The 72089-nt window shown below is 37.8% G+C and overlaps 1 protein-coding gene across 1 annotated transcript; it reads left to right on the forward strand.

The window, feature by feature from the left end:
- Window positions 1-5835: 5835 nt before the first annotated feature.
- Window positions 5836-44850, forward strand: LOC309387427 (uncharacterized protein; the record flags this gene model as incomplete). Its single annotated transcript, XM_081943904.1, has 5 exons — window positions 5836-6418; window positions 10668-12060; window positions 12993-13236; window positions 41507-41579; window positions 44681-44850. The coding sequence occupies exons 2-5, from the start codon at window positions 10838-10840 to the stop codon at window positions 44848-44850; spliced, it is 1710 nt and encodes a 569-aa protein (XP_081800030.1). The 5' UTR covers window positions 5836-6418; window positions 10668-10837.
- Between the last annotated feature and the right edge of the window lie 27239 nt (window positions 44851-72089).

Below are 72089 nucleotides of genomic sequence, written 5' to 3' on the forward strand. Positions count from 1 at the left end.
TTGGAAGTTAATAACATCCGTCAGTTCAAAATAAGTAAGCATCTGCTACTTAAATGACAAGTGCTATGTGCTTAGCATTCTAAGCATTGTTAGAGACCCCACACACCCATTTTACGGTCTGTTTCTGTTGCTCCCCTTTGGGAGGAGGTTTCAAAGTATTTCTAGCAGGACTACCAGATTCTGTAACAGCTTTGTTCCTATGTCATCCATCTGGTAAAATCACAAGATTCGTTTTTCTTGCCATATACAATTATACATCTGAACTAGACTGTGTGGTTTCTCTGTATCATATAATATATGAGAGTGATAGACAAATGCCAACCCATCTTAAATCTAAGATTTACAAGACAACCATCTGCCCTGTTGCACTGTATGGCACTGACAGGAACCAAAAGCTATCTCCATGCTGTCAGTGTTCCAAGTAATGCACCCATAGAAAGCAGAACTCCAAGGCAGGTAGATTCCTCAAAGAATTTATTGGATACATCCTATTGGCACAACTGGTGAAAACCAACTCTGAAAGTTCCTTCGGTTTTCACCCAGTTAAAAGTGAAATTTCTCCTTTTCCCACAAGTCATCTGTCCCATTGTCCAATAGAGGTGCTGGCTGGTTGTTTGGTTACTCTACTCTTCCTTCTTCCAACCACCTATTAAAATATCCTTGGTTCCCACAGGAAAGCTTTCTGTTTTGGCTACAAATCCCAGGTATCGATTTTCCTCCCCCCCTCCCATCCAGTGGCAACCCTGAAGCCATAAAGATGGCCTCAGCTAGGTTCACTTCACGGTTGACACATGTTTTGTCATGCTTGAGACTCCATATTTTGTTTGTCCTTTGAGTCATTGCCTGATTGATAGTTTATTTATCTAACTTGATAGTTTATTTATTTATTTAGTTTAATAAAGGAGACTTTAAAAAGGTCACAGCACGTTTGAGGACAGACTGCAGTTGTGGGCCACCTTTGCCTTGTTTGCTGGCCCACAACTGCAGTCTGTCCTCAAACATGCTGTGACCTTTTTAAAGTCTCCTTTATTTCAGCCAGCTGCAATAAAGCCTGAACTAAAACACAGAACATCGATAATATTTGCTTAATCAATCTTTTTACAACATATATAATATAAAATAAAATGAAACTTCGTGGTGCAAGTAACCAAAGTTTAATGTCTTAGGTTATTTGGGTAAACACTATACTCTTGTCAGATTAGTATTTGCCAAAATAATTGGAGTTGACAACTGTCACAGTGCAACTAGAAATATGGATAATAATTACTCATCCTGTGATTTTGACTTGGGAAATCAATCTTTTTACTATACCCAAAGTGGATTGCTTCTGATTTTCAGGGCATTTTTGTCAACTTTGTTGACAAGTATTAATGGGCTCTAATTGTAGTTCATATTATGCACATTCAGATTCATTTCTTTTGAGCTGATAGAACAAAAATTGTCTCTATCTGAAAAAATATATTAAAAGGACAGCATCTAATATTTATAGCATCATTAATCCATTGGTTAAGGTAACCAATCAAGGAAATAATTGCTTTAATAAAGTCTTCTCTGAAGTCAAAATTATTTGTTTATACATTTTTAATCTCTTGCCACTCCAAACCCTAATTTGTTAAAGAAAACTAAAGATGTCAGTAGATCTGACAACTAGCATATTACAATAATGAATACCAGATTGGAGAATTGCCGTGATCTCTATCTCCTTTGTGTATCTTTTATAAACAAATTAATAGAAATAAATAAACTGTGTCATCCATATCAAGAAATGACAATTTAGATTTTGCTTGTAGGAAAGAACTTCAAAGTCTCCCCTGAACCAAAGGGAGACTCAAAGGGAGATTATTGTCTGCCAATAGTCAGACATCTCCAAGAAAATGTTTATAAATGCAGGCAGTCTTAACAACCACAATTGGGACTGGCAATTCTAGGTTGTTAAGCACAACATCACATGACCATCATGGGATTACAAATTCACTTCTGCCTGCAGTTGTTAAGCAAATCACTACAGGTGACTAAGTTAGATTTCTTATGATAGTGATTTGAGATTTTTCTGGTCCCTTCTCCATTAACTCTTGTTGCAAGCCAGTTGTGAAGCACACAAATGATAACTGTATCATTATGGTCACAAAATGCATGCCACTTGTGAACAGCCCAAATTTCAATCACATGAGATGCTCGGGTATGTTGAGGCAGTTATAAGTGTGAGGACTGGTTGTAAAGTTAACTTTCAGTGTTGTCCTAATTTTGAATGATCACTAAATGAGGTGGTCCGTGAGTATCTATATGTCTTCATTGGTGTGAATTTGAAGTGCTACTGTACCCTTATAGCTTGATAGTGGTTGAAGAGGAATGTATTATAGGTTTATACATTTCTCTTTTATTTTCAGTAAAATTTTGGCTGTTCCTGGAAGTATCAAATTACAGCATGTCATGCCAAGGGATTTTTCCATATCTTAATCACATTTGTGCTAATCCAGTGGAACAATTGAAGTGTTCTATTCAAGGATTCAGTTTCTTTCTTAATCTTTTAGTCTTAGAATCCTATTTTCCAGAACTAATGCTTTTACATGGATACATAGCAAAATCGTCTTTCAGCATGGATTCTTGATGATATACAAAATTTCTTTAATTTTCATGGGTAAAATGAAAGGAAGCTTAAGAAATGTTCAGGCAAAAACTTGAAAGTCATTTTATTTTCACTTATTTGTAATGTAAGATGAAAGATATCAGAACCAAAAGTTCATATTACAGTCATTCATTTTCTTTGAATTAACCAGAGTCAAAATGTAAATAACTGACAAAGGGTTATGGGCAATTCAAGACTGGTGAGGAAAGTCTTTGTATGCTTTTTAGTTTTGTCATATTTATTCAAACAGAAACTGAGAAAAATTTGAAGTTATCTATACGATACTTTATTAAAATAAGAGATTATCCTTCTAATTAAGTGTTGCATGTACATTGTTTTGCTAACATTGTATACAAGAAAAGATCAAAGAATGATGAACTGCTTCTGACTACATTATGCTAAGAAGCAACCCTGATTATGACACACTGTATCTTTGTATCACTAATGTAAATACTTACGACTTCTGCAATCTTAAATCTCCTTCTAAATGTCAGACTCCTTTTGTCCCATCTCACATGAAAGCATCATTTGTGCATGATGAGAATGACCATCATGTGTTGCAAAGGTACGCATATGCCAGAAGTAGGCAACCTGATCATTTCAGAAGGTTGTGCTACCAGTTCCATAAGTCTTTGCCATTAGAGATCTGGTTGCAGCTGATGAGAACTAGAGACTGGAGGACACCAGAGTATTTGTTGTGGGCTATCCCTATGTAATGCTACATATTCTTTTCTTTACTTCCCACTCAAACTATAAATATCAAGGAGCAGTGTGGATGGAATGACAGGGTAGAGCTAGTATGGCCAAGTCTTGTTCCAAGTCCTCCATAGTATATGTAAAGTGCCATAAAGAATGTAAAATAATTCTTTTAGAACAAGTAGATGTTAACCACCTACCTGTATCTATCAATAGAGATTCTATCAGGCCAATTGGCAACAATTCATAAGCTCCATGGTGGTTCTCTCAAAGCTTCAGAGCTCATATTTGGAAACATTGTCCATACAAAAATAAATATATTAGTGATAGCTATGGAGGAGAACAAATTTCCACAGTACTGTTAGGAATACTTAGGACTATATAGGTAGTCTTCAGGTTTTGACCACTCATTCAGCAACCATTCAAAGTTACAAGGGCACTGTACGATGGGGAGTTATGACTACTTCTCAACATTATGGCTGCTTGCCTGGTGAATTTTACCCTCTTTTTTCTTTTCTTTTCTTCCTTCCTTTCTTTTCAATTATCTTTCCCCCTCATTTTACCACAATACAGGTTTTTTCCCCTTTTTCTATTTTCTTTCCTTCTTTTTCCAATCCAAGTGCCTCTTCTTTTTCCAGGTCCATCTTGGGTTTTTCCCCCCCTTTATGCTGTTTTTCTTTCTAGAATGGTGAATCTGTTTGTAGATGTATATTTATAGCTACAGTTATTGCTATAAAATGAAATAAATACTGCTAAAAATGTACTATTTTCTTCTGTGTTGTGTTTCGCTTAATTATTTACTGCCTTTTATTATTTGTCCACACACGCACACACAAACAAACATGCATATATATCATATATATATATATATATATATATATATATATATATATATATATATATATATATATATATATATATATATATATATCATATATATGATAATAAAAGTTAATTCCTATATATTTTACTAAACAGATGATCTAAATGGATGAATAACTCAAAATATAAATTTTGTTTAATATCCCTTATATTTTCTCTTAGATTGATTCAACAAGGACCCTAATCCGTTTTTCATTTAACCTGCTGTTGACATCGTATTGATTTAGGCAATAACATTCAACACTATTCTTGAGGCAAAGAGGGAAGTTAGACCTATTTATGAACACATGTCAGTCTGCCAGATGTTTCCTTCCTTTTTCCCCTACTGGCAAAATCCCCCACTTTACATTCTTCTCCACAACTTTACAGCATAAGAGCATATCTTGGCCTGGGGAGGACGTGATAGACCAAAATATGAATGCATCTCTTATACACCCCATAAGCTGAACAGTATCTCCTAAAACAATAAATATAAACCTCTCGCAAAGATTATTGTATATATATATATATATTCTAAGTCTAATGTGACTAAGTCTAATATGATTAAGGAGTCATATTTTGAACTGAATAAACACTAAAGGATCAATAATATTGGCTTTGCCATGAAAGGCTACAGGGATTGATATAGACACCTGTTTTCTGAAAGGAATTGTAGGTGAGGTCCACCCACAGGTATGGCAATGCCTAGAAACTGATCTTAAAACTACCTCGAGCAAGAAAGATTGAGGTCATTGGTCTACAAACTTCACCTGTTGCAATAGGACTAACACAGATTCTTTCAGTCAGGCCAATGGGCTGAAGACACTGATTATGTATTATGGAGGAAGATATTTTGTGGAACTAGTAGTCCATCCCATAAGAACTTTGCCTCTGAAAGTATCACTCTCCCCTATATAATTTGTTTATGGCTAAAGGATATTAAGGGGGGGGGAATCTAGATGCAGCTTCTATTAAATCTGAATTCAGTGGGAAAGTGAATTAAAGGAAATAGGTGAGAACATCTAGAGTTGGCTTAAGTAGTTGGATCTTCTGATTGTTCTAATTAGTGAAAATTGGTATTGATAGCACTGGGTTTTTCATGTACTGCTATTTATCATAATGGTCCAACATCTACCCACCACACACATGGCCAATGCAATTTACTAATTTTGAAAATAGAGAATTGGGACACTATTTTCAACTCCAACTATTATAGTGGTTTGAGCCAGTAGCAGCTCCTAGCTGACTATGACTGATGACTTAGATCTTTACTAATAAGGTTATATCCGGTTAGGATTTGGACAGTTCTAGGGCTGTAGAATATATACCATGCTGTAAACCACTCTTGAAAGTTCTTTAAAAAAAAACTCAGAAGAAGGCATTAGCACAATCTTGCATATGCACATGTAATCACCTGAAGCAGAATTTGATTCAATAGTAATCTTTTTTATGCTTTGATAACATTGGCAGATTCACAATGTTCCTGCTCTTTGGGGCTTTAGAGTTTGAATATCCTAGTATCAAACCTCTTAGTAGAATATGGAGAAAGATTATGAATAAGAATAATAATTCTTTCTTAGATGACGAGAACCTGCTGATCTGGAGAACTATCCATCCACTGCTGTATGTTTCCATCACCTTTCATGTGAGTGTATAACAGTAGTAGTAGATTGGTTCAGGCTTTGCTGAAGCTGAAACGCAAGTAGGCCGTGAGAAAATGACCTTAAAAAGTGCTTGCATAGGATGTTGGCTAACTGCAACATTTAACTATAGCTATTTGCTTGTTACAATATTTGATAACTGTTTTCTTGTTATTTGTGGGAAATTACTGAGTGTACTTTTCTTGTACGTGCCTATCTCCCAGCCTTTGTAAAACTATGCAATAAATGGGTTTGTGCAGAACACGTCAGGAGAAATGTAGCTTTCACATTCTCCGAGCATCTGTGCTTGCCTCCCTCGAGAAAACTCTTTGTGTGATGTCTTGAATTGCGGCTTTCGTCCACGCGTGGACCCTCCAAATTCCCGGTGAGGACCGGGGCTCGTTCTCCCACCCAAGGGAGAACCCTGAAGACCCAAACAGGCGAATCCGGACTCGAGTGTGTCGCAAACCTTGCAGCGACATCTGGGGGCTCGTCCGGTCCTGTCTTGGCGTCTTCATGGGCACGATCGTTGTCTAGCGGTGTGCTCTCTTTCACTCCTGTGACCTTACCCGGCCGGACGCGCCACTGTGCACACGTAAGTCATGGGCACCCCGTGCTCTAAAGCTTCTGCTCATCATCGAGAGGAGCTTTTAGCTCTTGTGAAAAGTGCAAATTGTATCCAAAAGATTAATGGCATTACTGTCTACCCGCTTTCTCGCAAATCTATTGCTTCCTTTCTGTCCTATGTCTGTGAAAAATGTCCCGCCTATCCAGAAGCAGGTAACCTTAAAAAAATTACTTGGATACGTCTCGGGAAATTCCTTCATGAGGCTCCCCGAGCGCCACCCGACATCTTGGTCACCTGGAGGGCTGTTATGTTTGCTTTAGAAACTCTCTATCCTAATCCTCCTTCTGAAAATTCCTTTTCTTCTTCCGTTCCTAACTCTTCCCCTTCGAACGTAACTCCGAAGGTGTCTCCACCTCCCTATGAGGCTCCTAAACTTTCAGTCGCTTCCTCCGCTCCCCCTGCGGAGCCCTTTGCTTCTCCTCCCTCTGAATCTCCTGTTGAATTGCCCGATGTGGATCCGCAGGCTGGCTCCTTTTCTGCTTTTGTTGCTTCTGCCAAATCCACACTTTCTCTTGAATCAGAAGCCTCAACCCCCCTCCTCCCCCTTCTCCTTCTTCTGCCTCTTGCCTCCCCTCTCCCTCCCAGGGTGGTCACGTTCCTCCCTTCTCCATTCTCATTCCTTTTCCCTTGACTCCTCCGATCTCCCTGTCGCCTATCCTTTTATCTTTGTGCCGGGCATCCCCGGCCCCCCTGTCCATACCAACATTGAACTGCGTGTTTTAAAAGAATCTACGAACATGTGCATTTCGTCCTGCCTGAAACACGGTTGGATAATCGTGATTGTAGGTGGAAAACTCTCTCAGTATCGGGTCTCACACCTAAAGGAAATGTGAGAGTTAACTGCCTCCTGCCTTAAAATCTCTTCTAATGGGGGAAAAACACTTCCCCATTTGAAAAACAAGGAATTAATTGGCCTTCTGTCTTAATCATGGCAAACTCACCAATAAACTGAAACAATTGGCTGATTTTAAAAATAATGGGAAAGTCCTGCCAGTGATATCAAAAAAGAATTTGATTTACCTTTTAACATACATTTGGTAGATATGATTAAAGTGTGTCAGGACATAAGAACATCTTCTCATAAAACTAATTTGTTAGCAGCTGCTCTTTGCAGGCAGCAAACCTCAAGGAAAGTGTTATTTTACAAGGGAGTGTCTGTAACATCTCGCCCTCTCTTTCATCAGGGATCAAAACCCTAGTATAAAATGATTTATGTGTCTATGGATTGTACGTTGCCTTGGAAAAAAGATACAACTCTCGCTCCCCTTTTCCTGACTTTTGCTTTTGCTATTCTCCCCCGCTGTGCATTTAATTTCCTTTGACTTACCGTTCTTTGCATCTATAATGATAGTGTGTAAAATTAATGTGGCAAAAGAAATGTAACTATAGGTGTGAATGGGTGTGTATGTAGTCAGTATTGGATGCTTGAAATGTAAGGTTTCTTGGCTGAAACAACAGAGCGTGTGTGGTGCTAAAAAAGGTGTTTTTGAATGAATGATAAATATTTTTTCCCTGTATTCCTAGGAAAAAAGAGCCTGTCGTTTTAACAAAACATTTTTTCCCTTTCCTCTCACCCCCCCCCTCTTTGCCTCTGGTGAGAAGGCAGGAGGAAGGGGGGGGCTGTGTTCTTTTCACCATTTTTTTTTTCTCCTCTCCCTGCGAGTCTCAGAAAGGCAGGGCTGAGGGTGATATCTGATGCCTGCATATTTCAGAGTATACTCAAACTATCTTAATTGTTTGTTTGATTTTTGAAGCTGTGTTTTTTCTCTTTTATGTTTTTATGTTTGCGCGCACTTTGTATGCTTAACAGATGTCACTCTGTTTGTTTAATTGTTTGTTAGTAGCACTGGTTGCTGTCCCTTTTAGAATTTTAACAGAGATGACCTAAAATATACAAAATGCAGTCAGAAAGAATGAGTAACATTTTTGCTAGAATCCAGATCAGTTTCACACGGACATTTAGATCAGATATTGGAGCCAGAAAAAGGTTACTTTGTATATAGATGGGAAGAGAATGTTGTAAAAGGCATCTGAAAAAGATGTGCTTTGTTGAATGGACTGGAGATGTTGCAGAAACAAAAGAGAGGAAATAGGCAAGTTGATAAGGACAGTTGAAGCTTGGCAGTTGATGAGGTCATTTTGGAACCGAATCAATGTGCATTTTAAAGGATTTCAGTAAGTGAAAGAAAGTTAGAGAAATGTTTTTTCAGACAGTCAGAGATATGTTTTTGTAAGGATTTTAGTAAGTAGATATATGTTTTTTCAGAGATATGTTTTTGAAGAAGATGAATATGTGAGGACTTGTGTATGTGAGGACTTGTGAACTCTGGCATATGGATGATTCAATACCTTTTCTTTGCCCCATGGAAATATTTCCATGGATATTTATTCAGGATTTATTATGGCACCCCGCAAAGGGGTGTGATCAACCACTGTATTTGTACCTTTGCAATGTTGGGACGCCCAATTGAACTGAAAACAGACAATGGCCCTGTTTACATCTGTACTGCCCTTGCAGACCTTTGTGACAAGTGGTCCAACATGCCCTGAATAAATCAAAAGAGGAAAAATGCCTCGGCCTCCCAGCCTTGCAAAACCAAAACCAATCCTTGTTTATTTACTTTCAATCAATTGAATTTTTTCACTTTCTAATTTGACCACTTATCAGAGGCATTTTCAACAAAAAACAAGTTTGCCTCTCCCTCTGGTATATTTTTACCAGACAAAACACCGATTCCTTTAATTACTTGGGGACATATATGGAAAATTTGCTTTTTACATGTTTAATCTCAAAACCTAAACTTTACATTTTAGAGTGGCTACATTTGGCTCACACCCCTAGGGCTTCTATTACTACCAAAGCCCTGCAAATGGCTCTCCTCATCGAGAAAGGGAGACGCCGTTGTAAAGCACTCATGGGGATAGATTTTTGTTCTCTTTATGTACCTTTTAAATTAAGCCAGTGGGAATCTTTGTTTCAATCTTCAGATGCTTTGCAAAGTGCTCTGGAGGACTGGAATGGCAATGTCTCCTGCCATCTCCCTCCAGATCCAAGAATTCAAGTCCTTAAGACTGTTCCTATTCTCTTTACTACCCCTGTCGCTTCTTCTCCTATCAAGGAGGCTCTTACTGTGTTCACTGATGGCTCAAAATCAGTGGGCGCTTGTGCATGGCAAGATTCTGCTAACCAATGGCAGACTCGCCAAACTTCCTTACAGCCCTCTGCCCAGCAGGCGGAGCTGTCCGCTTTTAATCTGGCTCTGTCAGTATTCCCGAACCAACCTCTTAACATCATTACTGACAGTTTATATGTTTTTCATTTGGTGTCTTGCATTTATGATGCCTATATTTCTCCTTCCACCCCTGTCCCATTAATGAAGCTTTTTTTACAGCTCCAGGATTTGTTACACCTCCGCGCCCATCATCTGTTTGTGGCACATATCAGAAGTCATCAAAATTTACCTGGTTTCCTCTCTGAAGGGAACCATATGGCAGATGAAGCCTGTAAGCATGCTTCACCAGTCTGTCTGTTAACTCTGACGGCTGGGGAAAGCCATGACTATTTTCATCAGAACAAAAAAGCACTTGTCAAGCAGTTTGGCGTTACACATCAAGAAGCCACTGCAATTATTCAACAATGCCCGACCTGTAGTCTCCAGGCTGCTGCTATCCCACAGGGCGTAAACCCTAGGGGTACCTCGGCCTGTGAGACATGGCAAATGGATGTGACTCAATATTCATCCTTTGCCCCTTGGAAATATATCCATGTTTCGGTGGATACCTATTCGGGTTTTATTATGGCTACCTTGCAAAGGGGGGAAGCCTCAAAAAATGTTATCAACCATAGTATTCGGACCTTTGTGACGTTGGGAGCTCCAAAAACATTGAAAACTGACAACGGCCCGGCCTACACTAGTTCTGCCTTTGCACAATTTTGCCACCGTTGGTCAATCGTTCATAAATTTGGCATACCATTTAATAGCAGAGCTCAAGGAATTGTTGAAAGAACTCACGGTACCTTGAAGCAAGCTCTGGACAGACATTTGGGGAAAAAGGGCCTTAGCCCCCCATCTCTCCCGGCGTTACAGAATGTGTTGAATGTTTGTTTATATTCTTTGAATTTTCTAAACTTGACTGGATCTCCTGCTTCTACTGCGGCCTCTCGACACTTTTCTTCCCCTCCCCTCCCCTCTTCTCGTCCACTTGTCTATTATAGGCATCTACCTGATCCTGCCTGGAAGGGTCCTGTTCCACTCATCACCTGGGGAAAAGGATACGCTGCAGTACAATTGCAGGATCGAGTCCTCTGGGTTCCGGCTCGGTGTGTCCGTCCGTGTCACCTGACCCCCCAAAAATCAAAAAAGGAGGAATCTCCAGTCAACGAGGATGAAGACGATTCGGCTTTTTCTCTCACTCAGCTGTTTCTTTCTTCCTCTTCTTTCTGATCCTTTTGATCTTTCTTCTGACCCATCATTTTCAAAATTTTCTGACTCTTCCTTTCCTCCTCCCACCTTCCTTGAACGGCTCAGCGCATACATTCGTGTGCCTCACTGCAGAGTTGCTGCACCACTAGGAGGCAAAGCTGAACTGACCTGCAAACAGCGATATCCAGTAATACATCCGGCTAACTGGTACTGGTTTAAAGAAGGAAGAACTATCCACTCTTCTGATATTACCCATATTGTGTCTTCTCCTTGTTCTACTTCTCTTCTTCTCCTTAATATTTCTTTTCAGGACTATGGTACCTATAGGTGTGCTTTAGATTTTCCGAAATTAAGACGAGATTTTGGAATGGATGTTTCTCTTCTACACCCTTCTGAGATCTCCTATCCTGTGTTCTCCCATGCCCGCCACCGGCGTGCCCTGCAGGAACGCCCTATCAATCGGCATCGTCCTGTAAACTACACCTGGACTATTTTGGACTTTCAAGGAAACATCCTTCATTCCATTTCTAATCGAACTCTGTGGCCTTGGTTCCCTGTGCTTTCCTTTGACTTTGCTGAAATGCTGGTTGGCGCTCATGGCTTTAAATACAAGACTAAATGTGATCCTTCCCCCCGAGGTGTTTGGAAGACTGGTCCAGGCCTGTATATTTGCCCTGGACATCCCACGGACCTTTCCCACCAGGATAAATGTGGAACCTACTTAGACTATTATTGTAAGTCATGGCAATGTGTGTCAACTGGAAAGATTTGGTGGACTGCTCCCTATACCTCGGACTATATTAAAGCAGTATTAGGCCCTGATAGTAATTTGCCTTGGAACTCATGTGAGAATTGGGCCTGTTGTGGTGTTCGCCTTAACCCCATGACTGTCACCTTTACCTCATATGGCAGAAATCTTCCAATCGCTGAATGGCTTGCAGGGAAGCAATGGGGGGGAAGGTCAAACGATAACTCTGACTATTGGTATCGGGGCCATCCAGGTAATGTTTTTACAATTCGCCTTACCAGGACTGAAGAAACGTCCCCACCTGTAGGCCCAAACATGCAACTTAGTTCACCTTTTTTACAGCCCTTGACTAAAAATGATAATCCATTGGTGACTTTGGTCTCCTCTGCACACGATGCCCTCGCGGCAGCTGGTGCCTTCCCTCACAATGACACCAGGTGTTGGTTGTGTATGTCCTCCCAACCTCCCTTTTATGAGGCCATAGGTTCTGCCGTACCTTTTACCAATAGTATCACAGATACCACTTGTCGGTGGTCTAACTCTTCTATAACAGTGTCCTCAATTGAAGGTCAAGGTTGTTGTCTTGGGTATGTACCCTCTAACTTTTGTCACTTTTGTATTAATGCTTCTTCTGATGCTTATCACCTTTGCCAAATGTGGTTGCCTGGTGCAAGACTAGGACTTCCCACAGGTGGATGGACTACTATGCACACCCTCCTTCCCACAGCCGATCTCTCCCGACGGTATAAAGGTCAATTTTTTATTCCCTCCAATGGCTCTATTTGGGCCTGCTCTACCGGTGCCACTGCATGTGTCAGTGGGGACATCTTACACAAACAAAGAGCTTTTTGTATTCAAATATATCTTCTCCCTAAAATGTCTGTCTTTTCTGATAATGACTTTCTTTCTCGAATGGAAACACCTCAATACCTCCCACGGTCAAAACGTGAAATAGTCACTACTATGACGTTGGCCCTTCTCCTGGGCCTAGGAGCCTCTGGAGCGGCAACAGGCATCGCAGGAATGGTTGTAGCGGACCAAAACATTCGCAGGCTCAGTGTTGAAGTTGATGCCGATCTCAAACGCATTGAACAATCTATGGTTGCTCTCCAGAATTCCCTTACCTCCTTATCTGAAGTTGTTTTACAGAACAGGAGGGGATTGGATTTGTTATTTTTAAAACAGGGGGGCTTGTGTGTAGCTTTGAAAGAAGAATGCTGTTTTTACACCGACAGTTCAGGCATTGTACTCGATTCTATGGCAGAATTAAATACCCGACTGAAAGATAGAGAGACAGAACTCACCCAGTTTCACACATGGTATCAGGGAATGTTTAATTTTTCCCCATGGCTTACAACTTTGCTTTCAGCACTCATGGGTCCCTTGATTTTAATCTTCTTGCTTGTGCCATTGGCCCTTGTATAATGGGAAAATTGCTTCACTTTTTACGCATTCGTCTTGGTGATATAGATCGAGAAGTTAGTGCTACTCGAAAAGATTTAAACTTACTGCAAAACTTGCTACCCTCCTCACATGATACTTGCAAACAACCATTGTTGACATTTTCAGATTTAAACTCTGACACAGAAAGTGATCTTCAGTTCCCGGATAAGGTGAGTGGTCCTTCTCGCTGCCTACCGGAGGGTGGGTCGTTAAAGGAATACCTAGCCTTAGAGGGATACTGACCTTTCTTAAAAAACAAAAACAGAGGAGATGTGAGTGTATAACAGTAGTAGTAGATTGGTTCAGGCTTTGCTGAAGCTGAAACGCAAGTAGGCCGTGAGAAAATGACCTTAAAAAGTGCTTGCATAGGATGTTGGCTAACTGCAACATTTAACTATAGCTATTTGCTTGTTACAATATTTGATAACTGTTTTCTTGTTATTTGTGGGAAATTACTGAGTGTACTTTTCTTGTACGTGCCTATCTCCCAGCCTTTGTAAAACTATGCAATAAATGGGTTTGTGCAGAACACGTCAGGAGAAATGTAGCTTTCACATTCTCCGAGCATCTGTGCTTGCCTCCCTCGAGAAAACTCTTTGTGTGATGTCTTGAATTGCGGCTTTCGTCCACGCGTGGACCCTCCAAATTCCCGGTGAGGACCGGGGCTCGTTCTCCCACCCAAGGGAGAACCCTGAAGACCCAAACAGGCGAATCCGGACTCGAGTGTGTCGCAAACCTTGCAGCGACACTTTCAGCCCTTCTCCATGTGGATGTAGAACCTGAGTATTCCAATGATACAGAACTCCAGGTCCCCTCCTATGAAGGAGTGGAGTTCTTTATTGATAAAATGCAGAATAAAATGAGCAGTTATAAGAGAAAATAAGATTAGCATATGTCACCTCAGCTACTCCATAATAGACTGGCAAGGCTGGACTAGAACATAATCATTGGCAAGGAATCAGTGAGACAAATGTGAGGAATAATAATAATCAAGGATTGGCAATCGCTATGGAGGTTACTATACTGATCTGATGAATGAAGACGACGCAAGTGAACAAGCAGAATATCAATCTGGTTACTAATTATGAGTTGAATGGGCTTATAATGAAATAATGGGTAGGCGTGTTATATATTTGAAAACTATCAACTATATCAGCAACTCCATGAATGAACTTTCTGCATTTCAGAAAATCTGTTTGGTCCAAGATTAGACACAGCCCCTTCAGCATCCATTTAACAGGTGAGCAGTACCATGAACATCCTTTGAGATTCTTTTGAATTCAGGCTGTGAACTTTTAAGAATGGAGTGCAACTCTTTCCTGCGGAGAATAATTCCACTGCTAGTCTAACATAAATAGGCTTAAAGAGGAGCGTTAATATTCAAATTGGAAAGCTTTGAAGAAGCATTGAAGCATGTCTCTAATTGGATTTTTAAAAAACTTTGGGAATTATAACATTTTATAAGGCTATATTATCCTCACATTAGGAAGGCATTAGGCAATTTGGATTTATGGTAATTAATATTCTGATCTTAAAAAGTATCCTACATAATCTGAGCTATCAAAATGGGAAATTAGTTTCCTCCAGGATTTCTAAACATCTGAAATAGTCACAACAAATCGCAAAAAGCATAGCTCTGGAAACTTCAGATCCGAATCCTTTCACTTTCCCTAACCCAGGATCCTTCAAACATATTGGGTTTTAATGTTAAAAATTTCTATTCAGGATTTATGGCTCATTGGGAGACAGCTGATAAGAATTTGTAGAGGATTCCTCAGCATATTGCTAATAATAATGGTGGTGATGATACTGGGAAGAAAAAGTATAACTTTCAGGCTTTTTAATGCCTGTTACAGACAGCTTAAAGAGGTTTGAGAACCCTCCTCACCATTTTCTTCTGACATCATACATCAAGGTAATTTTTTACTCCATTGTAGTCATCAACCAATGAATGAGAATGTGGATGAAAGCCAACTTCTGTAATAATTGTAAGGCATTAATTAATGCATGGTTAGTCAAAATATTGTATCAATAATCATTTCAGTAGCTGGGTTTTTTCCATACTCACATTGAACTGTTCTTGTTGAGCTGCATGAGAAATATTGACCCACCTGATCAGTTCATACGTTGGAAAATATTTTTAATCAGACCTCCACATAAAAAGTAATTAGGGCAATTATTTTCCTGAAGTCTGTGCCTGGTTGAAAATAGATTGATAACAATTGACCAGCACAAAACACATCTGTATGTGAAGAAAGGAGAAATAAACAGGATGAGACTACAGTTGTAAATCTATTTCTTTATCCAATTAAATAGTGTACTCAGATATCTGCCTCTATATGTTATACCAATTCTTCTGTGGAAGACTGAAAACTAAGGCAACTGTGCATATTTGCAAATCCATGTATCCCAATCTTTCAAAGTAATTTAAGCATGATTCTAAAGGGAGCTGGTGTAAGTGGTTCTTCATTTATCTGCCTTTTTAATGGTTGTTTTGGCTAAAACATTTCTGTTTTAGTAATTTTACCTCTCATTTTTTCACTTTGAGTCATATTCTTTCTTCTTTATTCATGTCAGAAGCACCTTCAAATTATAAACATATAACATTCAACACTGAGCAAATTATATAGATATAAAATAGGTCATAAAATATAGCACTTTAAAAAGTATGTGAAATAAGTAGGATTAAAAGTAATCTCACTTGTTTCAATTAAATCTATGAAACTAATTGATTCATATTGAACACTTAGGTGTCCAGTATGGCCAAAGTATTATAAAGATTTTTTTTTGTTAAATGGCCTAAGTATTCATTGCAAATTGAAATTCTTTTTTCAGAGCCTGAATTCTCCTAACAATTCTAAAGTAGGATGCTAAATTAAGTTATTTTGTCATCGGTTTGTTGAAAATAAATCAACCAATTTCTCTCCCACATTTCAGGCTTTATAGTGAAATTCTTTTACATCCCAGTTTTATACTGATAAAAAGTTACTGCCAGACATCTGCCTTTCTCACTTTCACACACATGTACACCGACACGTACTTCAACAAAAAAAAAAAAGGGGGGGGGGTTCTGAAACATGCAATATGTTTGCCATCTAATTGCTTATTCTAGACACGAAAGAAAGAATAACAGCTGTAGGAGGAGATGGGATACATACATCTGCCCATTTGCCTGTTGAGAATCATCTCCTTAAGGTATCATCATTCAAGATGTTTTGTTGTCAGAGGCAATGAACCAGATGGCATCCTTCCCCAATCAACAAGCAAAAACCAAATAGGCTGTTTAGTCTTATTTCAGTGGCATCTTTTCCTGTACCTGAGAACTTCCCCAGCATCTGGTCCTTGAGGCAGCATCTCATTCTGCCCAACCAGAGGAGTGGCTCTCTCCTGCTCCTACACTAGACAACTGAAAATTGCTTAATTTCAGCCATCCAGACTACCTGTGTTATGCTTTGGCAATATGCATATATTAACTACATAAATCAATATATATTTCTGGAAGAGATAAGCATGGAGGGAAATGACACACAGTATCACTATAAAGGGATGCCTTCCCTTTGATATAGTCCCTTTGAGTAGAAGCTAATGACTTCTATTCTTTCTTCTGTTTCTGAGATGTATAAGAACCTTGCATGATTTCCCCTCAGATTGTTTCTGCATTCTCATTTTTAAACTGATTGTACTGGGATACATGCGTGTGTGTGTGTGTGTGTGTGCGCGCGCGCGCATGCACGCGCACGCGTGCGCACGTGTCAGGGACGCTGTGGCTCAGTGGCTAAGATGCTGAGCTTGTCGATCAGAAATGACAGCAGTTCGGTGGTTTGAATCCCTAGTGCCGCATAACGGAGTGAGTTCCCATTACTTGTCTCAGCTTTTGCCAACCTAGCAGTTCAAAAGCATGTAAAAATGCAAGTAGAAAAATAGGAACCACCTTTGGTGGGAAGGTAACAATGTTCCGTGCACCTTCCGTATTTAGTCATGCTGGCCACATGACCACGGAGATATCTTTGGAAGGTGCTGGCTCTTCATGTTTAAGCTTTAAGTTTAAATATGGGGTGATCTGACTGTAAATAAATCCTCTCCTCAATTTTAGTAATGTAAGTGTGTAATAGTGATATAAAGTTTTAACTTTTAAATGGAAGGCAATTAGTTTCCATAAAGAAATGACAGAGAATTCATTTTCTGCCTCTATTTCTGTAGTTTCCTTAAGTAGCATTGATTTTATTAGAAATTAAGTCAGATTCTCTTTTAGCAATATATGCTACAGGAAAGAATCTTTTGCTACCCTACTTATTGTTGGTATTATGTGACATATTTAGACTATCTGGAAAGATCTAATCAAGTTCACTAAAGAGCTTAGTGAAATAAACATACTGTAGACAAGATATATGTATAAATCTACAGATCTGGAGTTGTCATGTCTCTCTACTAGTTTGTCATTCCAGGCTATATTAGGGCCAGTTTTACAACTTTGCTGATAAAATGAAGCTGATAATAGCTATTAGTTTAGATTCCCAGGAAAAAGTTTCTCTCATCGGAGACAGAGCGCCACTGCATTGATGTGACATCAAGGGGGGAAAAATTATCAAACTTTATAAAAATAACTTAAACAAAAGGGTGGAAAATAGCCAGCAACTAAAGATGAGTAGAGACCAAATCAGAGTTAAAGATGCATTATTAGTTTGGCTGGTAATCTTTGGCTGGATAGTACATTTATTGCTAAAAGGTCATTGGTTCCAGAGCGGCCAAAGCCACTCTGAACAGAGCATGCTAAAAACCAGAAGATGAAGAGTGCCAAGAGACAACCACTAGCCACTAACCAACATAGATGGATTAGTCTTTGGGACCAGAAGATGGAAGAAAGGAAGAACAAAATACACCTGCTACAGAAAAGCCAGTTACCAGACTGAGGGTGCTATTAGTCTCTCTAAGCCCTTTCTTAACTCTCAAACTAAGATATAAGTAGGTTTAAAAATAGAGTTATTCAGTTTGTATTATGTAGCATTTCTACACATGCATATATGGAATTGGAGTTGCTGTACAATAGTCCTGAATTTATTTTAAAAATATTCTTAGAATGGTTTAAAGGTAAATGGTTTCCTATCTTCTCAACTAATTTATGGAGGAGGAAGAAATAATTCACAATACCATTATCTATGTATGAAAGTGTTTCATTGTTCCATTTATCAATAGTTTGAATATATGGGGAAAATTGAATTCTGTTTGTAATAAATTCCAATAAAATTCCCCGAATGTGTACATACATCATGTCCATAAGTTCTGAATTAATTTGACTATCCGATTTGGATCCTATGGACAATGTCTTTTTTTCTTTATGCCTTTTTTTCCCCATCCAGTGACTGAGAACTTGGCTGGATTACAAATTTAATAAAATATCTCCTTTTTTCTTTATCTGGAAATCCTATGGAGCAATGTAAGACAACAAAAATCAGTCATTTGTATAAACAACATTTTCATTATTAAGTACACTACTCAAAAGGTATGCTTTTATTTTGTTACCTTGGTACAGTTTTCCCATAGTTTAAGATCAAAGGTGAAAGGCTTTTCTGAAAACTCGTAATATGTATTTTGCTTGGATGGAGAAGAGTATTTAAAGTTTCACTGCATTTTATGAGGATGGGGGAAAAGTATTCAGTCTGCATTTCAAAACAGCTTATCTAGTTCCACTATTGAAACTGAACCAATGTACAATATGAAATGTCTTTTCGCTGTGAAATTCACACTTCGGAATGGCTAGGCTAAGGGCTGTTTGACACTCAGGGATAAACAACTAGTCTTCAAAATATTTAATCTCCATGTATAGAAGCCTCAAAATCACTTAAGCCAAAAAAGGAATCAATAAATTCAGATAATGCAATGATACTGGGAAAGGAGTAATGATCAGCTTACATTAAATTCATAACTCACATTAAAACCAGTTTGCTTTTTCAGAAATGGGTTGAGTACACTCTGAATGCTGATAAAAAGAAAAGTTGGGCTGTAGCAAAACTCATCCCTTTTGTTTAAAAAATCTGGCAGCACAAGTGAAATAAGGACATGGATAGATCCATTCCAGGACCAAGTAAAATCAAGCAATAAACAATTTTAATAAATCTTCTTTAGATCACAGTTTAAAACATATTTAAAGGAAAGGACAGAAATGAAATATTACTGTGAATAATGTCCCAAGACCTGAAATACTTACTGAGTAGAAAAAATATTATGCAGAGGTATGCCCATCATTCAATTAAAAAAAAAAAGCTCAGTCCCTAGCAAGTATGTTTAGTATGTAACCAAGTATGATTGGTTAAAAAACACAGAACACTTAATATTCAAGCAACTCTCACATGCATACACACAGACACACACACACACACACACACACGCATACACACACACACCAGATCATATTTCTATCAATATTTACAAGACAGTACAATAACTATCACACATTAGATGTAATCAGTACAAAGATATCACTGTAGTGAGATGAGAGAAAATCAGAATTGTTTATGGTTTTGTCATTTACAGTCAATGCATAAAATGTGAAAAACTTCTTTCCAATACAAATATTAATTGCCCTTTCTGAACATTTTGTCAGAACCATCTCAAGTGCTCCATGTACTAACCAAACAAAATCTTAAGTTGTATTAAATGTTTCAGAATAAGAATGGAAAGAAATCTTTGCTTCCTCCTTCTTCAATTTAAGACTACAAAAATACCCAACCACTAAAGCCATGATAAGTATTATCTGCTACTCATCTTATAGGAAAAATTGACTAAGAATATAACTTTTACATTTTAAAATGTTCCCATTGTAAATAATGATGGTAAATGTGCTTTTTGTACCCCAGCTGAAAAAAAAAATCAAGGTAGTTTATACAGTTGCAACCTAAAAGCTGAACATCATAGCAATATCTGTAATACACCAGCATCTGTAATGCATCTGGTCATTTGCCAGGAAAATAAACATACAATATTGCAATAAACAAACATTAAGCTTATCTATCAGGCAGACAATGGCATTTCTGCTATCGAAAATGTTTTTCACAATATGAATATAAATTTGTAACTGACGTTTCCTTGTTCCCATCACAATTTTCTCCTTAACTGTTCTAACCAATAGTGCAAGTAATGTTAACTATGTCCATTTTGTCATTTGGTATATATTTTCATGTTTCAATGGCATATGCAAATGTAAAAGAAAATAATTACAGGATGTTGGGAGGAGAGTGAGAGAGAGACAGAGAGAGAGACACACACACAGAGAGAGAGAAATGTACCCATTTTATTTCAAGGATAAAATTTCAGAACACAAAATAGGAAGCATGAAATCCTGGAAATGGCTGTTTCAGTTTCAGTAGATAATAAATGTACATCTGTTGCATTTTTCAAAAAGCAGTGTAGAACCTTGCTTAAAACAATGGTAAACCAGAGCCAAACCAAGATAATCTTTATTCATTGAGGTTGCATCTCCTATCCCCACTCTATCCCAATTTGCTGATATTTTTAATTACTTTTTTCTTCAGCAGAACTTCATTAATATTTAAGAACATTTTAGAGGTAGAAGAAGGAAATTTCTGCTAAATGTTACAGTAATTAACTGTGGGAGAGAATTGACTTCTTTAAAAAATGTTACTTGCTTTTATTTATGGTTGTGTGTATGTCCTCTCCCCCCCCCTCTCTCTCATACACACACAAACATACCTGAATGATGCCAAACGTTTTTAATCATTGTCTTAAAATATTGCCAGACATAGACCTGCTGATCTTATTCTGAAGATGACAACAAAAGCTTCAGTTTGGACATTATCTGAAGCTACACTCATTCAGAAAATAAGGCACTTTATAAAGCTCAAAGTTTAAGAAAAAACACATTTCTAGTGACTGGTTGTAGATATGTCAGATAGGGGAAGAGGCTGAACATATTCTCACAAATCAAGACATTTACCATATCTGGATCCCATAGATATTGAATGTGTAAAAATGTGAAGACAATTCATTAAATACCATTCCTCTATTTCAAAATGACATCTACAATATTTCTCTCTAAGATAGTTCATTAAAAAAGAAAGTGAAGATGAAGAAAATAATGCCATGCTATAGAACGTCTGACAGCTCATAAATGAGCATCTTCAAAGGTTTCTCCAAGCAAGTTCTTGAAGTGATCGCTACTGAACAGAAACTTGCTTTACAGAACTCAAGGGAAATACAATATTCACCCAGCTAACCTTAGCACAAAAGTGATTTTCAAAGCTATATGCACTCTGCTCTAGCCATACATCAAAGAACTTTACTAGGAGAAATGTATCCAAGGGAACAAATCTCTTAAATAAAGTATTTACTGGTAGAGCTTTATAGAAGTAAGATGTAGCCTCTATAAAGCTAGTACTGTCTCTCTGTGTGTGTGCTGCTCGTACTGTTTTCCTTTATGGGAGAAAAAATGGCAATAGACCTGTGCAAACACATCCCAGCATTGTCCTATGATGAATATGTGAACAGAAATATTTGGTGTTGAAAAGGGATGCTCTTTTTTTTTTTTTGAAAAAAAAGTTTTATTGGTTTTTTAAAACATTTATGAGGAAAAGGGTAAATGGAATGGTTACAAATTTTGGCAGTAGCAAGTGTGACAGACGCCCCCTCCCTCCAAACTCATAAGTTACATCCAAATATCAGACATTAATCCATAGTCATAAAAAATCAGCATATTAATTCTAGAGAAAAATTTTTCAGTCAGCTTATATAGTTATAATATATAATCTAGATATAATTTCATTATTGCTTTCGGTTTGTTTATAACATTGTGGCTTTCTTATTCATTTTTGTGATCTGAGCTTTCTTGGTATTGCCCCTTCCCCCCCTGCTGGCAGAGCTCCGGCCCCTCCCGTGTCCTGTGTGACCATTGTGGTATCTTCTGTTTTTTCTAGGTTCGCTTTGTTTTTTTCCATAAAGGCCTGTGCCTCTATGGGTGTATTAATTCTAATTCTTGTCTCCTCCCAGAATATCAGCATACCTTCAGGCATCAACCATCTAAACCACACCCCCTTCTGGTATAATTTATTCGCCAATTGCGAATAATTTTTCCTTTTCTCCCTAATTTTTTTGGGAATCTGCTTTAGAATGGTTATCTCCCTATCATGGTATATCAGTGTTTGCCCCCTTTGCACACCCAGAATTTCATCTCTTGTGCTTTTCCTAAGGAATCTAATATGAACCTCCCTGGGTACATTGTGTGTTCTGGCATATGCTGAGTTCACTCTATAAGCCAGATCTATCTCCCATTCCATCTGTTGTTTATCTTTGTGTGTATATTCAGCTAAAATATTAGTCATTATGTCCCTTATATTTTCCCCATCTATTTCTATTACATTTTGGAATCTAAGATAAAAGGACATTCTCTCAAAATCTGTTTTCATTTGTTGAATATCAAGCTCTTTGTTTCCCCTCTGCAAGGCCTCAACCCCCCCTCTCGCCTCCGCCACCCCACCCTCCACAAGGTCCAGTCTCTGTGAGTTCTTATAAATTTGCGCTTGGTTTTCTTTAATTTCATCTTTCATTTCCCTTAGCTGTTTCTTAATTTCCTCTTGGCCCTGTAAGATTTGCTGGAGCATTTGTTGAAAGTCTATCTCTGTAGTCTTGGGTTGCATCAATTCTGTTATCTTTGACTGTGTGGCTGGACTGGATGTTGCAGATGTTGGAGCAGAAGTAGCAAAGCCAGGTTTTCCAGGAGGTGGTCTTTTTGGAGACATGGTTTAAAAAGCAAAGAGATCAGTCACTGTAGAGATTGGGCAGCTGGAGAAGAAGAGCAGGCAGTCGAGTCCAGGAGACAGAGAATCCAAACAGATGGAAATTTCTTTAGTCACTCTAGCAATAGATGAAAGATTTTTTTTTTTCCCAGAGGGTTCAAAAAATCACAATCCACAAGAGATTCCTCTGGGCGGCTCGGAGACAAAGACCGGATGCCTGAATTTTGAAGGTGGAGTCAGATCTTACAGTTCACAAAGACAACGGAAGTGTGCCATCTTGCCCTGCCAGTTTTGGGCTCAGAGGCATAACAAACTTTTAAAAGTTCAGAAAATTCTCAGTTCACCCATAAATTCTAGATCTAAGTCCAAGGAAAGTCACTTTTATAGGGGTGAGGCATCATTAGTTGGCTCTCCCCCTTCCTCCTTCCCCTGGGGGCGAGAGCAAAATCTTTTCAAGCCGCTTGTCCAAGGGGGGGGAGATCCCCCTCCCTCTAGCCGCACCTCCAGCAAAGTCCGAAAGAAACTTTGTTTAAAAAAAGAGCTGAAAAGTCCATTAATTCAAGAGAAAGGGAATGAAGAAAGGAAGCCTCTCACCACACCGCCGCTGCTTCATTCAGAAGTATATTCTCCGATCGGCATGGGGCGAGACGCACGCGCGCGCGTCCTCCAAAAGGCTCCCCGATGCCTAGAACGAAGCGGAGAAGCCCCCGCCAGCCGCCGCCGACGCCAGGACCCTCCGCGAGCCGTTCCCTCGGCAAGACGCCCCTCCAGGGCGTCTTGTGCCCCCCCAGAAGCGGGGGGAGCCCACCGGGAGAGCTGGAGCAGGCAAAGACCTGCCTGTCGCCATAGCCGCCGGAACCGGGATGCTCTTAAGGGAGATGGGCAAGCCATCTTTTTATGCTGCAATTATTTTCATATTTAAAGATTTATAAAGCACCCCACTCACAATAACCACAAAGGAGTTGGTGCCAAATCTAAATCACTGGAATAGCTAAAATTAACTACAAAGGCAAACCCCCCCCCCTATTTTTGTTCATTATTGAATGAGTTTCTTCTTATATAAACACCAGTTATAAATGAAGCAGTAACAATAAACATAATATGCAAAACACCACCTCCACTTTTACAGCATTTTACAGTATAAATTTGGAAATAATTTGTTGCACTGATATTCCACCTTTCTTCAGAGAGTTTAAGATGAACGCTTCTATTTTTTTAAAAAAAGTTTTTTTTTAATTCAACAAATATTGCATCATTAATCTTATAGTGTGCCATCTGAGTACAATTTTTATGTCATCATATTTAACATTTACTATCATTTTTAATACATTTCATCTTTCCATTTACCTTTCCATTTCAATTCCATTTCAGTTCAGCTTCTCCCCTATAAATCTGCTTTCCTTCCCATTTTTTTTAATTTTATATCTCCTGTTCTCTTTATCCATTTTCTATCCAGTGATAAAATCTCCCCCATATATTATAATACTCCAATTCTTCCTTCTGTTTAATTGCCAATGTTAATCTATTCACTTCTGCACACTCTAATATTTTCTTAATTACCTCCCCCTCTGAAGGGATATTTTCCAATTTTATGCAAATACAATTATAGCAGCTGTTTCTTTCTTTCTTCTTATGTTGTGGTTCAAATTTATCTACTTTATCGTCCGGTTCCGGCGGCAGATGGCGACGGGCAACTTGTTGCTCGCTCCGGCTCCCCGGTGGGCTTCCCCACTTCTTGGGGGGCACAGGACGCCCCGCAGAGGTGTCGTGCCGGAGGGGCGGCATCGCAGGGGATCCCTGGATCAGCGGCGGCCGGCGGGAGGTCCCCCGCCTCGCCCAAGGCACCGGGGAGCAGATCGGAGGACGTGTGGGCGTCTTCGCTGAGAGGCTGTTCGGAAAAAAAAAGAAAACTGAAGGATGCGGCGGCGGGGCGGTGAGGCGTAGACTCTCTTCATTCCTATTACCAATTTAAAAACTTGTCAGTTGTGCAAACTTCTTTTTCGGTTTGACTTGAAGAGGTGCGGCTGGAGGGGAGGGGGATTTCCCCCCCCCTCGGACAAGCGGCTGGAAACAAGCTCTCAGCCCCAAGGGAAGGAGGAGGGGGAGAGCCAAACCAAAGATGCCACACCCTAACTAAGTGGATTTTCGGACTTAAACTTATAAAGTAATGAGATCTGGAAGCTTTGGGAATTTTGAACTTTGAAACTTTTATTTGTTGCCTCGAAACCCGAAGCTGGCAGGGCAAGATGGCACACTTCCGTTGTCTTTATGAAATGTGAAACTTGACTCCACCTTCCAAACTTCAGGCTTCCGGTCTTTGTATCCGTGCTACTTGGATAACTCTCTTGTTGATTGTTTGCCTTTGAACTCCTTGGAGTGAAAAACTTTTGCTCATCTGCCAGGGTGATTAGAAAATTCCCCTCTGCCTGGACTCTCTATCTCCTGGACTCTCTTGGCTGTTCTACTCTTCTGATTGATCCTTCTTTATACTGACTGGACTCTTTATTTTATAAACAATGGCATCTAAAGACCACCTCCTGGAAAGTCAGGATTTGCTGCCTCTGCCCCAACATCTGCAACCTCCAGTCCTAGCACACAATCAACGTTAACAGCCTTTAAGCAACCTAAATCTACGGACTTGGAGTTTCATCAAATGTTTCAGCAAATTCTACAGGGACAAGAGGAAATAAAGAGACAACTGAAGGAGATGAAAGAAGAAATTAAAGAGAACCAGGATAAAATTAATAAGAACTCACAGAGATTGGATCTTTTGGAGGATGGGGCAGCTGAAATGAGGGGGGGGGATAGAGGGTGTGCAGAAGGGAAACAAAGAACTTGACACCCAACAAATGAAAATAGAGTTTGAGAGAGTGTCTTTTTATCTTAGATTCCAAAACGTGATAGAGACAGATGATGAAAACATAAGGGACATCATGACAAACATTTTGGCTGAGTATATTCAGAAGGAGAAACAACAGATGGGGTGGGAAATAGACCTGGCTTATAGAGTAAACTCAGCTTATGCTAGAACACACAATGTTCCCAGGGAGGTACACATTAAATTTCTTAGGAAAAGTACAAGAGATGAAATCCTGAATGCACAAAGGGGGCAAGCTTTGACATATAAAGATAAGGAGATAACCATCCTGAAACAGATCCCCAAGAAAGTGAGGGAAAAAAGAAAACACTATTCGCAATTGGCGAATAAATTATACCAGAAGGGGGTGTGGTTTAGATGGTTGATGCCTGAAGGTATGTTAATATTCTGGGAGGAGACAAGAGTTAGGATTAATACACCCATAGAGGCGCAGGCCTTTATGGAGAAAAATAAACTGCTCCTAGAAAAACCAGATGATTCTTCAACAGACATACAAGACACGGGAGGGGCCGGAGCTCTGACAGCGGGGGGAGATGGGGCGACAACAAGAAAGCTCAGATCACATAAATGAGTAAGAAAAGTCATCTGATATAAACTGATCGAAACTACCAATTGAATTTACCACACTGACTACATGTTATTATTTAATATTGAATGTTATGCAAATGTATACTATGAGTTTGGAAGGGGGGTGCATCTACCGCATTTCGCAGCTGCCAAAATTTGTAACTTTTCCCTTACCTTTTCCCTTTGTTAAAATTAAAAAAACCAATAAAACTTTGTTTAAAAAAAAATTATCTACTTTATCAAATTGCACAACCACTTAATCAGTTTCATGTTTCAGTCAGGATTTAAACCTAACTCTCCCAGCCTTTGTCCAACACACTATTTTATCACAATGAACACACAATGCTTCCGGATGTATTTTTGGGAAGGTAAAAAGTTTAAAAACCCCAGATTTATTACCCAAGCTAAAATTCAAAGGGATGTCACCTCTATGAGCAAAATGCATTCATTTTCACCACCAGTTCATTAGTTTATCCCTTGCCTTCTCTGGACCTGAAATTCAATAATTCAATATTAAATAGTTAACTTCAGTAAGATACATAATGAATATTTTATCTTTGCACAGTAAAGTATTGTTCTGTTCCTTGCACATTATGGAAAAAATCAGAATTGGTCTGAAAATACTTTCATGGTATTGTAAGCCATCCAGAATAGTTTGGAAAGGGAGATGGCATATCCATTTAATAAATACAATACAATTAAAATTTCTCAGATTTTGTTTACTTTAAGGAATGTCAGCTAAACATTCATGTCAATTTAATGTCAATTAAACAATGTATCGGTTTTGCATTTTTTCCACATATATTTTACAAAAGCTTTTCATCCTGTCCATCAAAAAATATGTCTATTTTGATTCATTTTTTTTTAAAAAATGAAATTCTCCCATTTCTACTAACATGGATTTACTGTATTTGCTCATTGTACAGTGCCCTAACCTTCTGCCTCATTTATCTTCAAAGTATGTACGATAATCTAAATTAACAGAAACAGTGCTTTTAATGCTACCTTATAAATGCTACAGTATATCTCACATGATAATCTTCTTCAACCGAGTGCCCTTCAGATACGTTAGACTTTAGCTCACATAATCCTTTGCTAAATTAATGCTGATTGGAGAGTATGGAAATTCAATACAGGTGCACAACACTATTCTACACAAGTATAATTGCTCCAAGGCATACTCTTTTATGCAGTTATGGGATGACAAATATATTTCCATCATTTCTTTGGCAATCTCAAGCAATTACAAATGGAAAGGAAGTATTAGTGTAAGATAGTGTTTGGTGCAACCATTATGGAAATGAATAATATCAAGAAACTCAGATACTTTGGTCACCTATTGAGAAAGAAGGATTCACTGGAGAAGAGTCTAATGCTGGGAAAGATTGAGAGCAAAAGAAGAAAGGGACGACAGAGAATGAGGTGGCTGGATGGAGTCACTGGAGCTGTAGGTGTGAACTTAAATGGATTCCAGAGGATGGTAGAAGACAGGAAGGCCTGGAGGAATGTTGTCCATGGGGTTGCGATGGATTGGACATGACTTGGCAACTAACAACAAAAAAAATGTTGACACAATCCAGAGTTTATCTTGGTGTTCATTTGTTTATAGAATTCATGTCTCTACATTTCAGCTTCTAGCTAGTTCTTCATGATCAGAGTTTCTTTTTAAAAAACCATTATAAGTGAATGAAATTAATTCACTAAAAATTGGCTCTGCTTTTCATTAAGGATATGTAAAACACAGAAGTTCATTCCCAGCACATTCAGAAAAAGAAAGGAATTGGCTGATCTGAGTATTCCAGAGATGGCTCATTTCTTGAAGTGCATCCTCTAGAATAAGAAATGATCAGTGGTATTCCAAACCTTGTCTCTTCCTCTGATTCCTTAAGGATGTTCTTACTGCCCACTGTATTATTGTAAGTGATACTGCCTTCTAAGGGTCTTGTTCAATACAGGTGGTCCTCGACTTACAACTGTTGATTTAGTGACCATTCAAAGTTACAATAGCACTGAAAAACGTGACTTGCAACCATTTTTCACACTTATGACCATTGCAGCATCCCATTGTCACATGATTTATATTCAGATGCTTGACAACTGGTTCATGTTTATGATGACTGCAGTGTCCTGGGGTCATGTGATCACTTTTTGTGAATTGCTGACAAACAAAGTCAATGGGGAAGCCAGATTCACTTAACAACCATGTTACTAATTTAACAACTGCAGTGATTCACTTAACAAATGTGGCAAAGAAAGTCATAAAATGGGACAAAACTCACATAACAGATTTCTCACTTAGCAACATAAATTCTGGGCTCAAATATGGTCATAAGTTGAAGATTACCTGTATTCCAAGTGAAAATAAAGTTTCAAAAATGATCTTTTTCCCCAGTTGTATCAAAATATTCAGGGCTTCTAGTGCAGTGCTTAGAATGTGCTAACCAAGAGGGCAAAGGGTGGCTATGAGAAACGATACACAAGCAGCAAAAAGATCAAATAAAAAGAAATCTGTGTAAACAAATGGAACAAATGCTAACCGTAGCATTTTATGACATGAAAGTACTAAATTCATGTATCTTTTAAGGTCAGCTGATCTCCTGGGCTATGGGCCTAATAGCTCACTATTGAGTGATATGCTGGTATCAAGGAGGTCACTTAGAGGCCAAATTCTATGCACCCATACTTAGAGGAATATGTCTCTGAAAATAATGTACTAGTTTCTAATTAAGGAAAAATAAACAGGTGGACTTGCAGATTTAGGTTATAGCCTTTAAAATGAATCTCTTATAGATAGACGCCAATATTTCCAATTAAAATTAGTGTGGAGTTTGTAACCTACGATATTGGGATGAGAATCACTAACTGAAAGCAGTAAATAATTGTGAAATAATTTGTGTCATTATTCTAAAACAAAATTTCACACTTGGTGATAGAGCAATTAATGTCTTGTGATTACCAGTTGTGGTTAGTGATTTATTATGGCTGAAATCCAGAGAAGATAATCCCAGTGAAAATAGTAGCCCCCAAATTATTTCAGGCTGGTTTTTTTTCTGTCTCCATCTTTATACAGTTTGAGAAATGTATTTCAAAGTGGACCTGCGTTAAGATATGTTGATTTTAACATTCATTTGTTTCTACTATAGTGCATTGGCACTACCACCCCCACACATAAACATTAACACCCTGTTGTAATGCTATAATATTTGTGGGAATGATTCACACTGATCTGATTAACACAGTATATACACTGTAAAAGAGGAAATGTTCTACACATCATTCTGAATCTGTTTTTATCAAGTGACCAAGTTTAATATACAGACTTTGTTGCCTGAGTCTCAAGTAGACAAATTTATCTGAATGAGAAGGATTGCTTTTGCAGTGGGTTTGTGTCTCTGTGTGTACTTGACTGCTGCATATTCTGTTAATAACTGATACTGGCTTTAAATAAGATAATTACTATTTTGGATGGAAAATTTCCAACTTGGCAGAAATCCTCTCCTATTTAGTATGTAAACATAGTAACTCCCTGAATGAGCTTCATGACGCTTTCCAGCCACATCTTCCATTAATCACTCTTCAAGTGCCTGCACTATAGCCTTCACCATGGTACCCAAGCACTTAATAGGTTTTCTCATTTGTACACCTCAAATATCTGAGGAAGGAAGGAAGGAGATTAGAGTGGATTGTTTACCAGCAATACAGAATTTCAGATCAAGGATGAAGAGTACAGCAGCAGTGACGGTGGCAAAGCAAAAGAAAAGATAAAACGGTACAAAAAACGCACACAAAGAAACGCAGGTTTCTAGAAAGTCACCTTGAAATGTGGGTAGCTGTTAGACAATGATTTTGATGCTTATCTACTATTTAGTTTTCAAAATACATAAGAAGGACATAGTGCAACCTCTGCCAATGACAGCATTTTAGTTATAGGAACTGGAGATGAATTGACACATCATGCATCTAAACCAGTGTCATGGCCCCATCGTAACCTGGTTTGGAGGAGGAGTTGGAACCGTGACTGTCTGACAGGGATGGCATATCTCCCTTGGCATGTTTGGAGAGGCCAGGGACTGAGGATGATGCTGTCCCAGTCCCCTCAGGCTCTGGGGGAGGTGGTCAACCAGACAGAGAGCTGCCTGCTTTCACATACACAGGGAAAGACCGGCTGCTGACAGGCAGTGGTGCTGATAGGCAGCAGATCCCCTATGATGAGCAATAGCTGCCTCCTCCACTTGATCCAAGAGCACTGAGAGTGGCGCTTAGGTAAGTTCAGAGAAGAGATGTGAGGCTACTCGGGAGAAGGGCACCCCACCCCTCCTCACAAGGTACACCTGGAGTGGGTTTACTTAAGGAGAAGCCATGTAAAGTTACTCTTTGTGAGAGACAATTGTTTGTTTTGGCTTACACTCCCCCAGCTTTGACTCATGCCTTTTGACTTGACTTGCCTAGCCTTGAGGATTGCTTTTTGCCTTGCCTTGAAAACTGCCTTTTGCCTTGTAGAGTACTATGCCTTTGTCTCAAGGATTGCCTTTTGTCTTATGCCTTGCCTTTGCCTTGTGGATTATAGTTTGCCTCATGGATTCACTTAACTGGGTGGACTGGACTTGGGACCCTGGACATTGCTCTTTTAGTGTGCTCCTGCTCTGTGGACTTTCTTTGTTATATACAGGCTGTTGTTTGGAGGACTAAGAATAGCTGTCTTCAGGGTAACGCTGGGTGGAGCCTTACCAGTCATTGGAGGGTTGTCTGTCAGAACATTGGAATAATAAAGGACTCTCTGGAGGCCTGCCTTGGCTTGACAACCTAGGTCAGAACAGCCAGATTGTGACTCAATCACATAAAGAGGATATTGTTACCGCTCATAATCGTGATCCAGGTTGGATTTCCATAAGTGGTAGGCAATACAATTTGATAATGATGTCCTCTTAGATTGATGAGTGCAGGAAGAATTAAATAAAGCTATAACTGATTAATCTGAGTGAAGGTTTATTGGATTTTATATTCCGGATTCTATTTCTGTAAACCAACCAGAGTCAGCCTAAGTTAGTTGGGCAGCCAGATAAATTTTCTTAATAAATGAATAAAAAATAAATTGGTTCCCTTGCCTCTTCTTCCCCTGTAAAAAAAAGCCCTGATTTTATTGTATAAAATTTTTTAAATACTTGCAATGCTCTAGAAATGCGTTGGATAAGCATATACAGTAAAGAGATACTTCTAGAAAAAGATGTATTAAAACCAGTTTTCATTCATTCTATTATCTATACAAATGGCACACACACACACACACAAACACACACACACACTTATGTATGTATAAAAGGTATCAACAGTGTAGAAAAAACAAACTTTCAAAGAAGCTTGTCTTTTATGATGGCTTGAAACATGACAGATTTAAGGAACAACAGTGTACCATTTTTGAGTTACATACTTTAAAATCTATTTTAGTGATTACTTGTATCTTGGATATATTTCAACCATCCAAATATCCATTTCCTTAAATTTGCTATAAATCCAAGTCCTTCTTGTGAACAATATCCAAGCCATATTTCAGAGATATTAATTGAAAGGATTCACAGGGAACGAATGAGCTTTCCTAAATTCACGATGCTGATATTTGGGAAGTTCTAAGTACTTGCAATATAAACACATAAAATTCAGAATGTAATTTAATTTTTTGATGACAAGCCACCAACAAATTCTAATGACAGAAAGCAAGAGAGCTCAAATTTGAGAGCAAAATGGTACAAATTGTACTCAATAAGCATACTGTGTCAGGAGATAAAAAGCTATCACAGCAAACCAAAGAAACTAACAGCTCATCATTTTCAGAAGATGCTGACAAGGAATTTTTTTAAAAAAAAAAAACTTCAGTGGCACAAAAATGCACATTCCCACCTTCACAAAGCTGAAATTAGATTGGTTCTGCTTTTATGATCACTTGACATACTCTAATTGGAAGAACGACGTGGAGTCATTGAAAACCCTGTGAGATAGGTCAGGTCAATTTTTCCACTAGCAGAAGTTTCTCTAATAATTCTGGATAATTCATACTTTTTGCAAGGTCAACTCTAAATTCCTGTGTTATAACAATTGGAATTGAACATTCATCCCTCCCTTTCTCATAGCATGTCCAAAAAGCCTCATTTTGGGAAATCACTGTCACAGTACCCCAATTACATCACTGATCCAAATCATATAACCATAATATTCTTTAATCAGTCTCCAAGGATTGGCTTCTCTTAACCATTTCTTTAGGTGTCCACAGCTTCTATGAGCACTACATTGTGGAACTCATCAGTCATTGGCGCAACAGCACTCGGAAGCTGTTATATAGAACCTGAGATCATCTTAAACTTCATAGCTAATTTCATAGCCAATTTCACATATTCAGAAATGACACTGTACTACTAGGATTTAGCTTGACAAGTTTTAATGTATTTAGTTTATAGTTCAATCCTAAATTTGCACACAAAAATGTCCAGCTGAATTTAGCAGAAAGCATTTGCTGCCCATAACACTAGAAATGCAGTGAATCTTTCGGATGCAAATACAATGTGAAATTGCTACAAAATATCAAATGCAAATGTTTAGTTTTCTAGCAATAGAAAAGAAAATCGAGAATGGTTGTATCATTAGATATAATGAAGGGGAATACATAACAATAGCAATAGCACTTAGGCTTATTTACCACTCCATACTGCTTTATAGCATTCTTTGAGTAGTTTGCAATGTCAGCATATTGCACCGAACAATCTGGGTCCTCATTTTACTGACCTTGGGAGGATGGGAAATTGAGTCAACCTTGAGCGCCGTCAGGACTGAACTCCAGTCTGTGGGCAGAGTTCGCCTGCAATTACTGCATTTGAACTACTGGGCCACCAAGGCAGATCTAGAATATCAAGAAAAAAGGATAGAAAAATAATGTGAATTTATTTTAGGTTATTTCATTTTTGCTCTCTTGACACTGACATTTCTGCAATTTTTGTAAGAAACTCTGAGTCAGATGCCAAAATAATTTGGTCAATCATAAATCTATGAAACGTGACCAGCTGAGAGAAGATAACATTATCTACTCTGCTTTGGACATTCAAGTACCCTAAATTAGAACCATAAAGAATACTGCTACTAGTAGTATTACAATAAAATTGGAAACTATTTTGAAGTTATTTCTCTCCATTTTTTTAAAAAAAATGTTGACTGTAAAAGATACCCATTAAAATTAACTCAGAACATGCATATCGATGAACATGCTGACTAGGTAAGCTTTACATTTTGAAATTTTTACTCTTATCTCCAAGGTAAAGAATGCTACCAAATTTCAGCAAACAAAAATATATTTTTCTCTCTCTCAGCCCAGAAGAAACCAAGGACATTTCAAAACTAAATTTGTAGAAAAACTATTGCATAAAATCTCCCTTTACATTGTTGGGATACAAAGTAAAGTATGCTTTAGAGAAATTATTTTTTCCAATCCCATTTTAGATATAATTTTCTAATACTAACTATAAAATATGAATAGCTCCCAATATTTTAAAGCAGACTTTTGAAATAAGTGCTTGGGTAAAAGATAACTTCGTGCTATGGCATAATTGGTTCTTTAGTAAATCCTTCTAAAAGATGAATATATTTTTTGCACTTTTTACCTCATTCTATTGAAAATACATTTATTCACTGGCTTATGCTGTGGTTAATCAAAATATGAAGCTCAAAAAATTCAGATGGAAAAGTCAGCCATCCAGCACTTGGACAGATCCTCTATAATAAACATGAACAAACAGCATCATTTGACCATACTAATAAAGGAATGATGCTAACAAGGCAATATTATTTTCATAGGCTGATCCCTCTGTCCAAATTCTAGCTGATGTTTTTAACTTTCTCACTCTGAAGAGATCCATAAACTAGTCAAAGTTCATTGAAATTGGAGTTGCCTAAATAAAGCAACTAAATAAACAAGCCAGCTATATGCATAAACAAACAAACAAACAAAACATTGTTCTACTATTATTGAAGACTCTTACCACCAGGTATATCCTATTTTCCTTCTTTTCTTTGTCTCTCTCTGTCTCTCTGTCTCTGTCTCTCTCTCTCTCTCTCTCTCTCTCTCTCTCTCTCTCTCTCTTCAAACTACAGCACCTATTACAAAAACTATCCCTTCCTCTCTCCCTTTTTTCCTACTGCTTAGCCTGCTTCAGCCTGAACTTATACTATATATCTATTATTTATAGAGATTATACTACCTGAGACTTCTCAGGAAACAACAACTGAATGAAAAACTGCTGGTGACCTTCTATCGCTGCACCATGGAGAGTATTTTAACTTACTGCACCTGTGTATGGTTTGCCAATTGCACAGTGGCAGATAGGACAGCACTCCAGAGAGTTAATGTCATTGCCCAGAGGATCATTGGTTGCCCTCTCCCTTCTTTGGAAGAGCTTTATAACTCCTGCTGCCTTAAGAAACTTCAAAACATTCTTAAAGATCTATCTTATCCTGGGCACCCTTTTTTTGAACTATTACCATCTGACAGATGGTACAGGGTAATAAAAAAAGGGCAAATAGGCTGAAAAACAGCTTCTATCCAAGGGCAGTAACTATATTGAATTCTATGGTATAGTGCAATATTAATGCAATATCGGGTTTTCAATTTCAATTATATAGCATGTGAAGGATGTGGTTTTGTATTTCTATGTTTATAGTTATAATGTACACTGAAGATGGCATTTACTTTTGTTGTATGATGTGCAATGACAACAAAGTAAACTAAACTAAATTAATTTGAGGGACTTCACTTCTTGGATTTCTTCGATAGTAGCATTCTTCAAATGCTTGCTTCCGGATAAAGCTCAAGACCCACCTATTTCAAGTAGCTGGCCTGGCTCAACCATAGTTCGTTCACACTGCTCCTGACGGGTTTTTTAATTTTGTGATTTTTGGAATTTTAGGGGATTTTAAATTGTGTTTTAATTGTCTTTATTTATCTTCCTACCTCCTCCTTGTACATGTATTCGTTTATTTTGTGTGTGTATTGTCCATATTGTTTTATGTGTTTTATTGTACGCCGCCCCGAGTCCTTCGGGAGAGGGTGCGGCTAAGAAATAAATTTTATTATTATTTTATTATTATCATAATTTGCTGCCACCTAGTTTTTTTTTCTTCCTGCATCTTCTGCTACTCTCTTAGTAAACATTTTCTGGCCATTTCTTCATGTAGTCCTGCCTGCATGCTTTCTCATCTACATTAAATCCTAGGAAAGTTATAGTGGTTCAAACACCAGAGCAACTAAGGCACTGAAGAACAATGATCAAGAAAGAATTTTCCTTCAAACTGACTAATGTATTCAGAGCACAACTCTCTGCTTTAAATCACATGAATTAAAGTAGAAATGGGGAGCATGTAGTCAACAGATGTTGCTGAACTACTAACTCCCCTGGCAGCCTCAACAGTGTTTGTCTTTTTGATGCTAATGCTCCACTGTCAGCAGAGGCAAATATGGGTGGATCAGAAGGCTTATTATGAACAGACAGGGAAACTCTAGAGTCAGAAGATTCAAAGCTCTACCAGTCCCCAGACACATAGCCAACATGTGGAAAAGGAAAAATATATTCACATCACTGTTTAGACTTGGGAAAAAACCAAGAAGGAGAAGAAAGAAGGAGGAGGAAGAGATGAAGAAGAAGAGGGAGAAGTAGAAAGGGAATGGGAAGGAGAAGACATTCTGTTCTGCTTGGAAGAATCAGTTCAGTCACACCACAATTTTTTTATAACAGCCATCTAATGGAATGTCATTATATAGTTTTACTTTACATTTAGAATATTTCATACAAAAGGATGTAAAAACAACTTATAGTCAAATGAATGTTTAATAATTATAATAATTTTATATAATATATTGGACTGACGATATGAGAATTTGTTTAAATTGTAAAAGGGATTATTGTGATAAAACACAGAGGTTTGTATGTGTTGAAATGAGTAAATTGACATTTCAAATTAGAGATCAAATAGTGGAAATGAAAAATGTTGGAGAATTTCGTTCAAAATGAAGGAATAATAGTTAGTCAAATAAATGATATACAATGATAATAATGTGTGTGTATGTGCGTATGTATGTATGTATGTATGTGTGTGTGTGTGTGTGTGTGTGTTTGTGTTGTATTTGTGCTGATAAATAAATAAAGGGAGACTAGTATAGATCTATTTCAAGCTATTTAGCTCTCATCAGCTAGCCATACCCTTACTGGGATTTGAACCTGGGCTGTATTACATATTAGGCAGGAGTCTTAGCCACTAAGCCACAGGCTCTCCTCCTTATCAGCTGAGCCAGGGAAATAGGTATGTATTTGTGTTACAACCCCTGGTATGCCCAAATATGGGAGGGAGCTCACTACTCCCCCTTTCTGTCCTTCGGCTCATTACAGAGGACCATCCAGGCAGAAAATCATAAAAAGGCAACATTAAAAATAAAAATATGGTTTTCTGCCTGGATGGTCCTCTGTAATGAGCCGAAGGACAGAAAGGGGGAGTAGTGAGCTCCCTCCCATATTTGGGCATACCAGGGGTTGTAACACAAATACATACATACATGCATACATACATACATACATTCATACATACATACATACATATGCTGGTCTTGTTGTATTCGGGTCTTTTCCCATGTAAGATTGAGATTGTCTTGGCAACGTTTCAGCAAGGTCTCATTCGCCATCTTTAGGCTGGGTTTTGGGATTAAAGCGTGGTCGGAGCTGCTGTCTTTCTATAAATCTTGGGGGGGGGGAGTGCTGGCTTTGTTTCAGTAAGTGGAATGATTGGTCGTGTGGTTGTATCATGATTGGTAGATTGGTGCTGATTAGTGCTGGCTGTGTGTCCGTTGTTGTTTCGTGTTGTAATGGCCTGGGTGGTGGGTGGGGTTTGTTTGTTGACTAGGGCTGGTTTCCAGATGTCTGGTAGGCAGGAGGTATCATCACGTTTATTCAAGTTGTGGGGTGTTTCTCTATTTTGATAGCTTCCATAATTATTCTCTTATTGAAGTGGTGATAATTGGTGATTTTATATACAATTGAAAGTGAGGACTATGGAAATGATGCACAAAAACTTTGTAACCAAATGACATGCTGTATGTGATTGAAGAAGTTTCTATGTGTTATTGTTTTCTGTCTATGTCTGTCCAAAAAAGAAAAATATCCTTTTTTCTTTTAAAAGAGAGAGAGAGAGAGAGAGAGAGAGAGAGAGAGAGAGAGAGAGAAGGAAAAGGAACAAGAAATGATATTCAATGATTTTTGGGTTTGCGGAAATACCACCCCAAGAAAAAATAAATTAAGAGTTGGAAGAGACACCAGCAACAATAGAAAAAGAAAGGAAGAGAGAAGGAGAGAAAATGAGAGGAAGAGGAGGGATGGAAGATAGAGACGAGGAGAGGAAGATGGAAAGGAGAAGGAGAGAGGGTAGGAAGGGGAAGGGAGATGTAGGGGAGAGATAAGGGAAGAAGGAAGGGAAAGGAGAGGAGGAAGGAAGAAAGTAGGGAAGGGAGGGAGGGAGAGAAAAGAAGAGAGGACAGGAGAGGAGAGGAGAGGAGAGGAGAGGAGAGGAGAGGAAGAGGAGTGAAGGAAGATAGAGACGAGGAGAGGAAAATGGAAGAGAGAAGGAGAGAGATGAGGAGGGGAGAGGTAAGGGAAGAAGGAAGGGAAAGAAGGAAGGAAGTAGGGAAAGGAGGGAGGGAGAAAAGAAAGGAAGAAGAAGGTAGTGTCAAAAAGGTGAGGGATGGTAAACAAAGCAACCCAAATGGAATACTATAATTTTATAAATGGAAGGACAAATGTATAAGAATGACAAATGCAAAAAAGAATAATAACTATGTGAATGTATACCTATAATTGTATATAGAGAACAAAAAATAAAAAACTTTAAATAAAAAAAAATTATAACAGCCATCTCTTCTAATCTAAAACTGCAGAGCTGTTGCTTTATCCAGAAGAGATTTTAGAAAATTCACTTTAATTTCCTACAAAGTAAGAAATTGCTGTTCTTATTATTTGTCTCCTTCTATCTTTGAGATTGTCTATATGCTATTTTCAAAGTTCCCTGATTGTAAGAAAGAGGCTCTGCCTATAAGAGAGAAGTTTACAATAACATCTGAGTATTAAAGGCGAATGAAAGCTAACAAATTTCAAAGTATAACATTCATCATTATTTTAGTTGCCACAATTCAGACACTAACTTTGTTACATTGACTTCTAAAGCTTAGTTATCAGAGATCAAGATCAAGGGAACAGGAACTGAAAGTTGAGATTATCTATTGACCGCCATTGGTATTTGTATATTGTCCATATTTTTGAAATGAATCAGGATTCACGTACAAAGGATTATTTTTTCCAGTCTAGCAAGATGATAGCATTAATTGGTAAAGATTTGTGCCTTTCTTGGTGGTGGTCTTTATGGATTCACCAATAACATGTTTATCAAAAGGAGGTTATTTTGTAAAGCGTGTAATGTTTTGTGTTTAATTAGATGGCATGACAGGCTGGAAGAGAAACTAATGTATGTATTTCCTAATAAATCAATATCATTCTTTACTGTAAATACTATAAAAAGCACCGGTTTAGTAGGATACATCTGCTTTATTGTAGCTGCTGTCTATTAAGGTTGTTTTATTGTTAATTGCTACAATGATATATTATACTTTGTTCCTTTTTTTCTGTTGCATTGTTTTCATTTTTAAGCACTTCTTATGTATAGTTTTGTATATACTTGCATTATAAGTATTTTTCTGTTTGGTCTTTTTTTTCCTAAAAAAAAAACCTTTTTTTTTTTAAAAAAGGAATATTTTTCAAATACTTGAGGCAAAAATCTACTGTTGCTCTGTGTACACCTCTGTTACACAGTGATGTATTTTACTCCCCTTTTTTCTCATGCCAGCCCTTCCCCTACAGTGACCCAGAATGTGCTCAGTAGATCTTCCTGTTTTTCAGAGCAGAGTTTGTATGAAAGTTGCAAGAAAGTCTCCCTTTTGGACCAACTGTTGGAAGCTGTAGATGTCATTCCATAGAGATTTGTCCCATAAGAAAAATCCACAGTCTCAGCATGAAGCATGATGCTATGGTATAGATGTAGAAACTCCTCCGTTTGAAAAATCCAACTCTTAGAGTGACAGTTTATGAAGTTTATTGCTGCCTAAGGTACGTTTTCCAGGAAATATATTCTCAAGAAAAAAAAATCCTGCCACAAATTAGCATGAAAGACTTGCAGTGATTTCTTCTTCATCTTCCTGTGTTAAACTTGTTATTCTGTTCAAATGTTATTGTGCTCCAGATAATAAAGCTTGAAATATACTGATCATCGTATATTTTACATTTCTGAAATAAATCAGGAAACATAGTTTAGAATGGGTAAAGAGGTAGTGACTGGGGCAAAGCACAGATGTCCATTACCAGGTTTTTTTTTAACTGATCAGCAGGTACTCTGTGAACCAGTTCTGAAATAAGTTATCGGTTATTTCATTTTTTTTAAAGTAGTGTTAAAAATATGTGTTTCCTGGGGCCATTATTTCTGTTTAATTCAGTACTTGCATTGAATCATTAACCCTTTCCTTGGGTTTTTTTTTTTTTTTTGAGTTACAATGGTCTATTGAAACTTCTAGCTATGCACTGGAATACCAGTATTATGTACTGAACTGTTCAATAGTAAGCAATAATTTTGAGAATCCTGAAATGGAAATAGGACAGATGATTAACCTAGATGTAGGCCTGCTTTCAACTTCTGCTCCCATCAGCCATAGCCTAAAGGATTAATCATATTAGATTTCTAGAAGGCTCTAGATTGCCAATCCTCTCAGTAAAATATTATATTGTGGCTGAACTGTTCAAAATAAGGTAAAGGTAAAGGTTCCCCTCGCACATATGTGCTAGTTGTTCCTGACTCTAGGGGGCTGTGCTCATCTCCATTTCAAAGCTAAAGATCCAGGGGTATCCAAAGACATCTCCGTGGCCATGTGGCCGGTATGACTAAATGCCAAAGATGCATGGAACACTGTTACCTTCCACCAAAGGTGGTTCCTATTTTTTCTATTTGCATTTTTACATGCTTTCAAACTGCTAGGTTGGCAGAAGCTGGGACAAGTAACAGGAGCTCACTCCGTTATGCAGAGCTAGGGATTCGAACCACCGATCAGCTGACCTTTCTGATCGACAAGCTCAGTGTCTTAGCCACTAAGCCACCACATCAATATAAGAGCCACCACAAAAAGCAAAGCAGAAAGGCACTGAAGCTTTCATTTAATAGATAGGTATGCTCATCCTATTTATTTCAGAAGTCAATTCTATAGAGAGTAGTCAAATACTTCAGGGGAACTTTCAAGCACTTAAGAAGGCTAAAAATCATTTTCAGTTGTTTTATCACAACATCTAAAGCTCATAAATGTATTGCTTTTGAATGCCAAGATTCCATCTGATGGATCATAGCTAAGGGCATCAGGGATTTCTCTTCTGTTCCTTAGTAGACTGTGGAACCTATTCTAAGAGAATCTATAAATTTAATTTTAAATGGCTATAAAAATCTATATGCATGGGCTTATATCCTATTGCACCAGCAGCTGTTTGAAAGGAAGAAACTAATTAACTGACAGGAGTCGTCAAAAGTTCAAAAGGAATCAAGTTGATGAGCATATCAGACAAGGCCTTTTATGTTCAGGATCAACAAAAAACAAATTGTCTCTTTCCCTGGTCAGTTTTAACAGTAGTTAAAAACTGAAAAACAGTAGTTAGTGGGACTTTTAAAATAAATTTTATTATTATTTTATGGAATGTTTTATTTCTGAGATACCTGTATTGAATTATTCTATAACATCCACAGTGTTTGAATACCTTAATGGACGGAGAGAGAGTTATTCAAACATCTGAATGTATTTGCCCATTTTGTTAGGATTACTATAAAAAAATCCTACAAACTGCTTAATTCAAGGATTTGGTGAAATAAGATATGGATATAAGATTTAATTGCTACAATGTGGAACCTTTTGGTGATCACAGTCCATTCTCAGTTATTGTTATTTATTTTGAAAATTATTGGAAGCAGTTCTCAAATATTACTTTGGAAGAATCTGTCTATCTATCATCTACTGTCTACCTAGCTCATCAAAGATGTATGGTTAATGATTCAAGACTACATGGAACAGAATAAACACAGGCATAAAAACAAAAGCATAAATCCATCCTGAATTTAAATGAATGCAACTATATTCCTAAATTATAGAGCATGGGTGTCAAACTCAATTTCATTGAGGGCCACATCACTATTAAAGTTGCTCTCAAAGGGCCAGTTGCATGTAAGACTATGTATCATATTAGTTCAGGAGTGCATTATGTCAGAGGTATAAGGGGGATGCACTCTTCAAGGCACTCTTAAGGTCCCAATAGCCTGAGACCAGAGAGTCTGAGCAATAGAGAGACCGAGCCACAGATCTTTTGCCCAGAAGGTCAGCAGCTTTGAAGGAAGTGTATGCACTTCCAGCAGAATGTGGCTTAATAATAATAATAATAATAATAATAACTTTTATTTCTAGACCGCGCCCTTTCCTAGGCAGGACTCGGGGCGGTGTACAGTCATGTTAATACCATATACAAATACATAGACATGAACATAGACATAGACATAGACGTGGACGTAGACGTAGACGGAGGAGGTAAAAAATATACTGTACAATATACTGCTTGTGTTTCTCGACGAGCTTTAGCCTGTACCCGGCATGTGCAAGCCTCTGTCTCACTTTTCCTTGAATCTTTGGGGAAAAGTCTGCAAGGCGAGCAGCTACTTGTGGGAAGTGCAACACAGATGAAGGAAAGTGCAGCTCCAGAAGAAGTTAGGAAAAGATTAGTGCTGGAAGTAGACCAATGCACAGTCCATACACAGGAGAAAAGGAAAGGGTGGAAAAACTATTCTGATTTTTTTCCCCCACCCAAATAGGAGAAAAACCCAAAATGTTCCAATTTTAAGTTCTGTAGTGTTTTAGGAACAGGATGAATATTTCAATTTCAAAACAAACCCTTTCCATTTTCTGCACATCCCTACCAATTTATTAGCCTATGAATATTACCAAAGCAAGAACTGCAGGAAATAGGTGAAACCTCCTTTATGCTGGTATGGTCTATGAACAACCATTGATTCTGTTCCTCGGAATCAACTTTACAGTTTGCTTGTTTCATTGCCTTTTTCAGAAAAGGCATGCCCTGAACAGTTTATGTGAAAATAAGAGGAGGAAAAAGCAAGAAAATTCGCCCAGCAAGAATATAATGATGCCCATATTTCAGAAAAAAATAAAGCAAAATAACAGTGGATTTGCTGGGATCTTAACTTCTAATAAAGATTTGAAAAAGATACATGTTTGTGCCTCTTTCTCTGCAATAATTTAATAGTGGTCTAATCCCGGCCTGAATTAAATTGTTGCCAATTTTCTCCTCCTGCTGGACATTTTCAGATGTGGAGAAAGCACTTTCCTAAAAACTGTTTTTCTATGCCCCGCCACTGCTCTTATCTGACCTTTATCTAGTATGAGGCTCTTCCTCCTGTTTCCCAAGTCATTTCCACACACCATTACAAATTCTGAGTTTCAGTTGCTTTTGAGTTTTCGCTGGTTTTTTTTCCCAATTTACACTGACTACATACTAGCACATCTCTGCTCCGTAGAATGAACTAATATACTTATTTGTATTAGGACTGCCAGCCTTGAATGTGTGTCCTCAGGTATTCCAGGTAATTAGAAAAAGAGTTCTGTTTGGCTCTTGCAAAAAAAAAAATAGACCCTGTGCCAAAAACAGAACTGCTAGGAGAGCTGAAAATGCTAATACAACTGTACTGTCTCTGCTTCCAGTTTCCACCTATGCACATGTGTGTTGTATGCCCCAGTCCAGCGGTGGGATTCACTTACCTTCCCTACAGGTTTGCAAATGTGAGCACGTGCATGCGCAGTGCTCGCGCATTATGTTGAGGCAGATGGGTGGAGCCTCCTGCAGCCGCTGCTACCTGTTCACCTGAATCAGAGAGAACAGGCTGAATTCCACCTCTGTCACAGTCCCATTCCAGGCTCCAATTCCATATAAATTAGGCAGATGGGGTAGTAGTCTGAAGGTAATCACATAAGCCCAAACAGATTTTGTTGAAAGTGGAAACCTGAGCCCCAAATGGTACCTAAGAAATGCTGATTAGAATTATAGGTTTCCTACACTATTGTTTGATGGATCGAATTAAGTTTCAATGTTCCATTTGATTGTGGGCAACTAATTATGCTTATTTTAAGAAACTGGAGGGGGAGCTGTTTTGCAGCTATACAATGGGATCTCTTTATATCATTCTATAAAAATTAACTCCTTTATAGAGATACCCGCATAACTCTATGGGAAGCCCAGGTGTTACTTTGTCCAGCAGTTCAAACAGATTATTGCTAACATGCCTTTTAGAAAGAGAAATCCAAACACTTTTTATGTTCCCTCTGAGGTCTCCCTGCAGAGCATTTGAAAATATGGAATTCTGGGCTTCGGGATGTTATTAAAAGTTACATGTTATTATGTTAGAAATAAAACAACCATATTTTATACCTATATAAAGAGAGAGTCAAACTGTTCATACAAGTGACTCATTGTTTATGGCACAGCTTGGAACTTTTTGATATTTTTGTGTGTGAGTGTGAATTGTCATATTTAAATGAAAACTGCTCAGATGGTAACAATTTGGAATGCACAATTGTACTAATACATTTAGAGGTATGAGTCATTTCTTATGGATAATAAATTAATAAAGCAATACATCATTCTATACTACAAACTTGCTAACCTAGCCCAGTTGAAAACAAAGACATATCAATGAATTCCAACAACATGGATAAAACAGAAATGCTGTAAGTAAAACAGATCAAAATAATATAAATATTACCAGTAACTTCTTTTAGGTAAAAATTAGGTTCTGCCATCCATGTACAGAGCTTGCTTTATAGTATACGATTGTGAAGTAACTCTGAAAGAAAGTTTGTAGGCCATATTTAAGTCACACATCTAATCTGTCAAGTTTGAAGAAACATTTAATGTATTATTGTTCTTCAAAACTTCAATGGAGTGCAAAACAGATTCTGCCATCCATGTACAGAGCTTATTTTATACAATTCACGTCTGATCTGAGATTTCAAGTTTGAACAGATGCTTAATGCATTATTGCACTTAAAAACAATAAAGGTATTGTCCGTATCAAAAGTCTGTCTATTTTTCCAACCAAACAAAATCCTGAGACCTAGGTAATCAGGGAGATCCTCTGATGAGACAACTTAAATCTAAAATTGTATAGCTTTTCATTTCTACAGTGACCATGATGACATATGAAGAATCTGTGAGATAATAGAATATCTATACTACCCTTCTCTTCTCTATTTTATCCCTTGAGTTTATCAACTTATTGACTCCGATTTTAGCCTCAACTTTGAATTTGGCAAGAAAAAGCCACCCTTTATATGCCTGCCTCCAAATATATGCATTGCTGTCAGTGCTCTTTATGGTATGGCTGTCACAGTTCGGCATTCAGCAAGGAGTTCAGACAGAGCCAAAGATGGTTAACTGGAAACTTTATCCAATAAACGGTAACAATCAGCACCGATTGACAAATAGGAAACCAGCAAAGTCAGATTCTCATGCAGCAAGATGGCCTGCCTTGACAGGGCTCTAAAATATACATTCCCGACACCCAACGAATGGCCATACTACAATGACGCCACGATGCCAGGACTGCGGGACACTTTGGGTTCCTGAAAGCCCTTCACGTGACAAGCCAGCAGTTTTGGTGGCCTCAAATGAAACAGGATTTAGAGGAGTACATTTGGAGCTGCACCGTCTGTGCCACCATCTAGCAGGCCATGCATGCTTCGGGCACCCTGCACAGGCTCCACCGCCCATCCGGTCTTGGCAGACTCTGCACAGTCTTTGAAGCAGCAGGAGAATATGCCAGGACCACCACACAGTCTGGTAGGGTCTCCACGGCCTGTGGATCCTCTGTGCAGCTCAGCTGTGCAGATGCAGGGTGAGGGCAGCCTACTGGCAGGTGTGGCTTCCAGTGCAGGTTGCGGTCATGGATCCTCTGCCCAGCTGGCGGCTCCCAGTCCCTGTCCGAATGGCAGTCCTGGAGATCCAGGGTCTGGCATGGGCACTTTTGCAAGCTACTTGGACTAAAATGCCCGTGTTGTGCATTTTATTCTATACTGTAACCATGTTTACAGTTTGTAAACTGAAAGTACATTTTGAACCTGCCAAACAACAAAAATTCATAGCATGGAAGGGCATCAAAATCCAGGAAGAATGCTAGAGAAAAGAGAGGAAGGGAGACACCGGCTGGAAATCCATGGTAGTGGGCAGTGATAAGAACAAGACAGCAATGGTGAATAAGCGATCAAACAAAAAAGAGAACACCTCATAGATCAACAAATTTCAGACCTATCTTTTCTTAAAACAACCCCTGAAACTCTCAAGGGGGATTGGGATTATATATATATATATATATATATATATATATATATATATATATATATATATATATATATATATATATATATATATATATATATATATATATATATATATATATATATATATATATTTACAGCGAACTCCTTATTTAACCGACACTTCAATGAGAAGGGCACCCGTCTTCCCAAATAATCCTGAATTCCTAAAGTAAGTCTTTGACAGTGACTTCATTAAGCAAATAACATATGTGGCATTATAATTGATGCAAAATGACAAACATGGCCTAAATATAGTGCCCTTTAACATTTTGCTTTAACTCTACATCTTTATATACAATGAATTTGTATATAAAGATGTATATTATTTGTGAGGAGATCTGAATGGAGATTTGTAGTCCACTAGATGGGACACAGTGATTCAGTGGCTAAGAGCTGAGCTTCTTGATCAGAATGGCTGGCAGTTTGGTGGTTCGAATCCCCAGTGCCACATAATGGAGTGAGTTCCTGTTACTTGTCCCAATTCTGCCAACCTAGCAGTTCCCAAATAACAGTACTGGAAAATTTATGGCAATCCTTTTACATCACGGTTGTCATATGGTCTCCTACTTCAATCAGCTTAACAATAAAAGTCACACCGATTTTGCTAGGACTGCTGGTTGTCCCAGTTCATTTTGAATAGATCCTGTTTGAGGAAATCTCCTTGAAGATTTAGTTCTGTCTTGGTCTCTAATTAATTTTTCACCTCCGTAGAATGGGGGCTGTTTGGCTACCCTGATTTTTATATAGTTAACAACTGAACTTGAATTCAACTCTGTTTATCTCTTGCTTTTTGCCTGGCTCTCCAAATGCTCAAATACAAGTTAATGTTAGGTATTGTTGCACTACATCACTAAATTGCATAAAGGACATATCATTCATTTAAACCTGTCTTTTAATCATTGAATGATTGTTTTCATAGCAAATAATGAAGAAGATCGTTAAACAAACAAATAAAAAGCATTTATACTTTGAGCAATAATAGCTCATACAACGTATTAGACTTGAGGCATTTTCATCCTCAATATGCAGTCAGGGGTGAAATTCAGCAGGTTCTGACAGGTTCTGGAGAACCAGTAGCAGAAATTTTGAGTAGTTTGGAGACCTGGAAAATACCACCTCTGGCTAGCCCCAGAGTGGGGTGGGAATGGAGATTTTGCAACATCCTTCCCTCAGGAGTGTGGAGGGAATGGAGATTTTGCAACATCCTTCCCTCAGGAGTGTGGAGGGAATGGAGATTTTGCAACATCCTTCCCTCAGGAGTGTGGATGGAATGAAGATTTTGCAGTATCCATCCCTGGAGTAGGGTGAGAATGGAGATTTTGCAGTATCGTTCCCCTGCCACATCCATCAAGCCATGCCCACAGAACCTTTAGTTTAAAAAAAAAAAACTTTAGTAAAAAAAAATGAATTTCACCACTGCGCAGAGTCAAATGTTTTGTTTTGCCTTATGTAAAATAGCTTTTTTCTTAATGTGTGTAGAACACATACTTGAACATACAAATCTTGGATCCACTATGGGCTATTACCCTTTAAACCTATTGAATTATTTCCCCTGAAAGATGCTGGAATGCTTTTTGAGATTTCTAAAAATTGTGGAAATGTACCTAACATAGCTTGCAAGCTTTCTACTCAATCAGTATAGCACTGAACTGTGCTAATTTTAGTAATACAATCATTTATTCACTTTGCATTAATATTGTGCAGTTACAAATCTTATGAAGGTAAGGACCACGTTCAAACATTGTCTGATGGATGTGTGTGTGTGTTTGTTTTTTAAGTATAGCAATAAAAAAATCACAAAGTGTAAAGAATACTCATTGTACAGAATTCAGAAAATAAGCAAGCTCAGACTTGCCAACCTAGGGAATGTGTTATCCAAGTAATCTAACAAAGCTATCATTTTTTCTTGTTTTTTTCTTAGATTGAACTGTAGCAGATTTTAAATATATTTAAAAAGTTGTTACAATGCTATTCCTAATATGATTTACAATTTCATGATGTTACAAGAAAGAGAGAAATAAAATATGTTAATAAAAAATAGCATGGTCCATTTTGATTTACAAACAAAATGAGAAGCAGAATTATAATAATCTATTTGCTCTTTCCATGAACAAAATTTGATCATACCAAAGATATTTTGGAGGTACTCATTTATCATTCTTGATCAAGGTAGATCTATGTTCTGCATAGTCTAGAATGAAATTATTTCCATTCTATTAATCCCTGTGAATTGAGTTTTTGTTAATTTGGTTCATCACAATAAATCACCAAGAATGAAACTTCAACTTCATTAATATAAAAGATGCCAAGTTCCTCTGTGCCTCTGTTAATTCCACAAGGAAGGTGTATATTTCATTTAAGGCTGCAGAGAGAGCTATACAAAATCTAATAGAAAAGTGGAATAGAATGAACCAAATTAAAGTAATGAGAAACTGCATGAAACTTGAGTATTCTTACTTGTGCTCAGCCATTTAAAAAAAACCTTCTCATCCTTAGAGATGGTCTGTGTTTTTCTCAATCTCAAGTCATCTTTCAGAAAGCTGGGAATTTGAGGGGTCTGTGCAAGATCTTAGCTGTTCCTATTACTGCATACTTCTGGACAGAGAGCTCTGCTGTCATTTCTGGAATCTGTTGTAACCATTCTCTCAGCTTAGAAGTCCCAGCCCTGTCTGTTCCGATCACCATTGGGACATCTTTGGCCTTTATATTCCACATCTTCTCCAGCTCCTACTCCAGGCCCTGCTAATTTTTCAGTTTCTCATATTCTTTCTTCCTAAGGTTCCTGTCACTTGGCAGTTTAATCACAAACTCTAGTATGAAAGCAACAAGACTAGACAGAGAGAAACAAAGCATCTGAGAGCTGGTAATAGCAGTCCATAGTATAATTTAATATAGTGAATCATATTTTTTGATAAAGCACTGGGATTGTGGAGGATCATATATCTTTGCTATATTGTAGTAACCCATCATAATTTTCAAGACAACTAGACTCTCCAAATTGTATATGCCTACACATGGAGAGTAACAATTAAACACTGTTACTATTCATTCAAAATCTATTTTTAAGTAGACCTTTAAGTAGAACTTAGATCAGAAGAAGTATGGGTACTTCAAGTACTGATGCTTGTAAATAAATAAATATTCCTTATTCAGAGTGCTAGGCAAACTGATTCTGTGTTCATCACTACTTTGGCTCTATTTAAAGAGGTTATCTTATGAGATTATCAGCTTTAGTCGGTTCAAGATTTCCTTCAGAAAAATCAGTTCCATGTCTGTGGCTCAAACAAATGACATCATCTAGTTCTATTTTATGTCACTCTTGTTTTGGTGTTAAGAATCTGTTCAGACCTTTCCAAATTGGGTTAGTAATCTCTGAAGGAAGATTGCTTTTTGCTGATAGAATTTCATTTAATGTATTAGAATCGGATGGGGCCTGAAGATGCCTCAGTCTAGTAATGATTTCTGACTGTTCCACTTTATCATTTCAGCTGATCTCACAAACTTGTTGTTTGAAGTTTTTTTTTCAATATAGAACTGGCCAAGGAGGCATCTAAGGAGAACACCTAGAAGGAATCCAGAATATGGTTTCCACCAGAATTTCAAAATCTTTCACAAAGGCAGTTAGCACACTCATAGAAGGGAGAGGGCAAAATATATTATACAAAATGATGATAAATAAGCGATAGAACACCTTGAGAAAGGAGCTGAGGAAAAGAGAGATGAAGAGTTGAAAGAGCTATTAGTATGTGGATGAAGAATTGAATCCTTAGGCCTTCAAAAATACATTTATATGAATCACTATTTGTTCACCTCTGTTCTCTGAATTCTATTATAAGCCTTTGACATTTCATATATGAGTATTTGTTTCCAGTGACGAATAACTATGTAAAAGCCTGAGATATATTGTTTACTTAGGGCTAACATAAATGTTCACTTTCTCTATTTAATATATTGTCAACACTTCCAAAATCAAATGACACTTTAATAAATTAAACTTCATTCCTTCAATTTTGGGTTATGATGGAAAATGTGATTTAGAACATGGGAAAATAATTTTTGATCATTCCTAACAGTTTTAATGCCTGTTTGACTTTATCCAGAGAAGAAACAAAATGTTTCAGAGTTCTTCAATATGTCTCATTCCTGAATCAGAACATTTTCCATAACTCTAGAAAAAAATGTGAAAAGGTGCTTCTGAAAACATACCAGAAAGCCAATGTGAATGTCAGTAGACTTCAGACTAGATCTATTTATTATCTCTCAACCTCAAAACATGAAATGGAGGCTTAAATTATCTTTTAATTCAGCAGGTGATTATGAAAATGAATGCAATAACAAAAAGAAAACATCTACATAGCCTGAATATCACAACTGTACAGACAAATCTGTATAAATGTATTCCTGGACACATATGCTTCCTCTCTGAGTATGAATTCAAGGGTTCACCCAAATTGTACCCCAGTTCTGTCTAGGCAATTATAACCATATTCAGAAGTAAAGAGGAAAAATTCACAGCATTGGAAGAACCTTCAACTCAGAACCACTCAGTATTGTCAGAGATCAGCCTAAACCTTTTCCTCCCTGCCAAGACCTCACCAGGCTCCATATATGGGGATAAGACCTTGAAAATATAACTTGGTTGACCAGAGGATCAAGATGTACAACTGGGTATGTATAGAGTCCTCCAGGACCCCTTCACACCACAACCCAATCACCTTCTCAACATTATTTCACAAGAAGGGAAATTGAAGATGAAATGAAAGTTGCCCAGGATTGTGAGCTCTAGTAATGGTTTCTTGAAGAGATAGGCATATCACTACTTTCCTTTCCCTTCACTTACCACCACATGAACCCAAACAAATGGCACCTCCGTGGAGCCTTAATTAGCCTGGAGAACATTAATCTATAAAACAGATGGCTAGGTTATGAAGCCCACAGATCTTGTCTGCTTCCTCAATAATATGTCAACTATTTCCCATGTAATGGCATTGGATCATATCTCAATCAACAGAGTCTACGTTGTTGTATAATCCTAACCCTGAATAATTGTAGATTTTCTAAATATCTACCAACTTTTCCAGAAAAACCTAGCCTTTAAACCAGTGCCGTATGCCAGTTTCCAGATATGCTAGACTATAATGCCCAGCAACCATACTCATTTAGCAATGTGCTTTGAAACAATGTGAATGACATGTACACGTTTTTACAATTAAGCTACTATGATATATTTTAGAAGGCTTAAAAAGTACATTTAAAAACATGCCCATTAGAAGTTGCCATATCTTTCTGAATTAGCAATGAAAAGTGTCACAATAGTGAAATGGCATATGTACCAATGTTTGCTTCCTCCCACATCACCCACTGTGTCTGAATCACTGCTAAGATAAAAAAAACCCAGATGTAGGCGTCATTTAGGGGGATAGGAGGTTGTCTACCCAGGAAAGACTGATGGAAAGAATCAGAATCAGCTCACTGCTGTAAACCCAAAGTGTTCTCTTGAGGGCTGTGAGATAACATTTATTTTATGTTATAACCTTTGGAAAAAAGAAAAAAAATGCACAGAGGCTGTTTGATGAATTCTTCCAAAGTTCAGCTACTGTCAGGTATTATGGAGGAAATTGAGTGGATTTTCACTAACAAGAAATTGATTTTTGTTTTAACAGCAAGCTCAGTCCCCAAGTCATGCTTAAACCTTTTAGTATCACAGCACTGCATTATGGAAATCCCTACAAGTTAGCCAAAAGAGAGAGAGAGACACTTGTATTGGCCTCTGAGTACACCAATGTGTTTAGTTAATACCTGTTGTTAAGTCAATATCAATTGGCCCCTGAAGGTTGTCTTGGGAGGAAGGAGAGCAAGAAAACACAAATCAGAATGAAAATTTGGCATGAAGATGGACAGATCAATGAAAGAAACACAATACATTCCTTTTTTGACAGAATGCTGTTTCTGAACTTCAAATACTTGCTCATCTGGGAGAATGATTATAATCTAACAGAACTTTGGACTTGTCAGAGTTTATGGAGTAACAACAAGGACTGCTTTCTGCAATGGATGTTAGCTCTCTATTCATTTAGCAATTGCTAATAAAATGAGAAGAACCTGTTTTTAGAACAGTTCATCTATTCCCAGTGCTGAGTTCATGTTGAAATTTAGTTTTAAAAATAAATGGTTACCTCAAAAACTCCTAGCTACTTGATTATCTTCACGAGGGCGCACCAACTGCCTCAAGATGAAGACATTCAGTTTCACTGCTGATTAGTTTGAGAGAGTCTAGATGCTTCTGTTAGCTGAAACCAAATCATTTTAGAACAACTGGACAATAATGAAGGAATTGAGTAGTCGTTTTTGCGATTGCTCATTTCTAGATTTGTCTGAAGCATTAAACCAAGACTAAGAGTGATAAGATAGATATTATTATGAAGTCCTTGGTTTTCTCTGGTTGCTGTTTCTTTGCTTGGTTGTTTTTTTGCTGATGTTTCATCATTCAACTAGGTAACATGCTAAGGTAAAGATCATGGATAATGAACCATCTGCAAGAAAACAACCAAGCACAGAGAGCACCAAAGACCCCACAGTTCAGCCCTGAGTTACAAATATTCCCTTCTATTGGTATATATTTTTATACCATAGTTGCAAATTGCTTTAGAAGTAGAGTCCAAACCAGTGGTGAAATTCAAAAATGTTCCCTACCGGTTCTCTGGGTGTGACTTGGTGGGCATGGCTTGGTGGCCATGTGACCGGGTGAGTGTGGCTTGGTGGTCATATGGCCAGGTGGGCATGGTTGCACAGCTGACTCACACACAATGTAAAAGCAGATGGACTTCACACAAAATGTCCCCTGCAACAAGCAGGAAACTCACAGTCACAGAGGGCTCCAAAAACCAATTATCACACTTTACACAAAAATAACACAAAATCTGCACAACTGATTCAGACACAATGTAAAAGCAGCTGAACTTCACACAAAATGGCCCCTGCAACAAGCAGGAACCTCACAGACAATCTGGCACAGCTGATTGTCACATAGCTGTTTGTCAAACCTTTTCAAGCATTTTTTACTACCGGTTCAGGTGAATTCATAGTAAAAAGTATGCTTAGAAAAGTTTAAAAAAAGTTCCGGCAATCGCAGGGCATCACTGATTGTCGCACAGTTGATCTTCAGAACTTTTTTTTACTTTTTAAGCAGTTTTTACTATCAGTTCGGGTGAACTGACCCAAATTGGTAGCATTTTACCCCTGGTACAAACACATATATATCCAGGCTATTATTCTAAATTATCTGTTGACTGGGTAATCAGAATAATGTATACCTCAGAAATGGTTTGGAAGAAATACTTTACAATGTTAGCACTTCTTTAAAGCAGCCTTGTCTTATTTCAAGTTTTTATATGAGCCTGAAAAAAAAAAGGCTGTTAATAAGTTACCCATTAAAGACACAATCATCTAAAAGACAGCTCATGATGTCTTTTTCAGGCTCGCATGGAAGGATTATGTAATGTAACAAATGTAACAAAGGCAACATTAAAAAAATGGATTTCTGCCTGGATGGCTCCTAGGGTGAGCCAAAAGACAGAAAAAGGGAAGCAGTATGCTCCCTCCCATATTTGGGCATACCAGGGGTTGTGACACAACACACACACACACACACACACACACACATATATATATGAGACATCTGTTTGCTTTTATTGCAATATCCTCTGAATCATTTTCAAAGCATACATAGACCACAAACAATATTTGATATTCTATACTTGGAATAGGAATCAAAATGGCAAATTATAGCACAATAGATTTGCTCAGGAATAAGTCTTCCTTTTTTTTTTTTACAGACATGACTTCTAAGGAAATGTGTGTCAGACTGCAGCCTTTAACCCTGTTGGGAATTAATAATTATGTCTTCAATGTAGCAAACTAGATTTATTCTACAAACGTAAAATATAATATTGGACCTATTGAACCAAATATTACATTTTGTTACTAGATCCTTTCTTGGTAATAACTTCCTGGTTGTAGAATGTTCTTTTCTGAAGACATGTTTTTCAACTCTGCCAAACAATTGTTCATATTTATAAAAGTATATATTATTTTTCTCAGTTTTATTAGTCCAACTTTGAATATGGCTGTTTTACTCTGCTGAGTGATTTGGGGAGTTTCATTCACCTGCTTGCAAAACTGGAAAACTGTAGTCCTTCCCGCCACAATTCCCAGCTTGTGATAGACGCTGAAAGTATATGGAGGGTCACCAGATCTTCACCTACACTATATTCTATTTTGAGTGGTGCTTTCCTCTGTGATTTTTTTTCAAAGCATGATTGTGTTTTTTAAATCAAGGGAATATATTACATTATTGAGAAACAGTGAATGTAACAATGTTGAGCTCTGTCAGCTCTTTGAGGTAGACCAGGTAGATCAAATAGGTTACATAATAATAGAAGCTGGAAAGACTGATAGCATTTCCCTTTCCCTCTTAAACCAGAGAGAGTCAAAGAAAAGCAGACCTGATTTTTTTCCCCTTTCTCTTCCTGTATTCCTGGGATACATTATTATTTTTCTAATGGCCACCCCATATCTTTTTCAAGATTTTCTTTACATTTTACTACAAGTTAAGGAAAAGCTATTTCCACTGCTCAAACCCACACCCACACCACACCATCCCTTGATGGTCATGTTTTACTAATATCATGTAATATCTGGGACTAGTCGATTTCAAAGCATCTGTTTTGTGCTCACTTGGTTATTTATTTATTGCCAAAAGTTAGAGCTAGCCAGGTCCTCAGGTGTTGTTCAGCAAATCTTCATTGCAATCATTTGAGCTGCAGTAATTTGCATCAGGTGAAAAATCTAACCTCCCGTCTGCTCCCTTTGTTGAATCGATGTTCCCTAAAACCTCTCTTTATGAGAATGTCAATGTTGAAAAACAGCACAGTAAATTTGATTCAAATATTTATTTTTAAATAAGCACTGGTTCAGATTTATAGAGTTCTGGTGTTTTTGTTTATGTTTTGTATATTAACTTTGCCACTTGTTTTGCTGCTCAGTTGGACATAAAGGAAAGGACATTTTGAAATGAAATATGTGAAATATGGAAACAAGGCTAAGGTCTCCTGATGCAGAGATTAAAAAGTCGCCTTTCACCTCCCCCTGGTGCTTCTTCCCCTCTCATTTGAACGGGTGTTTTTAAATATTGACAATTATTTTTCCCCATTCCAAACCTACATTTCACTTTTTCCTCAAACATGGCAATAGAAAATATTTGCTTTGAAATATTTATAAAATGTGAAAGGCAAAATATTTGATTTTGATGTTGTGTTAAAGAGGGAGGGTCCTTATTCTCAAAGCCTATGGAACAGAGGTGGGTTGCTCTCAGTTCAGCCCAGATTGGGCAAACCAGTAGTAGCGGTGATGGGAGGCTCACCCACCCGCCCGGACACTTTTGTACATGCACAGAAACATCGCGTGTCCGAACCAGTAGTAAACAAATTAGCAACCCACCACTGCTATGGAACTATGATTTTGGATCTGCTGAGCGATCATGAATATGGCTCTGTTACTAATGGAGTCATGGAGACCAGGTGTATATTCAACCTGGACTAAGAAGATCTAAATTGAAGTCCAGTATCAGTTGTCATATTTTCATACTTACCGATTGTCACGATGTTAAAAAGTTTGCTAGGCCTGAACTGCCTGAATTGACACTCAAGAGTTAAACTAAGAAAGCTTTATTGCGCAGGTCATAAAACAAAATGTTATCTGAAAGTGATTTATTGCGCACGCGTTACACATTCCAAAAATTCTTTTTCTTCTTTGTTCGGCAGCCAACTTTGGCAGACGGAGCTTTCATTATCAAAATGTAACCATTAGTTATTTTCTGTTTCATTTACTTTTATTATTTTATTATTAAAAGTTTGTTTATTAATTAGAATTCTTAAAGACTTTTACTTTTCTCAATATCTCAAAAGATATGCGGAAGGGAATCAGCCACGGTCCATTGATCTCAGATTTCCCAGTGCATTTTTTTTCCCTGACACCGATTGTATGCTAGCTATGCTATTCTATGCTCTCATATGCCAACCCATTGTTTATTTTGGGTAACAAATTGATTTTCTTTTATCAACAAGAATAAAATACAAAACACTAAAATAAATATCCAACACTAACAAGAATTTTAAAAAAATGTATGCAAAAAAAAAGAGAAAAAAAAGGAGGGGACCCTAAATGTGAAATAAATCTAACATTAAACATAAAGAATCTACCCTGGCTGGATGTAGAAAAGCAAAATGAAAAAAAAAAGAGATAGTTTTTCCTCTCCTTACATAATGGCTCTACAAATCAGCTTTCCCATCCCATTTGTTCATTTGATTAATTGATTTCTATAACTACCCATCTCAACAAATGATTCTGGGCAGCTCACAATTCTTATATTACAATTAAATTACAATTAAAGGAATGGAGGGGAAAATCCTATGTTCTGGTTGCTTTAATTATTGCATCATAATAAGCTTCCTCTCATGACACCTTGATATTCTGTGGAATGATTTTGATATATAAATTTATATATATATATATATATATATATATATATATATATATATATATATATATATATATATATATATATATATATATATATATATATATATATATATATATATATATATATATATATATATATATATATATATATATATATGTTTTCATAGATTTACACGGGTGTAGGTATGCTGGTTTTGTTGTATTTGGGTCTTTTCCCGTGTAAAGTTGTAAACTTTACACGGGAAAAGACCCAAATACAACAAAACCAGCATATATATATATATATATATATATATATATATATATATATATATATATATATATATATATATATATACATATATATATACATACATACACACACACACACACACACACACACACACACACACACATATCCTACATAATCAGGCAAATAAATATCCCCCAGGCCCTTCAAAGTATGGAGCCATTTCAGTATGAGGAGGTTAGTAGACCCATATTATTGCTTTAATAAGCTTTTTTACTTCCAAAATTAAAAACCTGAGATGTTAGCAGATTTAAAAATAAAATAAAATTAGTGAATTAGGATCTTGGGGAATATATAATTATATTCCTTGAGTATATCAGTAAAGTTTGAGAAGGACAGAGCACAAATCTTGTTTAGAATAATAAAAAGCAAGATTGGTAGACACCTCTAGGCCATTAGACATTATCTATGGAATGTTTTGAACACTGAATTATCCTATAATGTCTTAATCTAATTTTTAATATGACATTACAGGGTCATTCAAAGTGGTATCTTCCTTCTTTTTCCTTTATGAGATCCCAAACAGTTGTTAGTGGGGAAAAACATTATCTAAATGAAAAGAGTTGTTTTAAGGTAGGTCAGTGCAGAATATGACACTTGTGAATGGCATAAACCAAGGGTGTCAAACTCATGGGGTCACATTGTCGCCCCATGACAAATCATGCCTTTTTTTTCCCTTCACTAAAATGGGTGGGCATGGCCAATGCATGATACACCTGGCCTGTGGGCCATGAGTTTGACACTTCTGGCATAAACTAATCACAATACCAATCCTTGGCATAAAATAATCACAATTACCATATTTTTCAGAGTATAAGATGCACTGGAGTATAAGAGACACCAAGATTTTGAAGAGGCAAATTTAAAAAAAGGCATTTGCACTCTGCAGACCTCCCCAATTTTCACAAAAACGGGCCTGTTTTTTGTCAAAAAAAAAGGGCATACATAGCCTTTAGAAGGTTTGTAGAGTGCTCCTGGGGGCTGGGGGGTTGGGGCAAAAACAAGCAAAAACAGCCCATTTTTCGCTCATTTTTGCCCTCCCCAGCCCCCAGGAGCACCTGAAAGGCAAGTCTGGGGAGGTGTTTTGCTGGCAGCCAGGCCACGCCCCCCAAACTACTGCCGCCCTGCCGCCCCATGCTTTGCTGGGCAAGCAAAATACCCCAGGATCACAGTGGCGGGGACAGCAACTCCTTCCGCTGCGCTGCGGAGAAGAGCCACAGGAAGGAGGGGAATGGGACCATGAGTGCAGGAGGTAGCCCTTCATGTTGGCTCAGGAAGGAGGGGAATGGGACCACATGTGCAAGAGGCTCCTCAGCGCCAGCCTCAGATCAGCGCAGCTACGGTCCCCTTCATGTTGGCTCAGGAAGGAGGGGAATGGGACCACATGTGCAGGGGAAGGGTTAGAAGACCTCCAAGGTCCCTTCCAACTCTGTTGTTCTGGTTCTGGTTCTGGTTCTGTTCTACATTTTGCCTTTCTAATATCACAACTAAAACCCTAGCTACTATTTATTATTTAGTTTTCTCCAAAGAATTAACTCTTGCCCTCCCATCTCCTTCAGCCTCCACATTGTGCTCACAATTGGAACGCAATTCTTATATTTAATTAAAATTCATATTGAATGTAATATTTTTTTAAAAAAATCTTTGGGTGCAGAAACCATTGCGCCTAAAATTGTCTTAGTCTTTCATTATATGCATCATGTTCTTTCTTTGTGGTGTCATCTTTCTTCTTTGGTGAAATGAACAGAGAGGGTCTGTCTCTGATTTTGCATTAGCAATGGCTTATTGTCTGAGTGCAGTCTACCTTTGATCAATCCATTTCATTTTTTTTAACCTGTCATATTCAAGGCACTTCATGTTATTATGATATATGGATTTTAAAGTTTAATAGCTTTGCTTGAAAGATTTATATATTGTGCTGTATCGACTGATTCCACAGCTATTTACAATAAGCTAAAATAATCATATGCAATCAGGGTGCATGCATCAAGCATGTTATGAAATAATTAAAATCCACAATTGAAGCAGTGTTCAAAGTTATGGGTATCAAATCACTAAACTTTCCAATACGATTGTTTGGTTTGGCTTGATTTTAATTGAAAATCATTAATTCATTGACTATATATAAATATTTTAAGCATCATGTCAATCGAGAGGATGTTTTAGGTCAACATTCCTAGCCTTATGCTCTCTTGAAATAGATTAAATTAAGTGACAACTATAACCAGTTTGTAAGTGTTTAAGGCATCAGGCTAGAAACCAAGACACCAGGACTTCTAGTCTTTTTTTGAATGTACAGCAAGCTGGATGACCTTGGGACAGTCACTTTCTCTAAGCCCCAAGAAGGAAGCAATGGCAAACCACTTCTGAAAAACCTTGCCAAAAAGACTGCAGCGTCTTATCCAGGAAGTCTCCAAGAACTGGACATGATTGTACGGGGAGGAGGGGGGAGGATCGAAGTAGCTATTGGACATTGATAGGGGAGAAAATGGCATGCATAATGAAGTCACTACATAAATAATACAAGTTGTCTAATTTGGGTTAATCACATTAATGATAAACTTAATGTAATGCTTAGATAGCAATGATAGTTTTCATTGTTTTGACATCTTGCTGTAGACAGTGCAACCTGATATGTATTAAAACTATTTTAAGTTTTTTTTAAAGGGAAGATTTCAAATGCTGTTTTCTCCTTCACATTGAGAACACTCCTGACAGTTTGATAAGTGGTCCCCCTCCCCTTTCTGTCAAGGTTACAGCAGCCTCTGCTGCCACCATGGGAGCTCATATAATGAACCCTTTATGGCAGATTATATTTTATGGCCATGCGTTTATTTAATGTGTTCTAGCTTCAGTAAACTGTGCCATATGTATGTACAAATAATAATGACTGGTAGATAAATAGCAAATCTGCCTTCAAAGAACTTGGAGCCTGCTTATGTGATTTTAATTAATTCAAATATCTCACCATACTCTCATGAGCCAGCAAGGATCTGCATATAATTGTTCCCAGAACTGACGTCATCCAATTGCTGCATATATTTTTTCTTTTTAGTTTATAATGGCAAAGTGGGTTAAACCCTCATATGGACCACACATTAGGTACAGAAATCCCTATGCTTTATCACTATCATGTAACCTTGGCTATGCAGATAGATTATAATGATAGCTTCCCTGGTGCATTGCCTCATTTTGAATTCTTAGTTTAGATCTCAGAGAAAGTTAAGTTCCTATCATTTATGAGTTCCCTAGAAATAACAGTTGTGGGTTGGAGACACATTATGTACGGTAAAATGTGCACCTTGTTAGGCAATGAGTGGTCTTAGGAGACAGTATCGAAGGGTTTTATGAAATTCACAGCATTACTCTGTGGTCTCTGATATTTCATGAACCAGCTGTCCTTTCTAGAGGTTTTATTAGATGCATTTCACAAGAACTTTGTGGGAAAGCAAGTAATTAAATCAGGAGATCCAGAGCCACTTAAAACCATTATACAAGATAGACAGAATAAACATCAATGAAGTATCGATGGTCGCCACGATGTAAAAAAGATGTGGAGACTCTAGAAAGAGTGCAGAGAAGAGCAACAAAGATGATTAGGGGACTGGAGATTAAAACATATGAAGAACGGTTGCAGGAACTGGGTATGTCTAGCTTAAGAGAAAGAAGGACTAGTGGAGACATGATAGCAGTGTTCCAATATCTCAGGGGTTGCCACAAAGAAGAGGGAGTCAAGCTATTCTCCAAAGCACCTGAGGGTAGAACAAGAAGCAATGGGTGGAAACTAATCAAGGAGAGAAGCAACTTAGAACTGAGGAGAAATTTCCTGACAGTTAGAACAATTAATCAGTGGAACAGGTTGCCTCCAGAAGTTGTGAATGCCCCAACACTGGAAGTCTTTAAGAAGATGTTGGATAGCTATTTGTCTGAAACGGTATAGGGTTTCCTGCCTAGGCAGGGGGTTGGACTAGAAGACCTCCAAGGTCCCTTCCAACTCTACTATTGTATTGTATTGTATTGTATTTGTCTGCAAAAAGTTGTGGATTTTTAAAAAGTTTATATATATAAACCTGTTCACCATGTCAATTATCTGTATTTTATTGTTGCTAACTTTAGATCACTTTTTTTAATTTGCTTTGTTATTTTACTGGAGTTATTTATAATAGGACAACTCACTGTTCTGCCAATTAACATTTAATATATTGTAGCTATATATAACATAGTTAATTAACAATTAACATAGCTATAACATGACAAAGGGTGCCAGGTGCGAACAAGCAGACTTGCCCAGGCAGAATTCAAGCTAACTACTTTATTATGCTCTGCCTACAATACAGGAATCTCTCCAGTCTGCCAGCCTCCTTTTAGGAGCAATTAGACAAGGCTCCAAGGAACTTGGGAGGGAGTCAGCCCTAGCCTTTCTGTAGTTGCACAGTGGGTCCAGGCTAGCTCTGCGCTTGATCCCTCCTGTTTGCCAGGCTAGGCGCTTCCCAACAAAGTGAGATATTTGTCCACAATTAATTAGAAGCAGATTTGAAATAGAGGTTCCACATAGCAATTTATACTTCAGTAAATTGTATTGAATAATATAATATTGCATTATATTATTATCATTGTTCTTTTTCTCAGCCCGAATCCTCTACAATATATGTTCATACATATATTTTGTTTAATACAAATATCTAGTAGGAAGCTGAAGGATTTTTGCACAGATCCTGTTGGGAACAGATCTGGAGTTTTAATTTACAATGGTTTGATGGCAGGAGAACCACTAGCCAAAAGAAAGCTCGCTGCTAATTGAATGTATAACTTGGATCATTCCTAAGATAAATAGAAATATATTTGCTTTTTACAGTGACGTGCGGTGAGGTTTATGACTGGTGAGGCACTGACACAGTGCTGGGTTTCAAATATTTTTAGACTTGTGGACTTCAACTCCCAGAATTCCACAGCCAGGCATGCTCAGTTCCAATTTAAAGCGACAGCATTTGTTTTTCTCCTTTGCTCCTTCTTTCTTTTTCTTTTTCTTCTCCTTCCCCTCCTTCCTCCCTCTCTCCCTTCCTCCCCCTCTCTCAAACACACACACACACACACACACACACACACACACACACAAGTTGGATTGGACTATCTCTCCTACCCCTTCCCTCTCTCACTCACTCTCAAACAAACCCCCCCACACACAAAAGTTGGATTGGATATCTTTTTCAGTGGCTTGAAAGCAGCTCCTCTGCCACCACACCCCCCCCATTCCCCTGCTGCCTTTCCCAAACACCTCCACCATTGCAAATGCAGCCTGCTGTCTGGGTGGGAAATGCCTGGAACACAATAAAGCTCACCCACCACCTCCTGCTGGCAGGCTGGGGTGAGAGGAGAGGCAGAGAAGCCGGAGGGGAGCCGAGGCTTCCAAAAGAAAGAGGCTGGGGGGAAGTGTGTGTACTACAGCATGGCTTTTTGCCTGGCTTCCTGCCTCCTCCTGTGGTCTCCTCAGTGCTCGCTTGTGCTCTCCCTCTCCAAGTGTAGTTTGATTGCAGGTGGAGCCACGTTGCCTTTTCAAACTTGTAATCAGTGAAGCTGGGCTAGATTTTTATATAGTTTTATCCAGCTGTGTGTGTGAGAGAGAGAAATGAATGGGGGCCTGGGGAGGAAGTCACTACACTTGGGGAGGGAGAGCACCAGTGAGGTTAAGCAGAGTCATCCACGGTGAGGCAGCAACTAGCTCAGCTTTTTCCTTTTACTTTTTTTTTTCATGATGAGAGTGGTGAGGCTGTGCCTCACTTGCCTCACCTGACTGCACGTCACTGGCTTTTTACTGCTTTATCACTTAATTAGTAAACAATTTTTTTAAAATTTAATCCCTGGTTTAGAGGGTCTTACACTTAATTTACCATGGGCCCAAAGTTGTTTGGAGAGAGAACAAAACTCTCTCCCTTTGTTCGAGCTTCAAATGAACTTGGACTTTTGATCATATGTGGACTTGTTCCTTTATTATCATGGTTTGGTTTAAAATCAATACATTTGTTAATATCTGGTTTAAAAAGACCATCACATTTTAAAGATATTAATGTACAGTTGAATTCCTTGTCAGAAATTTGCAACAGATCACTATATGAAGTAGTCTGGATTTATTAAGCATGGGAAAAGTAGCATAAAAGATTACTTTTCAATGCTGGAAAGAGAATGTGATTCCAGACTGATAATTTTGAACTCCTGATAAGATATTCACTTTCTGTTGTTGGACTGTCTCTCTATCAATCTAATAACAAATTTAAGTACAGATAGTCCTCGTTTAACAACTGCCCTGTTCAGAGAATGTTTGAAGTTACAATGGCACTGAAAATGTAACTTTACAACTCACCCGCATATTTACAATCATTGCATTGTGTCAGAGTGTACACTGCGTGTGACTACTATTTTGAGACAACCCAGGAGCAAAATACAATACACAGAGGTTTTGTCTTTCAAACAGTGGTGTCAAGCCTGCAATTATATTCCTTTTTAAGATCTTTGGCCTGCCACACTTTCTATTATTTCACTATGCTGTTTCATTAGTGTAGTAATTGGGAGGGGGGAATAGAAGGGGGTAGAGTTGTGGAATGTGTTGTTGTCATTCCTTTCTAGAAGCCAAGGTCATCTTTTGTCTCCACACCTCTGCACCTGACCAGAACAAGCTGGGTGGAGATGCCAGCGTGGCTGAAGAAGATTGCACCATGTGATGGATTTATGGGTGTGGGGATAAGATCATGAACTTTCAACTGGGTGGAATCCCAGGAAGTTTTCAGATTTGGGATTCCACAGATCATTGCCAACATGTCTGACTTATTAAATTGGAACTTTAAGGATAGTTTTGCCTTGGACACTGATTTAATTCTGCATGATATTTGGAATGCTGACACAGTGGTTTATCAGTGGTTTATCTACAAAGCATATAATATAAGGCACTCAATTCATGCCTTTCACATAAATTTTATTTCTTTTTTAAAAGCAATCTGGTACTACCTCTTTTGACTGGTGAATATTATTAAAAGACCAATTTTAGTCAATGTGTTAGTCCGAAAACCAATACTTTTTTGCAACTCTTGCGAATCTTCCCAAGTAAAAGTAATATCTCTAAATAGCATTCCTCTGAAATGCAAGACTTAAAAAAAAAGAAATCTTAGGTTTTACCTATTTGCAAGAGGCCCTGTGACAATCTTCAGATGATTTTTACTTTTAATTCCTCAGACACAGCTTTTGTATTGTTGAATCTCTACATTCAAACTGTTTCTAATCTTATGAACAACCAATAATAGTTGAACTTCTCTCTCTAAATCAACCTTTTTCGACCTTTTTTATCTGGAAGAACCTGTCAACGTTCCAAGTAATGCCCATAGAAAACAGAACTCTGAGGCAGGCAGGCTCTTCAAAGAACAGTTTACTGGATACTTAATATTGGTACAATTTGTGAAAGCCAACTCTGAAATTTCCCACAGCTTTCACCTGATTAAAAGTAAAAGTTTCCCCTCCCCTGCCCCAGGTCACTAGTCATACTGTGCAGTCCAGGTGCTGGCCAGTTGCTTGGTTAATTGCTCCTCCTCTGGCCATCCACCTATGAGAATGTCCTTGGTTCTCACAGGAAAACTTTATTGTTTTGGCTACAAAACCCCATCTAACTATCCCACCCCCCATTCCCACCATTGTGTGGCAACCCTGAAACCTTCAAGATGGCTTCAGCCAGGTTAACTTCAGGCTGACAGAACCCTTGAAATAATTTTCAAATCTCAGGGAGCCCCCTGGATAAAAAAATATGTGAATGATCAGTCTGTCTATCTGTTGATCTGCCTGCATGCCAAATTTCTATATAGCCCATCAATAGCATTTAATGTGGCCCATGAAAAAAGGTTTTCTCCTACCTCTTCTAGATCACCCTTCATGGGGTTTCTCATTCTTCCCTTGAAATTGCCTTCTATCACCAAATAGTGATGATTGGCAGGTAGAAGATAAAGTAATTGGTGAAAATGTGGAATAGCATTAATATTTTTTTTGGAAAATCAAAATATAGGTTTTGAGGGATAGTACAGCATCCAGAACAGCAAATACTATTCTAAATGTATTTGCCCTCCAGTTCCTCTAAGCTGAATGATCCTTTAGAACAACTGTTCAACAACAGGGCAATTTATTATTTAAAATAGCATAAACATATAGGCAAATAATGCATGTTCCTGTCCCAAAATAACTGAATGAATAGTTACAATTATGAAACATGTGATTAGTAAATTAAAAACTAAAATCCAAACAATCCAACCATTGACCCCTAAAGATCAGAATAAAAATAAGTGCTTTTTAAAAAATCTCATATTTTATAAAGACAGTGGTAGTCAAATGCAACAAGTGCCTTCCTAACTCTGAGAATGATGCAAGAAAAGGCCATCTTCCATCTGCCTAATACATCAGTCTCAAACAGCAGTGCCGCTTATGAGTTTATCCTACGTATTTCAGTATCTGCTAAAGTGCATTTCCTTAGATAGTCAGATTCTAAGTGCTTAAAAAGAACAGTTCCCATTTGCCTCCTCTAATACCAAAGGGAGACGTAGTCCAAGTTTTGTGGACAGCACCAGATTGCTCATCCCTATCCAGGAGTTTTCACTTTCTTTTTTCTTTTAACTAAATATTTGGTGTTTTCCAATTGATAGGATGCCAGGAGTCCTAAGCTTTTCAAAATCCTATAAGTGACAGGGGAATTTTATAAATCTTTCAATGAAAGCAGATGGGTGAGCTAAATTCATGTGGGAGACATTCTTGTTTCCCCATGTGATTTCCACCAATTGAAATGCCCCTAAAGTTACAACCTACATTTCTCATTGCAACAAAGGTGTAGCTGAACCCTACAGAATTCAGCTTCATTATTTGTTTAATTTATACTGTATGTCACCCATCTCACGCAGAGCCAAATATAGGTGGCTTACAATCAATAAAAATAAAGCAACACATTAAAACAATAAATACTAACTAAAGTTGTTTTAAAAAACAACTTTAAATCCTACTAAGTATGGGATACAACAATGGATCACTTGAGCTATTGGTATAATAATCTATATATTAGGCCATAAATGTTCCCTGTGAAGAGTCTTACAATCCATAGAACTTTTTTCCAGTGGTGAAATTCATTTTTTTTTTACTACCGGCTCTGTGGGGGTGACAGGGAAAGGATATTGCAAAATCCCTATTCCATCCCCACGCCTGAGGGAAGGATATTGCAAAATCTCCATTCCCATTCTACTCTGGGGCCAGCCAGAGGTGGTATTTACCGGTTCTCTGAACTACTCAAAATTTCCACTACCGGTTCTCCAGAACCTGTCAGAACCTGCTGAATTTCACCCCTGCTTTTTTCTCTTTCATACCACAACATACACAAAGAGTTAAAAATAGTTTCCAGAGGTGAAGTTTTGGGTGCCACACAATTGCTAAAGTGTGTGGGAAATGTTCTCACGTTGTTCGCAAATGCCAAATAGTAAAGATAGCCTACAGTTTAGGCTGTTCCTTGTTTGTGACGTCATATGAGATCACAACTGTATCAATAAAATTTGCAAACACAACAAGAGGTTCAACTATTGATATTCCCAGATCCCCCCCAATATTTTATTAGAACAGAGGTCTTAGTATTCTACAGTCAAACTACAATTTATATACTCTAAGATAGGAATTGTCAACCAGAATTTTACAGACATCCACCAAGGTGTTTGCCACCCAATTTGGATGCCATAAATACATATTGAAAACAAAACTGTCATATAAACCTGGTGAGCTGCAAAGCAGAATGCCAATCCCTTTATTGCCATGAATGCATCTATGGCCTACAAGAGCACAATACTGGGTGGATTACAAGGGTGGGTTCCTGCTGGTTCGGTAGAAGAGGTTCATCAAATCTACCGTACCGGTTAGAAGAGGTTCCACCGGTGCACCCGGAAGTAAGTTCCAGAACGCCTGCCCTGGCCCTGCCCTGGCCGCTCACTTGCCCCGCCTGTTCCGTCACAGTTCTCTCGCTCCCCCGCCCATCCATACTAAACTAGCCCAGCCCGCCCCTCACTGATTGGCTGGAGTCCAGCTAATCAGTGAGCGGGCTGGAGTCGACCCACCCACCTCTAACACCCATTTAAAAGCGTGGCTCCAATGGCCAACATTCCTCTTTTGAAAGCCGTGGGCTGGCATACAACGTGTGGCCAAAAGGCGGCAGCGGGAAGCTAGCATATGCCACCCTGCGGCTTTCACGTGGGAAGGCCCTGGGCTAGCGTATGGCATGTGGCTGAAAGGGGGTGGGCGCCAGCGGCAGGAGGCTAGCGTATGCCACGTGGCCAAAAGGGGGTGGGCAGCAGCGGCGGCAAGAGCCTAGCAGGCACCAGCTCGTGGCTTTCATGAAGGAAGGCCCTCGCAAAAGCCTCAAGCTGGCATATGCCGCATGGCCGAAAGGGGGTTTCCTGATAACACTCCCCAGCCCCCAGCCTCATCTGGCTAGCTAAGCCTGCCAGGCAGTGGGCCTAGCTGACCCAGTTGTCCCTTGTCTCTTCAGTCCAACTTACCTGCTGCTCGTCACCTGCCTACTCCCTGCTGCATCCCTCACATCGGAGAGCTGCTGATTCTGCCTGCTGGTAAGTGACCTTTTTTTTTTATGCTTTTAATGTTTTTTTTAAAGAATATTTTATTTATTGTGTATAGAATTTTTTAAAATCATTTTATTTAAAAGTATTGAGTATAGAATTTTTAAAAATGGTTTATTTTAATTTATTATTGATAGAATCTTTTTTAAAAATTGTCTTAGACTATGTAAAAAAACATTCTATCAACAATAAATTAAAATAAACCATATTAAAAAATTCTACACTCAATACTTTTAAATGTATTGAGTATAGAATTTTTAAAAATGATTTATTTTAATTTATTGTGTGTAGAGTACTTTAAAATGGTTTTATTTTAAATTATTGTTTGTGGAATTCTTTAAAATGGTTTTATTTTAAATTATTGTTGGTAGAATCTTTTTTTAAACTATTTAAAAAAAATATTCTATACACAATAAATTAAAATAAACCATTTAAAAATATTCTATACTCAATACTGTTAAATAAAACGATTTAAAAATATTATATCCGCAATATATTTAAAAGTATTGTGGATAGAATATTTTTAAATGGTTTTATTTTAATTTATTGTGTATAGAATATTTTAATGGTTTTATTTTAATTTATTGTGTATAGAATATTTTAATGGTTTTTAAGGATTTTTTATTATTTATATCATATCTTTTTTTAAATTATTTTAGGGAAATTTTATTTATTTATTGTTTATAGAATATGTTTATTGCAAGAAATTTTATTCCTTTTTCCAAATGTTTTATTTGTGATGCAATATGTTGCTTTTAAGTGTGCAGGTTGGTGCATGGTTTATGTGTCTCAAAATGGCTGCTTTTATATGAGCAGGCCAGGTTGGTGCAAGGCAGCTTTGCCAGATTTTGTGTGTTTCTGTGTGATACCTGGTTGTTTAGGTAATTTTGAGGTGGTTGCTGGTTCTGTGAGCTTCCTGGCACTGTCCTTTATAATTTCCCACAATGAGTTTATTAAAAAAAATATTAAATTTATATACCGCCCCCCTCTCCCCGCAGGGACTCGGGGCGGTGTACAATGGCTTGATGGTTTTTATTCCAGTGGCTTTGTCTTTCCTGTCCTTAGGGTTAGGGAAAAAAATTGGTTTCATCTGCAGTCTTTTGGGGAAAAATTGTTATTTTTTGGTGTTTCCCTGGCATTGTCATAGTTTGTGTGTGTGGGTGTGTAATGTCCTGCAATTATCTACACTTTAATAATGATTAAGTACTAATAATATTTCCTTATACATTTTAGTGACCTTTTCTTACATAATTGGTGTTTTCTTTCATACTTTTAGATTTCTAATTTCTGTTTGTTAGTTAGCAATTGATAAAACAAATCCCGGGTGAAAAAGTATTCAAAGCCTTCTTGATTTTAATTGTCAATTTATTCATTCCTGCAAATTCTAATATTTATTCATTTTCATATCTTTGTTTTTCCACTGTTGTGCAAACACAATTCCAGCAGCTGTTAACATGTGTAAAATTAAATATGTGTTGTATTCCCTTTGAAATGCCCAACCAAATATTGCTGGTTTTAAATCCATATTTTGCTTTACCATTGCTTCTAACCATGACACCACTAACTCTTGAATAGCTACTTGGTCTATCCTAAGTACTGAACCTAATTCATATATTCCTGTTTTTTGAACTGAGGAATAAATTTCAGAAAAAGAAATCTGTATTGCTCTGTGAATCTACCTATGACATTCATTCTTGATCTAACTTCTTAGATGAAAAACTATATCTTTCCTGTTTCTTGGGGGACATCCTTCCTGAAAAGACTGTACATTGTTGGGTGAAAACAGAGGTCCCTTCTGCTACCTGTAGTGTAGCCCTCAGCTTACAACCACAATCGAGTCCAATATTGTTTTATTTCTTTTGCAGTTATATTATTTAACAGGATGAAGAGGAAATAGAGTATGACCGCTAGGACAGTCATCTTTCCTATGTAAGTAGCTGTTTTATTGCTTTGTGTGCTGGTTTCATCCTTAATGTGGTAGTGCATGCAATTAAAGTCTTCCTTTCTGTGTCTCTTTGTGCAGGCCATTCATTGGAGCAAGTGTGATCAGTGATGTAGAAGACAGGCAAGGACAGTCATCTTTCTTCTGTAAGTAGCTGTCATTATTGTTTTGTGTGCTTGTTTCATCCTAATGCAATGCATGCAATTGAAAAGTTTATTTCTGTTTCTTTTCTTTGTGCAGGCCATTCATTGGAGTCAGTGATATTGAAGACTGGCAAGGACAGTCATCTTCCTTCTGTAAGTAGCTCTTTTATTATTTTGTGTACTTATTTTAATCTTATTTAAGTAGTAAGTACACAAAATAATAATTTTCATTTTTTATATCTTTTTGTAGATCATCAATTGCGGCAAAGAATTCAGTGACATCATCCTGGACACTCCCACCCAATATCATGACTGCCAAGCCACTCCCGCCCAGTCACATGGCTGGCAAGCCACTCCCACCCAGTCACATGGTTGACAAACCACTCCCACCCAGTCACATGGCCAGCAAGCCACTCCCACCCAGTCACATGGCTGGTAAGCCATTCCCACCCAGTCATATGGCCGGCAAGCCACTCCCACAAAGCAGGCCACACTTACAGAAGATGTTCCTAAAAATTTTGAAACCCACCACTGGTGGGTGATGACATCACAATCTCTCTACAAGTGAGATTCCTGCTGCCCTCCCTCCACCCCACCAAGAAGCAAAAGACATTCTGAGCAACTAAGAATAAACTAGAATCTCCACTGTTGTTAAACTTAATTATAAATGTCTAGGAGACAACCTGTGATCTTCTGGAACATTCTTTCAGAGTGGTTTCCTTACTAGGATCCTCAGCTCCTTCAACAAGGATGAAGCTCCCAATGAGATGTCTTCACTTGAAAAACTGGGCATACACATATTGAGTGATACTATATAATGCAGTCAATTGACAGCATAGGAAGTGATTCATGACATAATCTATAATCTAGCTGTGGATAGATACTACCTGTGTACCCTCTTATACTCCAGAGCAACTCTGTAGCTTTTGAATATGAAAGGTGATAAAAGAAAGAGAAAGAGAGAGGGAGAGGGAGGGAGGGAGGGAGGGAGGGAGGGAGAGACCCTGATCCATGATAAAACATTTAAGAAGAGTTATTTTGGGATGAGTTTCCATTCCTGTGAATAAGGTGGCTTGCAGATAAAATGAGAATGTCACAGCAGTGATTGATCCGCACCCAAAATGAAGAAAAAAAAAAGTCAGCTCTTACTTCCTTTCTCACCAAAGCAGATAAATTAGTGAAATCACTTCACAGTGTAAGATGCTTAACTTCCCTAAACTTAGCTGCCCATAATCATTAATTGAAGGTATTTGTACCCAACATAAATTCAATTTCCATTCATTTTTTAAAAATTATAAAATGCATTTATACTGTAATATTATCGGATAAGTAGATATTTACGTGTGATAAAGGCAGATGCAGTGAAGATAAAACAGCTCATTAACACCTAAAAGATGGATGTTCCTCATCTAAAGGAACAAGCCAATTAACATATGAATACCATTACCACGTTAGGCACATCTTAAATCACAATGTGCTTCATCTCTCGTAAATATGTTTTATAGGATCTCAACTTGTGGAAGCATCTCAACCTTACAACTTTTTTTTAAAGAAAGGAAGACTTACATTTTGAATTCCATCAGGAACCAAAATGTAAACTAGCAGTGGCTGTTTCAAAATTGTAAGTAACAGTCACTGGTTTGCTAACGTACCATTGGAATTTCTATGCAGTTTTCAGAAGCTTCCCCATATACAATGCATTTCTTTAATCTAGGCAGCGTGTTGCAAAATATGTGCCGAAAGGGTAAGAGTTAGTGTGGTAATTATGATTTTGACCCCCTGCTCCTTTTCAACTAGCAGCAGTGATATGATCTTGTAGGACATTAAAGTTGAACAACTTTGACTATTCTGGTTACAGATAATCCTTGAGGCAGTTGTTAATTATTTGTTATTTCTAACTTTAAAAAAATGGTTTCATCAGCTACCTATACACCAAGCTTCATCCAATGGGAGATGAATTACTACTACGACTACTACTACTATTACTACTACCACCACCACCACCACTACCACTACTACTGATTGTCACTGACTCCAAAAATAATGTGAGATTCAGAATGAGAGAAGTGTGAAAAAAAAGGAATCTCACTGTTCATGAATGTTTATAAAGTTATTTATTTTTCGGGTGTCGGAATATGCACTACAAATAGTATGCATTTGATTATGAGGTAAGCACATATTTTTTCCAAATATTTCATGGGTTTGAAATGAACAAAAAGATTAAAAAGTGATGAACAGGAGGAGTGGAAAGAAAGAGTATTTATATTACATAAATCACATAAGCAATAAAATGTAGTATCTTATAAAAATCTTGAGGGATGTAAGATGCCCCTTTTGCTCTTCTGTAGAGAGATAATGCAAACTTAAAGTTCTTACTTAATCTGCTACTTAAATTTTAAGCATGGATTAAAAGAAAGCTGTCATATTGCTACCGCTGTGTGACCTTTTGTAGAAGAGAATTTTAAAAGCATTACCATCCCTGGATGGCAGGAATACAAAGAGCAAATAGAACATTTAACTGATGTTGCAGCATTGAGCAAAGGAAGAGTATGCTAAGTCAAAGCACTGTATGACACAAACTAGACAGGAGAGAAGAAATAATATGAGGAAGGAAGTAAAAGAGTTTAAATGAACTACTGGGTAATCATAGTGTCTTTTCTGACAAGAAGTGTGTGTGATATCTGAAGAGCCAGGTATTTCGAAAAATACAAATTCACTGTCAAGTAGCAAATGGAAGCTTTTTTCTGCTGA

This window comes from Natrix helvetica, assembly GCF_964273705.1.
Source record: "Natrix helvetica genome assembly, chromosome: 2".
NCBI lineage: Eukaryota > Metazoa > Chordata > Lepidosauria > Squamata > Natricidae > Natrix > Natrix helvetica.